Genomic DNA, 72089 nt, shown 5'->3' on the forward strand with positions numbered 1-72089 from the left:
TTTAAGATTCCGAAGGGGATTGACAGGGTAGATGCTGAGAGGTTGTTTCCCTCTGGCTGGAGAGTCTAGAACTAGGGGGCACAGTCTCAGGATAAGGGGTCGGCCATTTAAGACTGAGATGAGGAGGAGTTTCTTCACTCAGAGGGTGGTGAATCTTTGGAATTCTCTACCCCAGAGGGCTGTGGATGCTGAGTCGTTTAGTATATTCGAGGCTGAGAGAGATAGATTTTTGGACTCTAGAGGGAATCAAGGGATAAGAACATAAGAACATAAGAAGTAGGAGCAGGAGTAGGCCATACGGCCCCTCGGGCCTGCTCCGCCATTCAATAGGATCATGGCTGATCCAAATCTAGACTCACGTCCACTTCCCTGCCCTCTCCCCGTAACCCCTAATTCCCTTATCTGCTAGGAAACTGTCTATCTCCATTTTAAATTTATTTAATGTTGCAGCTTCCGCAACTCTCTGGGGTAGCAAATTCCATAGATTTACTACCCTCTGAGTGAAGAAGTTTCTCCTCATCTCAGTTTTGAAAGGGCAGCCCCTTATTCTTAGATTATGCCCCCTAGTTCTAGTCTCACCCATCAGTGGAAACATCCTCACCGCATCCACCCGATCAAGCCCCCTCACAATCTTATATGTTTCGATAAGATCGCCTCTCATTCTTCTGAACTCCAATGAGCAGAGGCCCAACCTACTCAACCTTTCCTCATACGTCAACCCCCTCATCTCTGGAATCAACCGAGTGAACCTTCTCTGAACCGCCTCGAGAGCAAGTATATCTTTTCTTAAATATGGAAACCAAAACTGCATGCAATATTCCAGGTGTGGCCTCACCAATACCCTGTATAACTGCAGCAAGACTTCCCTGTTTTTATACTCCATCCCCCTTGCAATAAAAGCCAAGATTCCATTGGCCTTCCTGATCACCTGCTGCACCTGCATACTAACTTTTTGTGTTTCATGCACCAGGACCCCCAGATCCCTTTGTACTGTAGCACTTTGCAGTTTCTCTCCATTTAGATAATAACTTGCTCTTTGATTTTTTTCTGCCAAAGTGCATAACCTCACACTTTCCAACATTATATTGCATCTGCCAAACCTCTGCCCACTCACTTAGCCTGTCTATGTCCTTTTGCAGGTTTTTTATGTCCTCCTCACTCACTGCTTTCCCTCCCATCTTTATATCGTCGGCAAACTTGGATATGTTGCACTCGGTCCCTTCCTCCAAATCGTTAATATAGATTGTAAAGAGTTGGGGTCCCAGCACTGACCCCTGCGGAACACCACTAGTTACTGATTGCCAGCCCGAGAACCAACCATTTATCCCAACTCTTTGTTTTCTGTTAGATAGCCAATCTTCCACCCGTGCCAGTATATTACCCCCAATCCTGTGATTTCTTATCTTGATCAGTAATCTTTTGTGTGGAACCTTGTCAAATGCCTTTTGGAAGTCCAAATACACTACATCCACTGGTTCCCCTTTATCCACCCTGTATGTTACATCCTCAAAGAATTCGAGCAAATTTGTCAAACATGACTTCCCCTTCATAAAACCATGCTGACTCTGTCCTATTAAATTATGTTTATCCAAATGCTCTGTTACTGTTTCCTTAATAATGGACTCCAACATTTTGCCAACCACAGATGTTAGGCTAACTGGTCTATAGTTTCCAGCTTTTTGTCTACTTCCCTTCTTAAATAAGGGTGTTACATTAGCAGTTTTCCAATCTGCCGGGACCTTTCCTGAGTCCAGGGAGTTCTGGAAAATAATCACCAATGCATCCACAATCCCTACCGCCACTTCTCTCAAGACCCTAGGATGTAGGCCATCAGGTCCGGGGGATTTATCCGCCTTAAGTCCCACTATTTTACTGAGTACCACCTCCTTAGTGATTTTAATCATGTTTAGCTCCTCCCCCCCCCCATTGCCCCCTGTTTGTCCAGTGTTGGGATATTTTTAGTGGCCTCTACTGTAAAGACTGATACAAAATATTTGTTCAGCGTCTTTGCCATCTCCATGTTCCCCACCACTAGTTTCCCGGTCCCATCCTCTAAGGGACCAACATTCACTTTAGCCACCCTTTTTCTTTTTATATAGCTGTAGAAACTCTTGCTATCTGTTTTTATATTTTTTGCTAGTTTACTTTCATAATCTATCTTCCCTTTCTTAATTAATCTTTTAGTTATTGTTTGCTGGCTTTTAAATGCTTCCCAATCTTCTATCCTCCCACTAGATTTGGCTACATGGGCCTAGAAATTCGGTAGGCTTAGCGCCGCTTTTGAGGCGCTAGAGGGCCTAGCGCCGGAGTTATGGCCAGTTTGGAAATTGAGTGGGTCCCTAAATCGGCGTTAGGCCATTAGCGCTGTGCCGGCACCGATGACGTCATCGGTGTGCGCAGCGTCCCGGTTGCCATGGTAACCCGCCCGAACTCCGAAATTGACTTGCAGCCGCCTCGCCCGTGGCAGCCGCAAGCAACGTTCTGGCAGAGGTGCCTTACTGGACTTTGCGCCGGCGCATTAAAGGCCCCGCGGCGGCCGGCCGCTTTCCCGCCGGCCGCCTGGCCGCAGCTCCCTCCCCGGACTTCTCCCCCCACCCCCGGGACAGATGCAAGCCCGGCACTTGTCCGAGGTGCCGGGCTCATTTTTACAATGATTTTCGCGGGCCGCGGCCGGGTGCAGGCAGCTCCTCCTTAAGGGAAGGAGGAGGCCTGCACTTCCCGAACCTGCCGCACCGCAGCGGGCGCCGCAGCGCCGGAATAGCGCCGCAATTCAGCGCGTAGCGCCAGTTTTCAGGCGCAAACAGCTTTCAGCAGCGCCGGCAGCCGTTTGGGCGCAGAACTAGTGAATTTTTGGCCCGCCCAGCGCGACTTAGCTCCGGCACTAACTTCCAGCGCTAAAGCTGTCGCTGCGCCAAAACCCAATTTCTAGGCCTTTATATGCCCTTGTTTTCAGTCGGATACTATCCTTTATTACTTTACTAAGCCACGGATGGGGATCGGGCGGGAAAGTGGAGTTGAGTTAGAAGATCAGCCATGATCTTATTGAATGGCGAAGCAGACTTGAGGGGCTGAATGGCCGACTCCTGCTCTTAATTCTTATGTTCCCCTGGAGTTCATGCTGGCACTCGTCTCCCCTCACCCCACCCCCACCCCCACACCAATAGTTTGAGCTTGCCCTCTCCCTCCCCAGTCTCTCTAAGCTAATCCTGACACTCTTCTTCATCCGCCATCCCAGAACACTGCTCCCAGATTCTGCTGGATTTCACTCCTCTGCATTACCATCCATTCCCCCTTCACTTCCTTGCCCGTCATTTCCCTCTCCTTCATTGCCATCTATTTCCTCCTTTCATTGAAATACATTTCTCCATTGGTCCCCTTTCATTATCATCCATTCCCTCATAGTGTCAGCTGTGGCTCAGTTGGTAGCAGCCTCTGAGAGTTGTGGGTTCAAGTCCCATTTCAGGGGCTTGAGCACAAAAATCTAGGCTGACACTCCAGTGCAGCACTGAGGGAGTGCCACACTGTCGGAGGTGCCGTTTTTCGGATGAGACATTAAACTGAGGCCCTGTCTGCTCTCTCAGGTGGACGTAAAAGATCCTATGCCACTATTTCAAAGAAGAGCAGGGGCGTTATCCCTGGTGTCCTGGCCAATATTTATCCCTCAATCAACATCACTAAAAACAGATTACTGTATCTGGTCATTATCACATTGCTGCTTGTGGGAGCTTGCTGTGCACAAATTGGCTGCTGCGTTTCTTACATTACAAGTGACTACACTTCAAAATTATTTAATTGGCTGTAAAGTGCTTTGGGATGTCTGGTGGTTGTGAAAGGCGCTATATAAATGCAAGTCTTTTTTTTCTTTCATTGACTTGCTTTTACCTCCCTTTCTTGCTACCCATTCCCCCTTTCACTGACATGAACCCCCCCTTTACACTGCCATCTATTTCTCTTTTCACTACCATCCACCCCTTCCTTTTACTTCTGCCCCTTCTCCCTTCTTTATTACTGTAAGCCATCTGCTAAGTCCTGCTTTATCCTATTCCAATCTAAGTCCGGAGTTCCATCGACAGTACACAGCGGCCACTATCTCTGCCATTTGCGCCGGGAACGGTCTTGAGAAGACAGAGGACTCCATTCCAGCCATTGGCATCAGGGAGGAGCGAGACTGAGAACGAGGAACCTGGCCTTTGCTGATTTTTCCAAGAACTGCGGGGCCTCTCATTTACACTCTGACAGGATGCCCAGTCCCCCCAAAGGACTGACTGTCAGCATGAAACGCTGATAGTTGGCAAGTATGTAATAGAGTGCTCGAAAATTATCATGCTGGGTCTCTAACAAGGAACATTTTTTAGAGGTGTCAGTGGGAAAGCATGCTTTCACTTTAGAACCCAAGTTCACATGAGAAGCTGCAGATTTGTTAATATTATACTGCATCCAGCCTTGAGTTCATGTGCTTCAAATTACCGGGCTCAGGTTCACCTGCTTTAGGGATAACAATTGTAGATAAAGTCCACACAAGTACAATGGTGTTCCTAAGAACTTAAGAATTAGGAACAGGAGCAGCCGATATGGCCCCTCGAGCCTGCTCCGCCATTCAATAAGATCATGGCTGGTCTTCGACCTCAACTCCACTTTCCTGCCCGATCTCCATATCCCTTGACTCCTCATGAATCCAAAAATCTAGCGATCTCAGCCTTGAATATACTCAACGAATCCATGTCCACAGCCCTTTTCTTTTTATACAGGTGCACTGGCACAAGATGAGAAAACCAACCCATCCGACGGCAGCTAATTTATTTGGCCTTGCAACTGTTACAGCTATTTGTAATCTGTCATGCGAGGTACAAAGTGAGCATGAAAGGTCGATCCGGCTCTCCCAGCGGAGGATGCTGCTTGCAGGGAACACGTTGGCCAGGATTTTCCCAGGAGCTGCTCCCTCTCTGCCACCGCGGGAATCACTGGACGGGCGGCAGAAGCCCATGTTTACTTGCGTAAACAGCACATTTCAGCGGTTCTGAGGAAATTCCCAGCCATCCTGACAATCTTCACCCGTTAGAATGAATGAATGGAAAATCACAGGCTCACAATTTCCCATGGTGACCCCCCCACCCCACCCTCACCCAGTGAGGGTTGATCCTGACTGGAAACATGGAATCGGCCCTAATGGATGTGCGTGCCTTGGTATCAGCCACTCATGTCTGTTGTTTCTAATCTTGGTACTGAAGATTTCCTTATCTGAAATGGACAATAATCAGACGTCCCCTAACATCCCATTTAACCTGGACTCTCCTCTGAAAGAAATATTGCTGCAATAATAGAAATTAATGCCATGTTGTTGATGGGCTTGCCATTTTATGTATCTCATTTAGTTAAGATCTGAGTGCAACATATGCCTCCATAATGCTATGGTGTACTATGTACCATAATACACTACATCATTATTTGGCAAATATAGCATGGTTACAATCAATTACACTCTAGCCATCTCACAATGACCTTATTTTCTGTTTTCAGTACCAGTACTACTGTTGCAAACCCACGTTGTAAAATGGGAACGAGCATCACCACCTCCCAGAGGAGACTTTACAAATCATCGTGTATTTTGTACGTTATAGAAAGTTCCCGTCAAAATTACTGAGAGACTGGAAATCGCTCCTCTGGTCTTCTATAATATGAGCAGTTGGCAACGGCAGGGCTATAGGAACAACTTGTTTAATTATGAATCTAATTTTGCAATCACGACAAAAGGTTGGTTAAAATTATTCCAATCTATATTTGTTCGATGGCAGAAACCAAAGCTCAGGGCTTTACAAAATTTATACGGCATACATGCCTGGGAGCTGTGAGTTTCTGCCTCGTATCCACGCTAGTGATTAGAGTTGAGTTTGGGGAGTTTGGCTACAGATGGTTGATTAAAATTTCAGCTTCTTCGAGCTGAGCCAATTGAGAAAAAATGCAAAGTTTATATTAGCACTTGATTCTGGACCATCTAAATTGCTTTCAAAAGCAAATTTCAGATATTCATCCACAATTATTTGCTTGCTGGCGATGCGACTGCTTTCTTGTTAGCCCCTCAGTTCCTCATGGTTACAGCTCCAAACCTCCTTTCCCGCCTGTTCACAATAATGCAGAGAACCTGGTCCCAAAACGCAGCTTAGCGCGGCAGCAAGTCATGGAGCTAGTATTAATTTTCAGGTCTGTGACTCAATGCAAATTAACAACGTTTAAATGCAGGTTCAGGTTTACTGTTGAATGCATTTTCCAAAAAAATTTGTGCTTCATTTTTCAATGCGGGGAGCTGCAGGTGATAGCTCTGCAAGCTGCTGAATAAAAAGATGTTCAAAGCTGTTAACTCCCTGAGGAAAAAATCAGTCATTCTCCCAGGTGAAGTGTAATAGTCAGGATTGATTCGACAGCTACAGTAATAAAACAGAGAGGCAGAAAAAAACTTGCAATATGTAAAAGAATTATGAGAGCCTCAATAAAAGACCTCTAGAGTGTCAGCTGTGGCTCAGTGTGTAGCACTCTCGCCTCTGTGTCAGTAGGTTGTGGGTTCATAGTCCCACTCCAGGGACTTGCGCACATAAAGCTAGGCTGACACTCCAGTGCAGTACTGAGGGAGTTGCTGCACTGTCAGAGGTGCCGTCTTTCAGATGAGACGTTAAACCGAGGCCCCATCTGCTCTCTCAGGTGGACGTAAAAGATCCCATGGCACTATTTTTGAAGAAGAGATGGGGATTTATCCCCGGTGTCCTGGCCAATATTTCCCCTCAACCAACATATCAAAGCAGATTATCTGGTCATTTTCACATTGCTGTTTGTGGGAGCTTGCTGTGCGCAAATTGGCTGCTGCGTTTCCCACATTACAACAGTGACTACTCTTCAAAAAGTACTTCATTGGCTGTAAAGAGCTTTGAGACGTCCTGAGGTCATGAAAGGCGCTGTAGAAATGCAAGTCTTTCTTGCTTTTCTTCTTTCTATACATATTCTTATGTCTCTTGAGAACTGAATAATACAAACTTATGAAAATGAGGAGCAGGAAAAGACCTTTGCAAAATACTGCAGACGCTGGAAATCTGAAATAACAACAAGGGATGCTGGAAACACTCAGCAGGTCAGGCAGCATCGAAGAGAGAGAAACAGAGTTAACGTTTCGGGTCGAGGACCCTTCGTCAGGAAAGGCCTACTGGTCCATCCAGACTCTCCCACACAGTTGTGACACCTTGTGCATCACGGTACATACACTCCCCACAAAATGGCATACTTTGTTTTATAGTGAATTGTCCTGCGAATATACCCGAGGACCCTCTTTGGTTTAGCTATAGCTACATGGCATTTGTCATGGATGATGTTCCCCCTAAGGTGCATGGCTGCACACCAATCGTGAGGTCCCACCCAGGCCACTCACCAGCTCCAGCTGGAAGAGAAACCGCACAGCAAAGTTAAAGCGACCGCACATGAAAATAAAAAAAAATTAGAGGGAGTATTGGTCACGGACCTTTAGAAATTGATGTACTAAAACACCCAGATCTCTTTCTTTCACAACTGGCTTAAATTCTTTTCCCTGTATGTTTAGCATTTGACCTACAACACTTTTCTAAGTTAAATATCATGGGTGGAAAATTCGACCCCTTAGCGCCTCCCGTTAGTGCCATTTGCTGGTGCTTACGGGTTGCTAGAGTATTATCGGTGGGGCGAGGCGAGGCGAAGCCAATGCCGCATGCCAAATCCCACACACCCCCCCATCCCTGTAGGCCACTGGTAACAGTTATCACCAGGAGCCTCAACACCACGTGGTTTGTGATGTCAGTGAATGTGCAACGCTCACTGACCACCCGATCTGCAAAATTGATTGTCACCACCTACCTGAGCGCCTAGACTAAACACCAACAGGGAGAGCTGACATGAAGCAGCTGGAAGCTGGCACCAGGAATGTTATTTAAAGGGATTATCAGTAATGACTTGCAGCTGTCAGGTTAGTGGAGTTTCAGTGGTTTCTTGACAGTTTCACATAGTCCAACAGTTTCATTCAGTAATTTCAAGGTTATTTTGTATCAGGGGTGTTGTGGCAATTAAAAATAGCTACATTTATTCTTAGAAAAATCAAACTGCTACACTTGGTAACATTAATGGGGGCTGTACTGTCAGTCGAACTCACCATCCAGGATCTACGGCGGAGGGAGCGGAGGCATCGAGAAAGACTGGAACATGTGGCCAGAGGGAGGACGAGGGCCATCAGGGCTCTCAACAGGAGGACTTCCCCTCTGAGGGTATTCCGAGAGCACTTCTCCTATTTCCAGTTAAATGAGGAGCAGTGTATTAGAAGGCTCTGCTTCACCAAGGAGGTGGTCACGGAACTCTACCCCCTTCTACAACTAGACCTCCAGCCTCAGATTAGGGTAACCACAGCTCTCACAGTTGCAGTCAAGGTCACTGTCGCCCTCAATTTCTTCGCCAGCGGATCCTTCCAGTCTGCTCTCGTCTACCAAATTTGCCGGAGAAAACTGCGCTCCTCTAATTCTACCCTCTTGAGCATTCCTGATTATAATTGCTCAACCATTGGTGGTCGTGCCTTCTGTTGCCTAGGCCCTAAGCTCTGGAATTCCCTGCCTAAACCTCTTCGCCTCGCTGCCTCTCAATTTTTTGTCTTTTAATACTCCTGTGAAGCACCTCGTGACTTTTTACTACGTTAAAGGTGATATATAAATACAAGTTGTTGTTGTTGTTGCATCAGAAGACATAGCTAACATCTCGCAGTTCGCTGTCCATCGCTGCATCTGGGAGGTCACAGAGGTTCTCTACAGTAGGAGAAGGGATGACATTTCCTTCCCCATCACCAGAGAGAAGTAGGACGAGCGTGCATGTGGAATTGCCAGGAGAGCGGGATTCCCAATGGTGCAAGGCACCAATGACTGCACCTACATGGCTTTGCGGGCACCGCATAACAATCCTGAGATCTTCCGTACCCGCAAAGGCTACCACTCGCTTAAAGTGCAGTTGGTGTGCGATCACAGACAGCGAATCCTCAATGTGAATGCCCGCTATCCTGGCAGCAGCTATGATGCCTTCATCCTGTGCCAGACTGGTGTGCCAGCACCCTTCCAGTCACCACATCAAGCTCGCGGCTGGCTGCTCAGAGACAAGGGCTATCCGCTCTCCACCTGGCTCATGACTCCACTCCGCAACCCCAACACTCCTGCTCAGCACTCATATAATGAGAACCATCATCGAGCAGAAAATCGGCCTGCAAAAGCAACGGTTCCGCTGCATTGACCACTTGGGAGGAGCCCTCCATTACTCGCCAGAGCGGGTCTCCCATTTTGTGGTGATCTGCAGCATGCTCCACAACTTGGCCACTGTGAAGGCCCAGCCCTTGCCACCAGGGATTACAGGACTACCTCATGAGGAGGCAAAGGGAGAGGAGAAGGATGAGGAAGAAGAGGAATACTAGGAGGAAAAGGAATGAGGGAAGAGGCAGCCACTCAATCAGTCTTCCAGAAGGGCGATCTGTGACCGCCTCATTTGACTGCGGTTCGAATAAATTAAACTCCAGATCCCCATTGCTCACCACACCCCCATCATTCCAGCCCTGTCGCAGGCCATATCACAGCGCAAAGCTGAAATGAAACACACCACAAAAGAATTTAAACAGAATTAATACATTTATCAAAAGTCAATGAACACCTATTTACAAGAAAAATATTGGCCCGTAATTTCCGATCGGAGGCTTTCTGTGTGCGGAGGCCTCCTATTGGAAAAAAATCTACAAACTTACCTGAGGGCTCCCGAGGTCCAGACACTTCTGCTCCTGGGCCTCTCCACTGTCGAAATGCGCAGGGCCCAGGTACCCCAGGGGGCGCAGGCGGTTCTCAAGCGTCCCTGGGATCACGTGGGCCAGGCCAGCCAATAGGAGAACGGAATCTCCCTTCATACTTTTGACAGATAGACCCATCAAATATATGAATGGAGATCACCCCAAAAACACTATAAAACATTAAATACATTTTTAAAAAACAATCATGTTTTTAAAATTGAGTTAAAATTACATTAAATCAAATATTTTAAACAAAAAATTAAATTTTTTGAAAAAAATAATTAAAGTTTTATACAGGGCTAAAAATAAACTTAGCTTTTTTTAAAAGTATTTTTATATTACAAATGAGTGAAAAAAAATTATTTATTTTACTTTTTTTAACTCTTATGCTGGTATAAGCAGGCCTTACACAGGCTTTTACCAGGCGTAAGGTTTCTAAGTGTTTTCTGCGGGCGGAGGTTCTCCAGAAAGCGGAACTCTCCCCCCGCAGAGGCCCTTCTCCAGGGCAGGCGTCCGATCTGTCAGGAGCATTCTTCACAGATCGGAAATGGCGGTTTTCAGCGCATGCACGTCGCACACCTGAAACCGGCATTTCCGAAGTCCCTACGGGTGTGTACACAGCCCGTATACACCCGTAGGGATTGGAATATACATACCATTAACTACTCACTCTTGTGCAATCCCTTAGTGTCTCTCGTTACTGTGCCTTTGCCTACTCTAGTGCTCCTACAAAGTGTTGGCCCATTGACTGCAGCAGGGCTGGTGGAAGGCTGCTGAGTGTCCATGCGGGAGACTTCAGATGGCCTTGCAGGACGCCCTAGACCAGCTCTGGGCCTGGAAGACCCGGCTGCAGACAGCACCACCTCAGCATGGGTGGCAGCAGTCTGGGCTGGATGGATGACAGGCAGCGACCAAGGCAATGGCGGAGTGGCAGTGGTGTGAGCAGGAATGCTGTCATCCTGGCCCTTACTGCTGCCCACTCATCACTGGTGCCTCACCCTGTGCAGACCCGCTACTATACCAGCCTCTAAAGAATGCGTAGTGCCAGTTTCTGAGCTGGTGTCTGCGGGTGACATATGCAGTGAAGTGGTGTGTTCGTCCTCCTCCTCTTCTCCCGCCTCGCTCTCAATGGTGCCCTCAGGGATAGGCTGTTCAGGTGCTTGCTGATTATCTGAAAGCATAAAGGCACAAGAGTTGGGTTAAGGTGAGGGGAGGGTGGCAGGAAGGGAGAACTGCATGAATACAGCATGATTAGCTGGAAAGTGTGAAAAGCTTGTGGGGTGAGGGGGAAGTGGGATGTGAGAAGAAGGAGTAGGGATGAACATGCCATTGTTGTCCCCAAGGAGGGTTAACATCACTGGTGGCCACGGCACCCACCACCTGGCACCCAATATTCTCCAGCATAGGCAGTGGTTGGGTGTCGGCTTGTCCCCCGCCTGTGCGCTCCTGCTCCCTCCTGTTGTGAGCCAACTTGGCCTGCAAGAGAAAGGAAAGTGTGTGAGTGAGTGTGCAGCAATCTGTTTGGGTGCCTGCCATAGTTGAATAGCTGTCATTATGTGCAATGTGTGAGATATGGGTGTGAGTGTTGGTAGGTAGAGATTATTGGTGGGTGAGTGCTGGGGGTGTGGTGCTTTGGGCAGTGTGTGAAGACTGACATGAATCAGTCATTCATGAAAGAAAGACTTATGAAATAATACTGAGCGGCCTACGGGTGGCGCTGTCCAGGGAGAGTATAAATACTCGGGCACGGGCCCAGCTTGCGCAGGACATTCTTAACAGGAACTAGTGAAGGACACAACTAGGCCTCCATGTTGCAAAACAGTTGATTAAAGCTTTGTTTATCACTTAGACCAACTGCCTAGTAGTTTTCTTACATCAAAGACTGTGGTACAGAGGGTGGTACCTTTTGTTGAAGCATTCGCTCACCCTGACCACCTGAGTGAGGATGTTAAAATTCTTCCTGCACGGTGTATGAGTCCTGGGGACCACAGTGCTGCCCAAGACATGCTGGGCAACCTCCCTCCACATGGCACAGAAAACTTGCGGGGAGGGCCTCCTGCCACTTGCCGGGTAGAGCACCGCCCTCCGTCTCTCCAAAGCAGACAACAATGCTTGGTTTGAAAATCTGTGGGCTCCCTCCCTGGGGCGTGGATCTGCCAGCATGACACCTGCTTGAGTCATCCGGCTCCTTGGGCTTGGCCTGCTCCTGCTTGCTGACACAGGTTCACAGCCAGCAAAGCTGAGAATGAGGTTCTGCAGCATCAATGAACCTCCCCTTTAAGAACTAGAAAGAGCCTATGGCAATGATGACTTATGATTCGACTGCACCTGATATTGCTTAACGCTTTGAGTGTAGCGCCACTGAGCTCGGCCATTAGCGCTTGATTTAGCGCTCCAAGCCTTTCTTTGTGCAATGAGATGGAATTTTGCATGCAGCGTGATTTATTAGCGCCTGGCGCTAAATCTCAAACTTTTCTGAAGTTACTACCCATTCCTGGGCTATAATGAATTTCTCCCCCTTAGAATTGAATTAGTGCTCCAATAATTTTTTTGAGCAGTGAGCACGAATTTTGCATGCAGTCTAAAGCATTAGCGCCTGGCGCTAACTCTCCAACTTTTCTACTGACACCACCCATTTCTGGGCTATAAAGAATTTCTAGCCCCATTTGTCAAGCATGAGGCCAATCCCCAAGAACATCAAGATCTGTGTGCAATAGTCGAGCACCCTCTATAGTCTTAACACTTGCACAATTCTTGGTGTTGTCCACAAACTTGTGGATAATTCCCCTAACACCTACATCTAGATAATTAATGAATATAGTAAATGGCGAAAGTCCTAGCACTGATCCCTGCGGGACATCACTGGTAATCAGTCTCCAAGTAGATCCAAATCCATCCACTACTTATTTCTGCCTACGGGCATTCAGGCAAGTCTCAATCCACCACAGCAGATTACCATTAATTCCACATGATTCTTTGGGAATGTTCCACTGGGCAGTAAGTTGAGGGGAGGGGGTCCTCTGGAGGCGATCAGGCATGGGGGGAGCGGGTCAAGGGAGGCCCAAGGCTACCTCATGAGGCCTGGAGGAGCTACTCCCGGCCCACAAGGAAATCTAAAATTAAGTTTTAAAACTTACCAGCACGTGCCTCTTTTGGCTCACGATCCAGCTCCCAGCAGGTCAGGTCTGACCAGGAACCCGTCACTGCTGCCCTCCCCCTGCTCAGCCCCCCGACTAATATTGCCGTCATCGGGAATCTGATCTGCATATAGAAAAGAGGATCCCGCTTCCTTCCTGCGGCTGTCTTGTTGGCCGGCTCGAAAGAGCAGGATAACATCGGGACACATTGGGGTCAGAGGGGGATCAGACTGGCCTCATTTTTACTGGTACCTCCCACCGCAGCCCCCCCCCCGCCCCCCCTGGCCTCTGGGGCCCAATTTTAACTCCAGGTGGATTCCCCGCTCAGACCTGAGTTAAAATTACAGTCGGGTCTCAATTATGTCATCGGGCTGCAACATGCAGATGTAAAGAAGGACCCGATGGCTCCGGGTGCCTGTCCTTGCCGCCCGCTCAGGAGAGCAGGGTTAAAATTGAAGATGTTGCGATCATGGCGGCTTTCGGACGGGTAAACGCCAGGGGCGATTTTAACTGCACACCCGCCAGCTTTCTGCTGAGTGAGTCGGGTTAAAATCGCCCCTGGTTTCTGCTAGGCAGGGGGAGTCAAAGTCAGGGCCTATGCGTTTAAGTTTTCTCTTAAACAGTTTCCATTTTTATTCCACATCCGTTTCGGCCCCACCCAATAGGGATGACCAACTAACCTGTTCATAATCCTTAAACTATTTTATTGAAGTTAGCCCTTTTGCTGATCATATTATGGTCACTGTTTCCTAGGTGTTCTCCCACATGTAGCTCCGATATCAGCTTAACCTCGCTACCAAATAGAATGGGGTGGGGGGGGGGCATTATAATCCCAAAAAACAGGTGGGTTTGGGTCGATTGAAAGGTTAAAGAGTCAAAAATCTGAATCCCGACTCCAACCCACCTGTAGTGTATGTGCTTTAAGTCAGAACTACTTTTTACAGCTCCTGTATACTGTAGTACCGGCAGTAACCACACCGGTATATAAGCTGTGCGCATGCCTCTGTACCCCAGTCTAGAGATGACCCTCCTCCAGTAAAGACCTGTTGTTTGTTTATGTACAGCATCCGTGTAATTATTTATCCACTGAACCACGGTTCTAACAGTGGTGACGAGTGTTGATGCGAATCTACCTGCAACATAAAAAAAAAAAAATAGTCGAGTCCAGGAACACGGGCGTCGACCGCGAGCAACTGCCCAGCAGTCAGGCAGAGATCCAACTTCGCTGGGGAGGCTGTGGAGAGCCGGGCTTGGTTCTCCAGCCACAACGAGCAGTAAGAGACCGACGACAGGTCCAGAGCAGACCCTTCCTGAGCAGCGGCGGCTGGAGCCGACCGATGGCAGAGAGAGAGAGCTGGGCAGCGTCGATGGGGTAAGAAAGAGGGTGAAGAGAGCAGGGCGCAGCCGGGGATTGATCACCGAGCGGCGTCGAGGAAAAATACTGCAAACCGGAGAGAGGGAGGGTAAGAAACAGCCGGGTTCTAGACTGAGCAGCGTCGACAAATATCAAGAGAAGAACGCGCAGAGCACAGCCAGGGATCACGGGCTGATCAGGGTCCGCGGGGCGAAGCAAGGGGAGACACCATTGAGCCGCGGAGAAGCAGGGAGAGCGCGGGAGGCGCCATTGAGCCGCGGAGAAGAAGGAAGAGCGCGGGAGACGCCATTTTGCGAAGCCGCAGCGGAGAAGACGGGCGAGCGCGGGAAGGAAGGAAAGCGCGGGAGACGCCATTTTGTGCCAGCGGAGAAGAAGGGGAAGCGCGGGAGGCGCCATTGGGGATAGTTAACGCACAACCAAGGATGCCGAAGAGTGGCAGTATCTCTACGTTCGACAATGAAGTCGAGGATTGGGCGACATATGTGGAACGTATTGAGGTGTACTGCAGGGCGAATGAAGTGCCAGATGCTAATAAAGCACTGGTTCTGTTAAATTCCATGGGTGCAAAAACTTATGGGTAACTGCAAAATCTAATAACCCCAGAGAAGCCAGTAAACAAGGATTTTGGAAGCATAGTAGAAATCCTACAGGACCACTTAAGCCCCACACCGCTGCTGATAGCAGAACGATTTAAGTTCCATAAAAGGAACCAACACAAAGACGAAAGCAATGCTGAGTACCTAATGGAACTGCGCAAGCTATCGAAATACTGCCAGTTTGGAGCGGGACTAGCAGACACGTTAAGGGACAAGTTTGTGTGTGGGCTACAAAGTGAAGGAACCCAGAAACGGCTTCTATCAGAAAAGGACCTTACGCTGGACAAAGCTTTCAATATGGCAGTATCACACGAAGCAGCCGCAAGGGGCGCTGCAGAGATACAATGGAGACCGCAAGAATACGGCACCAATGAAATGACCTATGGAACAGGGAAGTGCTATCACTGCGGCAGAACAACACATGACCAGAAAGATTGTTGGTTCAGGGACCAAGTGTGCAGACAGTGTGGGAAAGCAGGACACATAGCAAGAGTCTGCAGGTCTGGGAAGAAAACCAACAGTAAGAAATCTCCACAGGAGAAGTACAAAAAGGTACACCAGGTGATGGACAGTGGTTCAGACGAACAGAAAAGTGACACAGACTCCGGAAGCAAGGAGTTGGGTTGTCTGAAAGTACATAATGTAACTGAAATAGAGGACCACCAGACTATCTGGGTTACACTCAAGATAGACGGAGTCCAAGTGGAAATGGAATTGGAGACAGGGTCAGCTCTAACAGTCATAAATCAAAGAGACTACAAGCGGCTATTTTCACACATACCCTTGAAAGCTACAGAGATTGTCTTGAAGACATATACGGGGCAAAAAGTCTACCCCAAAGGAAAAATAAGGGTAAAAGTGATATATAAATGTCAGGAAATACCTAAAATGGATATATATGTATTGCCAAATGGAGGACCACCACTGCTAGGACGTGAGTGGATCCGGAAGATACATTTAGATTGGCATTCCATACAGGCACTGAAGGTGGAGGCCAAAAAGGATGACGACATCACACCTGGACGACTGTCAAAAATGCTAACTGACGCAAAACAAGTGTTCCAGGAGGGACTAGGAACACTAAAAGGAATAACAGCAACAATTAAAATAGAGGATAATGCAAGCCCAAAGTTTCTGAAGGCCAGACCAGTGCCTTATGCGATCAGACCAGCGGTTGAAGCAGAGCTGGAAGGGTTGGAACATTCAGGAGCACTGTCCAAAGTGGACTGGAGTGAGTGGGCTACACCCATCGTCCCTGCAATGAAGAGGTCGTTGAGTAATATGCCTGGGGAATCAAAGAAGGTCCGCATCTGTGGGGATTTTAAGGTGACAGTGAACCCAGTCCTTCACACGGTGCAATATCCACTTCCACGAATTGAGGATATTTTTGCCTCGCTATCTGGTGGTAAACGCTTCACCAAAATTGATCTAGCCCAGGCGTACTTGCAAATGGAGGTAGAAGAAGCTTCGAAACATTACCTTACGATCAACACCCATAAAGGTATCTATCAATACAACCGGCTGGTGTTTGGAGTAGCCTCAGCTCCGGCTATCTGGCAAAGGGCGATGGACCAGGTCCTGCAAGGGATTCCAGGGACCCAGTGTTATTTGGACGACATCTTGGTCACGGGCGAAAATGACGGTGATCACCTCGTTAACTTGGAGAAGGTGCTCGCCAGATTAAAGGAATATGGGCTACGAGCTAATCGCCACAAGTGCGAGTCTTTCCAGAAACAGATCTCGTATTGCGGCCACGTCATCGATGAAGAGGGGTTACATAAGTCCCCTGACAAGATTGAGGCAGTAGTCAAGGCTCCAGCACCAGAAAATGTTTCACAACTGAGGTCGTTCCTCAGGCTGGTAAACTATTACCCCAAGTTCTTACCAAATTTGTCTACGGTACTACACCCGCTGAACACCCTACTGCAAACAGGGGTACCATGGAAGTGTGATGACGAATGTAGATGAGCTTTCCAGAAGTGTAAAGAATTGATCACATCAAAAGAGGTGTTGGCCCATTTCAACCCAGCACTACCAATTCGTTTGGCATGTGATGCATCACCCTACGGCATTGGAGCGGTGCTGTCGCACAAATTCCCAGACGGGTTGGAGAGGCCAGTGGCCTTTGCGTCTCGGTCACTAACCTCAGCCGAGCGCAACTACGCCCAGATTGACAGGGAGGCCCTCAGCCTAGTGTGGGGAGTAACAAAATTCAACCATTATCTGCATGGGCAGAAGTTCACCTTTCTGACTGACCACCAAGCACTTGTCTCCATCTTTAATCCTAAGAAGGGCGTGCCAGTAATGACTGCACAGCGGTTACAAAGATGGTCCCTGTTTCTAGGGGCGAATCATTATGAAATAGAATATAAAGGCACGAAACAGCATGGGAACGCTGATGGGCTATCGCGCCTGCCACTGCCTACGGTGGAGGAAGCACCAGCAATAGACCCTATCGAGATATTTTATTCATCGATAATTGAACGATTGCCAGTAACAAACGCGGATATAGAGAAAGAGACCCGCAATGATCCGACGCTGTCACGGGTATATGAATTGACGGTGAGGGGATGGCCAACACATGGCGACTCACTGTTGCCAGCATTCTCATCCAGAAGAGAACAGCTGTCAGTATGCCAGGGGACAGTGATGTGTGGATCCAGAGTGGTGATTCCACCCAAGTTAAGGAAGAGAGTGCTAAAGGAGCTACATGAAGGTCATCTGGGGGGAGTGAAAATGAAAAGCCTTGCTAGGGCTTATGTGTGGGGGCCAGGAATCAATCAACAAATCGAAGACCTAACTAAGAGCTGCTTAGGATGCCAGAAGGTCCAAAATGCACCACCACATGCCCCTCTACACCCATGGGAGTGGCCCTCCTCTCCATGGCAACGGGTGCACATTGATTTTGCTGGTCCATTCATGGACTCAATGTTCTTAGTAGCAGTGGATGCTCATTCAAAGTGGCCTGAGGTGATAAAGATGTCTTCAACCACTACAGAGAAAACGATTGCAGTCCTTCGGACCATATTTGCCAGAAACGGTTTGCCAGAGCAGATCTGCTCTGATAATGGACCACAGTTTGTATCCGACAAGTTCCAAAAATTCATGAAAAGGAATGGGGTAAGGCATTACACATCCGCCCCGTATCATCCAGCCACCAATGGATTGGCTGAGAGGTTCGTACAAACCTTTAAGAAGGCGATAAAGGCCATGTGCGACGAGGAAATTCCACTACAGCATAAGATGGACAATTTCTTATTAGCCTACTGAAACGCGACACATGCAGTTACCAACCAGACCCCAGCCATGATGTTCTTTAACCGAAGGTTGAGATCTCGTCTGGACTTGCTTAGACCAAATGTGCGAAGAAATGTTGAGGACATAGTGGTTAGCACTGTTGCCTCACAGCGCCAGGGACCCGGGTTCGAATCCGGCCTCGGGCGACTGTCTGTGTGGAGTTTGCACATTCTCCCCGTGTTTGCATGGGTTTCCTCCGGGTGCTCCGGTTTCCTCCCACAGTCCAAAGATGTGTGGGTTAGGTTGATTCGCTATGATAAATTGACCCTTAGTGTTAGGGGGATTAAATACGTGGGGTTACGGGGATAGGGTGGGATATGTGTTGGTGTAGGGGTTACGGGGATCGGGTGGGATATGTGTCGGTGCAGGCTCGATGGGCTGAAATGGCCTCTATCTGCACTGTGGGGTTTCTGTGATTCTGTGATTCTGTGATCAACGAGAAGCCGACAAGGAGCTTCAATGTAGGGCAACCAGTCTTGGCCCGTGACTATCGAACAGAGAAGTGGCAACCCGGAATGATATGTACAAGGCAGGGGCCATTAATGTACACGGTGGATGTTGGGGAGAACATTGTGAGACGCCACGTCGATCAGATCTTAGCATCACAGGAAGGTGTCAACCCCATGTCTCGAGTACCTGGGGATGAACCCGACATACCAGTAGCATCTACTTCAGACCCAGTAGCAGTGGAACCCGATGAACTACCCGATGAAAAGGGGTCAGAATCGCCTCTGCACCAAGAACAAGAACCTCCGGAAAGGCGCTATCCCAAAAGGGTCAGGAAGCCACCCCAAAGACTGAATTTATAAATGGACTTTTGTTATTAAATTCACATGTAAAAATGTAATTGTTATTTGAATATTAAGGGGGTATTATTAATCTAAAAAGGGAGGAATTGCAGTGTATGTGCTTTAAGTCAGAACTACTTTTTACAGCTCCTGCATACTGTAGTACCGGCAGTAACCACACCGGTATATAAGCTGTGCGCATGCCTCTGTACCCCAGTCTAGAGATGACCCTCCTCCAGTAAAGACCTGTTGTTTGTTTATGTACAGCGTCCGTGTAATTATTTATCCACTGAACCACGGATCTAACACCACCCACTTCCGGTTTTAAAGGAGGCGGGACGGGAAGCCAACCCGCTCTCAGGATGGGAGGGTTGGCATTTTAAATAATATAGTGAGGCTGCTTGCCTCACAATGATCCACCATTTTAAATTTAACTGTGGGTGGGTGGGTTTCCCAGGCCGCGGGAAACCCGCCAGCAGAGTGCACAATAGCAAAATACTGCGGATGCTGGAAATCTGAAATAATAACAGAAAATGCTGACAATGCCTTTCCACTTACCTATTGGATCCAAGTTTCCTCAGCATATTGAAGACCCCCCCCACCGACCCCTTGCACCCTCCCTGCCTCCAAATTAAAGTTCCAGCCTAGAGATCCTAGTATCTGATTATCGCTGGTTTCCTCTTTGAAAAACAAAGAAACACTTGCATTTATATAGCACCTTTCACGACCTCGGCATGTCCCAAAGCACTTTACAGCCAGTGAAGTACTTTTTGAAGTGGAGTCACTGTTGTAATGTAGGAAACACAGCAGCCAATTTGCACACAGCAAGCTCCCACAAACAGCAATGTGATAATGACCAGATAATCTGTTTTTTTTACGTTGATCGAGGAAGAAATATTGGCCAGGGCACCGGGGAGAACTCCCCTGCTCTTCTTCGATATAGTGCCATGGGATCTTTTACGTCCACCTGTGAGAGCAGACAGGGCCTCGGTTTACGGTCTCCTCCGAAAGACGGCACCTCCGACAGTGCAGCGCTCCCTCAGCACTGCACTGGAGTGTCAGCCTAGATTGTTGTGATCAAGTCTCTGCAGTGGAACTTGAACCCTTGGGGGGAAAAATTCAGTTGTTTGTGCCTCCCGTTAGCGCCTTAAGAGGGCGCTAATGAGGCGCAAAGCAACTAGCACCCAGGCGCGGCGATGTTTGCGCTGCTCGCGAAATTAACTAGACATTTTGCGACGGCCCTAAACACTACCACCACGATCACCTGCGCCGGCAGATCATGATGACAGTTGTGTGCGCAATGCCCTGGTAGCGGCCCGGACCGGATATTGAGTGGCGCCAGTGAAGTACTTTTTGAAGTGGAGTCACTGTTGTAATGTAGGAAACACAGCAGCCAATTTGCACACAGCAAGCTCCCACAAACAGCAATGTGATAATGACCAGATAATCTGTTTTTTTTACATTGATCGAGGAAGAAATATTGGCCAGGGCACCGGGGAGAACTCCCCTGCTCTTCTTCGATATAGTGCCATGGGATCTTTTACGTCCACCTGTGAGAGCAGACAGGGCCTCGGTTTAAGGTCTCCTCCGAAAGATGGCACCTCCGACAGTGCAGCGCTCCCTCAGCACTGCACTGGAGTGTCAGCCTAGATTGTTGTGATCAAGTCTCTGCAGTGGAACTTGAACCCTTGGGGGGAAAAATTCAGTTGTTTGTGCCTCCCGTTAGCGCCTTAAGAGGGCGCTAATGAGGCGCAAAGCAACTAGCACCCAGGCGCGGCGATGTTTGCGCTGCTCGCGAAATTAACTAGACATTTTGCGACGGCCCTAAACACTACCACCACGATCACCTGCGCCGGCAGATCATGATGACAGTTGTGTGCGCAATGCCCTGGTAGCGGCCCGGACCGGATATTGAGTGGCGCCCCCTGCCTTACCGCCTGCCGCTAGCAACGACAGGTTGAGGGGAGCGTTTTGCAGTCAGGAAGGGACTGGGGAAGCGCTATTTAAAGGCGACCGCTTCCTGCCTTTTTTTGTTGGTGACATTTTTGCACCACACATCCTGAGAGAGAGAGAGACTTCTGGAGAGATTCAACACTGTGTGAAGGAGTTTTGGGTACTGAGCAGCACTTTGCAGGTTTATTTTGATTTGACCTTCCTTGTATCTATTTAGAAGAGACTATGGGGGCCACATTCTGAGCTCTTTCCCTGGGTCTCTCCATTGTATTTTTCCAGCAGATTTGATGTACAGGTCTCTCCAGGCCGAGATTCAAGGCTGCAACGAGTAGGATGTGGATGGAGAGCAAAATCAACCCTCCCTTTTAAGATAAAAAGAGAAAATGCTGGAGAAAATCAGCAGGTCAAGCAGCATCTGTGAAGAGAGAAACAGAGTTAACATTTCAGGTCGATGACCTTTCGCCAGCGCGCCCTTTAAGAACTCTCCGGCGCCAGTGTGTCTGTGTTCCATTGCTGACTGACATCACATGAGCTTTGCCAGCGCTCTGAGGTAGCGCCTCGCTCCTCAGACTTTGCGCCTTAAGACAGGTGTGAAGCGTCTGATTTAGCGCCCCGATCACCTCCAGGGGCGATAAAAGCCAAGTTTGCCGTCGGAGGCGATAATTAGCGCCAGGCGCTAAACTTTGCGCACGGCCAATAATGGCGCCCCAAACGGGGTAATACTGAATTTTTCCCCCTTAGCCTTCTGACTCAGAGGCAAGGGTGCTACCAACTGAGCCACAGCTGACACTTTGACCAGCTAAGTTAGGAAATAGACTTGTATTAATTCAACAAATCTTTCAGTTGCACTTTCCACAGCAGCTATCTCCTGTGCATTTATTAAAGGTGTGAATTTAAAAGAGAGGGATGCAACATGCGCTGACGTTACCGTGTATGTGGGCTTTGAATAAGCAGGACAGATCTTGATTCAATAGTGCTTTGCTTTTTATCTTATGTAACCTACTCCCTGATGCTGTGCCAAAAAATTAAAATGCGAAATATGAAGGAATGGGTATTTAGCTATTGTACAAGCCCCTGAGCCTATCGTTGAACACAAAATCACCCCTGCACAACTAGACATGGCAGATAATCTAGCAAGCAAAAGAAAGATTCCTCATAAGAACACAGGACTACTGTGAGATTATATCATGTATCATTAAGCAGCAAAAGATGTCAGATCTGTTACAACAATTACCAATATTGGCAGGGAGGTACTGAAAATACTTGATAGTGCCAAGATTGATAATGATGTTATTTTTTATCAAGATGGAATAATTATGCGAGTAGTAGAAGTAAATGAATGTAACAGATTCATTAAACAGACTTTGATAATCAGTTAAAGCACGTGGCAGTGTCGTGGCTAAGATACTGAATTAAACAACTCAGAGGTTGTGAATTAAAATCCCGCCATGGCATCAGATAAGTTGACAATGAACCCCACTGCCCTTCCCGGAAGGGAAGCTGTCACCCCTACCTGGCCTGACGCTTCACCAGGAGCGATTATCAGACAAAATTTGACAGTGAGCTACATAAGGAGATATTAGGACAGGTGACCAAAAGCTTGGTCAAAGACGTAGGTTTTAAGGAGCGTCTTAAAGGAGGAGAATCGCTCCATTCCAACACTATATGGTTCACTGAGAAAACCGCTTCGTTCTAAAAACAATTGTGCTACTTTCTGAATACAAGAATTCCTCCGACAGTCCCTTCTGACATGGTGGTGTAGAATTAAGATGATTGCACAATTAAGAAGAGTATACTTGTTTAACTCTAAGAAGAATGACAACAGCTTGTATTTATGTAGTGCCTTTAACGTAGTAAAACGTCCCAAGGTGCTTCACAGGAGCGTTGACAGACAAAATTTGACACCGAGCCACATAAGGAGATGTTAGGACAGGTGACCGAAAGCTTGTTCAAAGAGGTAGGTTTTAAGGAGCGTCTTAAAAGAGGAAAGAGAGGTAGCGAGGCGGAGAGGCTTAGGCAGGGAATTCTAGAGCTATGTGTCTAGGCAGCTGAAGGCACAGCTGACAATGGTGGAGTGATTAAAATCGGAGACGCACAAGTGGCCAGAATTGGAGGAGTGCCGAGATCTCGAAGGCCTGTGGGCTGGAGGAGGTCACAGAGATAAACCCTTTGTTGTTTGCTTGGCTGACACTTCAGCGCAGTACAGATGCAGTACAGGTGTCGTCTTTCAGATGAGACGTTAAACCGAGGCCCCATCTACCCTCTGAGGTGGACGTAAAAGATCCCATGGCACTATTTCAAAGAAGAGCAGGGGAGTTATCCCCGGTGTCCTGGGGCCAATATTTATCCCTCAATCAACATCACTAAAACAGATTATCTGGTCATTATCATATTGCTGTTTGTGGAAGCTTGCTGTGTGCCCAAATTGGCTGCTGCGTTTCCTACATTACAGTATTACATTGGCTCTAAAGTGCTTAGGTAATGAAAGGCGTTATATAAATGCAAGCTCTTTATTTCTTTTTATGATGCATCTAGCAGGATCTGGAGAAGCCCACAGAACCTGTTTATTGTGTATTTCTTGCTGTTGAGTTTGGGGGTAGGTAAAATCATTAGTGTGTGTTTTTGTTACTATCATGGCTGTAATGAGTTTGACACAGCAACTTGACCGATGCCACCCTAAAGGGAATCATTACCTTAGATGTTGAGTCACATTTCTGCTGCTGGCTTGACTGTGTCAACTATCGATTACAATTTTAAATCCTGCTATAGCAGATATGATTGATTGTGGGGTACCTATCTTCTTTTATTGATTAACATGAGCCTAAAACATGACATGCATTCTCTGAGTTACACAGCTCGGTAACTATTGCATTGTAGCAAGTTGTTTTGTGATATTGTTCCCGCCCCTCCGTGTTTTGCTTCGAGGTATCACATTCAAGCACTGCAGTAGACTGAGGTGGTGAAAATGCATCTTCAATTTCTTTTGTAATGCTTTGTTGTGTTATTAACACCCGGTAAGTCGCAATTTCAAATTTTTATTAATATAAGACTTAAAAGGATGAGTAAAATGATATGAAATAGAGTTATTATACCTCACGCCACATTAAGAGTTTAGTTTATGTTGTGTAGTGGTGGTGAATGCTTTTGTTATTTTTGCAATGTCCAATATGGTATATTCAGTTGGCCATAAAATTAAAAGAAGATATATTCCATGTGTAGGAACATAGGAACAGGAGGAGGCCATTTAGCCCCTCGAGCCCGTTCCGCCATTCAATGAGATCATGGCTGATCTGCGACCTAACTCCATATACCCGCCTTTGCCCCATATCCCTTAATACCTTTGGTTAGCAGAAATCTATCAATCTCAGATTTAAAATTAACAATTGACCCAGCATCAATTGCCATTTGCGGAAGAGAGTTCCAAACTTCTCCCACCCTTTGTGTGTAGAAGTGTTTCCTAACTTCACTCCTGAAAGGTCTGGCTCTAATTTTTAGACGATGCCCCCTAGTCCTAGACTCCCCAACCAGCGGAAATAATTTCTCTCTAACTATCCTAAAAGCTCCCCCTTAATTTTGTGAAAACTTTGATCAAATTACCCCTTAACCTTCTAAATTCCAGGGAATACAACCCTAGTTTGTGTAATCTCTCCTCGTAACTTAACCCTTGTGCCTAGAAATTGGGTTGGGGCGCCAAAGTGGCGCAAAAGTCGGCGGAGCGCAGGATTTAGCGCAGCGATCGGAGTGATACCGATCACCAGATATTCAGTTTCAGTGCTGCTCGAGGGAAACGGGGCGAGGCTCGAGGCGCTCCGCGTCCCTCTTAGGGTACTGAAACTGATTATCGCAGCGCAACGTGCCGCAGCGCCACACGCTGCGGCACGGCACCCTGCGGTACTGCAGGCCTTCCTCCCACTGTTAAGGGGGAGGTGCCTGCAACAGTGCGGTCCCCGCTCGCGAGTGCCGGCAAATGAGCCCGGCACCAAGGAGAAGTGCCAGGCTCTCGGGAAACAGCCGGCAATGCCGCGGGGGGGGGGCGGGGTTAGGAGGCCGGGGACGGAGGTGCTGGCAGGCGGCCGCCGGAAAAGCGGCCGCCCCGCACCTCCACCTTAACTTGCGCCGCTGCCGGCACAGTAAGGCCCCGTGAACCGGGCACGGGTAGCGAGCGGCGCAACTGCGGCGTTCGCTACCAAATATCGTGAACAGCGCACGAATGGGGCGCTGCGCACACCGATGACGTCATCGGTGGCGGCGCAGCGCAAATGCCTAACGCCACCATTAGCGCCCCTACTGAATATCACCGGAGACGCAGCCAGTGGCGCTGCAGCCACTGACTGCCTCTTTAGGCGCTAACAGGTGGCGCTACTCACCCAATTTCTCCCCAAGTCCGGGTATCATTCTGTAATATTTGTAACACAAAAACTATTCGACCTATAAAACCAAACATTTGAAATTTTTATAACTAATCTAGGAAAAATGTCACACAACACAGGTACAGCAAATTAAACTACAGTACTTTCCTCCCTTCTGGTACTCTAATAAGTCAACAAATTTGCGTTTTTACATTGCAAGGGCAGTAGTCTGTCGTTACATTGCAAATAATCACCATAACCGTCATGATCTCCTTCATTTTTACTCTCGAGGATATGACATTTGCTTATGAAACAAATTGAGTAAAACGTGCTTGTTGAGTTGACAGTCATACTAATTTGTAACCTGGAAACTGATACTTTATGTGCAGTATTGATTTCACTACAGTTGATTTGTCCACCTACCTTGGGGGAGCACTAACTCCTTAAATGCAAAAAAAAAGTTTTGTTATCGAAAATAATTTTAGTTTTATTGAATTGTTCTTTCATTGCTCTTTGCAACAAGAATTTTTGTTATGAATTTGCACTCTGAAATGATATACTGTATTAAGCAGTCGATCCTATTTTATGCTGCCCATTGATTTTTGCAATGGCTTAAGGCACCGGTGAGGTTTTCACGCCAATGGTTCTCAAAGTAGTTGTTTCATTGACGCAGCTGCACCACAGAGTCAACAAAGAGCGCTACGGTACTCCACTGAGGAAATTCTTCATCCCATTCACGCAACAGAGAGCTAATGGCTTAAACAACAACGACTTGTGTTATAAATCTCATCATCGTAAAGAAACTACTCATGAAATAACGCTGGACGGCCAGCTGGTGGCGCCGTCCAAGGAGTATAAATACTCGGGCGTGGGCCCAGCTTGCTCGGGAACATGTTGTAAGACAGGAACTAGTGAAGTACAACTAGACCTCCATGTTTTGAAACAAGTTGATTAACGCCTTGCATTATACTCTAACCAAGTGCGTAGTGAGTTTGAGGCTCAGTCAAATGCTCTGAGGAAATGGGTTCAAATCCCACCACGGCAGCTGGTGGAATTTAAATTCAATTCAATTTAATTCTGGAATTAAATGTTAGTCTTAGTAATGGCGACCATGATACCATTGTCGATTGTTGCAAAAACCCATCTGGTTCACTAATGTCCTTTAGGGAAGGAAATCTGCCGTCCTTACCTGGTCTGGCCTACATGTGACTCCAGACCCACAGCAATGTGGTTGACTCTTAATGCCCTCTGAAATGGCCTAGCAAGCCACTCAGTTGTAAACAACCGCTACGAAAAACAGTAAGAATAAAACCGGACGGACCACTCGGCATCGACCTCGGCACCGGAAACGACAATGACAACGGCAAACCCAGCCCTGTTGTCCCTACAAAGTCCTCCTTACCAACATCTGGGGGTTTGTGCCAAAATTGGGAGAGCTGTCCCACAGACTAGTCAAGCAACAGCCTGACATAGTCATAATTACCAAATCATACCTTACAACCAATGTCCCAGACACCACCATCACCATCCCTGGGTATGTCCTGTCCCACCGGCAGGACAGACCCACCAGAGGTGGTGGCACCGTGGTATACAGTCGGGAGGGAGTAGCCCTGGGAGTCCTCAACATTGACTCAGGACCCCATGAGGTCTCATGGCATCAAGTCAAACATGGGCAAGGAAACCTCCTGCTAATTACCACCTACCGCCCTCCCTCAGCTGATGAATCAGTACTCCTTCATGTTGAACACCAATTGGAAGAAGCACTGAGAGTAGCAAGGGCACAAAATGTCCTCTGGGTGGGGGGCTTCAATGTCCATCACCAAGAGTGGCTCGGTAGCACCACAACTGACCGAGCTGGCCGAGTCCTAAAGGACATAGCTGCCAGACTGGGTCTGCGACAGGTGGTGAGAGAACCAACAAGAGGGAAAAACCTACTTGACCTCATCCTCACCAATCTACCTGTTGCAGATGCATCTGTCCATGACAGCATTGGTGGAAGTGACCACCGCACAGTCCTTGTGGAGACGAAGTCCCGTCTTCATGTTGAGGATACCCTCCACCGTGTTGTGTGGCACTACCACCGTGCTAAATGGGACAGATTTCGAACAGATCTGGCAACTCAAAACTGGGCATCCATGAGGCGCTGTGGGCCATCAGCAGCAGCAGAATTGTATTCAACCACAATCTGTAACCTCATGGCCCGGCATACCCCCTCAATCTACCATTACCATCAAGCCGGGAGATCAACCCTGGTTTAACGAAGAGTGCAGGAGAGCATGCCGGGAACAGCACCAGGCATACCGAAAAATGAGGTGTCAACCTGGTGAGGCTACAACACAGGACTACTTGCATGCCAAACAACGGAAGCAACATGCGATAGACAGAGCTAAGCGATCTCACAACCATCGAATCAAATCAAAGCTCTGCAGTCCTGCCACATCCAGTCGTGAGTGGTGGTGGACAATTAAACAGTTAACAGGAGGAGGAGGCTCCAAAAATATCCCCATCCTCAATGATGGTGGAGCCCAGCACGTGAGTGCAAAAGTCAAGGCTGAAGCATTTGCAACTATCTTCAGCCAGAAGTGCCGAGTGGATGATCCATCTTGGCCTCCTCCTGAGGTCCCCAGCATCACAGATGCCAGTCTTCAGCCCATTCAATTCACTCCACGTGATGTCAAGAAACGGCTGAAGACCCTGGATACTGCAAAGGCTATGGGCCCTGACAACATTCCGGCAATAGTACTGAAGACTTGTGCTCCAGAACTAGCTGCACACCTAGCCAAGCTGTTCCAGTACAGCTACAACACTGGCATCTACCCGGCAATGTGGAAAATTGCCCAAGTATGTCCTGTCTACAAAAAGTAGGACAAATCCAACCCGGCCAATTACCGTCCCATCAGTCTACCCTCAATCATCAGCAAAGTGATGGAAGGTGTCGTCGACAGTGCTATCAAGCGGCACTTACTCAGCAATAACCTGCTAACTGACGCCCAGTTTGGGTTCCGCCAGGGCCACTCAGCTCCTGACCTCATTACAACCTTGGTCCAAAAATGGACAAAAGAGCTGAACTCAAGAGGTGAGGTGAGAGTGACTGCCCTTGACATCAAGGCAGCATTTGATCGAGTGTGGCATCAAGGAGGCCTAGCAAAACTGAAGTCAATGGGAATCAAGGGGAAAACTCTCCATTGGTTGGAATCATACCTAGCACAAAGGAAGTTGGCTGTGGTTGTTGGAGGTCATTCATCTCAATCACATGACATCACTGCAGGAGTTCCTCAGGGCAGTGTCCTAGGCCCAACCATCTTCAGCTGTTTCATCAATGACCTTCCCTCCATCATAAGGTCAGAAGTGGGGATGTTCGCTGATGATTGCACACTATTCAGCACCATTCGAGACGCGTCAGATACTGACGCAGTCTGTGTCCATATGCAGCAAGACCTGGACAACATTCAGACTTGGGCTGACAAGTGGCAAGTAACATTCGCACCACACAAGTGCCAGGCAATGACCATCTCCAACAAGCGAGACTCTAACCATCTCCCCTTGACATTCAATGGCATTACCATCGCTGAATCCCCCACTATCAACATCCTGGGGGTTACCATTGATCAGAAACTGAACTGGACCAGCCATATAAATGCTGTGGCTACAAGAGCAGGCCAGAGGCTGGGAATTCTGCAGCGAGTGTCTCACCTCCTGACTCCCCAAAGCCTTTCCACCATCTACAAGGCACAAGTCAGGAGTGTGATGGAATACTCTCCACTTGCCTGGATGAGTGCAGCTCCAACAACACTCAAGAAGCTCGACACCATTCAGGATAAAGCAGCCCGCTTGAGTGGCACCCCATCCACCACCTTCAACATTCACTCCCTCCACCACCGGCGCACTGTGGCTGCAGTGTGTACCATCTACAAGATGCACTGCAGCAACTCACCAAAGCTCCTTCAACAGCACCTTCCAAACCCGCGACCTCTACCACTTAGAAGGACAAGGGCAGCAGACGCATGGGAACATCACCACCTACAAGTTCCCCTCCAAGCCACACACCATCCTGACTTGGACCTGTATCGCCGTTCCTTCACTGTCGCTGGGCCAAAATCCTGGAACTCCCTCCCTAACAGCATTGTGGGTGTACCTACACCATATGGACTGCAGCGGTTCAAGAAGGTGGCTCACCACCATCTTCTCAAGGGCAATTAGGGATGGGCACTAAATGCAGGCCTAGCCAGCGATGCCCACATCCCATCAATGAATAATTTTTTTTTTTTAAACTTGTTTTTATCCAGCGCCTTTAACTCAGTAAAATGTCCCAAGGCGCTTCACTGGAGCGTCATCAAACAAAATTTCACATCGAGCCACATAAGGAGATAATAGGACAGATGACCAAAAGCTTGGTCAAAGAGGTAGGTGTTAAGGAACATCTGAAAGGAGGAGAGAGGTAGAGGCGGAGAGGTTTAGGGAGGGAATTCCAGAGCTTAGAGCCTAGGTAGCTGAAGGCACGGCCGCCAATGGTGGAGCGATTAAAATCGGGGACGCTCAAGAGGGCAGAATTGGAGGAGCGCAGAAAGATTACATAGGGAGGGGGCAAGGCAATGGAGGGATTTGAATACAAGGATGAGAATTTAAAAATCTAGACGTTGCCTAACTAGGAGCCAATGTAGTTCAGTGAGTACAGGGGTGATGGGGGAACAGGACTTGGTGGGAGTTAGGACACGGGCAGCAGAGTTTTGGATGACCTCAAGTTTACCTAGGGTAGAAAGTGGGAGGCTGGCCATGGAATAGTCAAGCCTGGAGGTAACAAAGACATGGATGAGAGTTTCAGCTGCAGATGAGCAGAGGCAGGGGTGGATTCGGGCGATGTTATGAAGGTGGAAAGAGGCGGTCTTAGTGATGGCGCGGATATGTGGTCGGAAGCTCATCTCGGTGTCAAATATGACACGAAAGTTGCAAACGGTCTGGTTCAGCCTCAGACCGTTGCCATTGAGAAGGATGGAGTAGGTAGCAAGGGAACAGAGTTTGTGGCAGGGACCTAAGACAATGGCTTCGGTCTTCCCAATATTTAGTTGGAGGAAATTTCTACTTATCCAGTATTTGATGTCGGATAAGCAGTCTGACAATCTAGAGAAAGTGGAGGGGTTAAAAGAAGTGGTGGCGGGGTAGAGCTGGGTGTCGTCAGCGTACATATGGAAACTGATGCTGTGTTTTCGGATGATGTCGCCGAAGGGAAGCATGTAGATGAGAAATAGGAGAGGGCCAAGGATAGATCCTTGGGGGGCAGCAGAGGTAACGGTGCAGGAGCGGGAAGAGAGGTCATTGCAGGTGAGATAGATAAGAATGGAAGTGTCAATTTAGCTCTATTGGTAGCACTCTTATGTCTGAAGTAGAAGATTGTGGGTTCAAATCCCACTCCATGATTGCAGTGCATAACCTGAGATGACGTCTCAATGCAACGCTGAGGGAGTTCTGGATTATCAGTGGTGCCATCGTTTGGTGAACCAATGGTTCAAGTGGGTATTAAAAATACCATGGCATGGTTGAAAGAAGAACATGGCATTCTCATGATGTCTTGGCCAACATCCTTCCGTCAACAGCCAATACAACCAAAATTAGATTGGCTGGTCATCCCATTACTATCGGCCATTGGTTGTTGCTTTTGCTTATATAACAATTACTTGAAAAGTAATTCATTGTGCGTGAAGTGAATTGGGATGTTTCTGATTGATGTGTTATATAAATGCAGGTTCTTTCTTTCAGTATTAGCTATCTTTCAGTGGCCTGTCACAGAACAACACACAAATCTATGAAGGCTTCGACAGCCAACTGTTCCAGCAGGGATCGATACAGAGGAACAAAAATTTGAGGGTAAAAAATAGCTATTTCATTATCTTCATCAATACATTAGAAGCGACTTTGATTGTGCAGAAATGGAGGAGAAAAGTTGGTATTGACAGAGACTCTGAAGCGGAGTAGACCATCCAATCAACTGGTCTTCATGGCTTTGGACTGTGCTGAATCCAGGGTCAAGAGATGGAATTTCTCTGGAGCCTCCAAAGAAAGCTACAAAGCCATATTCGCTGGAGCACGACGTCTCACGGCATACCCCTTCAGTTAGACTTGATTCTGCACCCTCCAAAAATGCTTGTGCCTCAAATGCAAGCTGATAACGGTGCGGCAAGGGTATCAGTGAGCTTAGTGAGTCCAACAGTGTATCTCCTTAACCAAGGAGATTTTAGGATTGAGAAAGAAAACAGAGGAATGATGGTGAATGAGGGAGAATTAGAGTCAAATTAGGTACAGAAAGAGAAATAAAGAGAGGGAAAGAAAGACTGGATTAAGCGAGAGAGAGAAAAGAGACAGAAAGAAAAAAAAATCAAATTTAAATTCGATATTTTTAAACCTCGAACCACAATTGATTACGTGCAGGAATGAGATTGAACCATTTAAATTGTTCTCTTTTAGAGCCAGAATGGTTGATTGGCATTGCATTAACAATTATCACATCGTTCAAAAGGTACCTATGCTCTTACTTAACTTTCTGTGGCGAGATGAATGGGTAACTCATGTGAAAATCCGGTAAGTTCTTAAAAATATCAATGAAGCTAAGGGCGAGATGTCGTTTGTGCAAAGCAACTCACGGGTTATCTCTTAATCCTCTGAATTTGCCAGGTAATTTGCACATTAATAACGGCGTGCGTTGTTAACAGGCTGTTATTTAACCAGCAAGATTCGACCCATTGTTGCATTATTATGCAAATTGAGTCCATTTATGGATATGAGGCTGTCAACTGTAGGGTTGAACTTGCACTCTACTGTCAGTTTTCTTTTTAAGCAAATGATATGAATGTTGATAATTGAAAAAAACCTTGGTATCTTTTAACTGGCAGTTGAGGGGGGTGGGGCGGGTGGGAATCAATGGAACGCATCTTAATCAAGCTATCCTGACACATATTTGAAACCGCAAGAGGAAATAGCAGCATGGCCATGGTGAAAAACACATAATAAAGAATGCTGACTGCTGCTTTTGATGTTTCCCTATTAGCTAGTCCAATAACAGAGACAGTCTCACGTTACCCAAGAGTTATTTCCATTCTCTGGGAGTAATATGGTTTGCTGTTACTATTCCCTGAAGATTAATAAGGGTAACAAGCAAGTTATTAGGCTCAGTTAGTTCAACAGCAACATAAATTTATACCCTCCCATCTTCTCTCAGTTGCTATATGCAACACACTACTTATTAGGCGGCATTTATTTGCTTTGACGTCTGCTAGATAAACACTTCAATATTAAGGTAGTTGTTAGTCCATTTATTGAAAAAAAAATGGACCTTAGATTGTCAAGTTATGTTCTTTATTGGTAAAATGGGGTTTAACACTGTCTATTGTGTCATTTTGCCTGGCTAACGATTAAAAAAAAAGCTTCTATTACTCTTGAGCTAGCAGGAAGCACATAGGAACATAGGAAGAGGAGGAGGCCATTCAGCCCCTCAAGACTGTTCCCCCATTCAATTAGATTACGGCTGATGTGAAAATGTTAAGAGTCCCACTGTTTCACTTCAGCAGAAGAAGGGCAGGGTCGCCAACAGCATTGTTTTTTATGTGCAATCATGTTATGAATTTAAGTTACTATATATTATATATGCGTACCTCCATATTATATATAAAAAAAGGGTCATCAAACTTCACCACCAACAGATTTGGGTTTTCATTAATGTATGTATTCATGAGATAACAGACAATAAAATAATTCATTCCTTGATGTTATGAATCATATTAGCCCTAAAATTCTATTATTCCTGTTTTCAGAGGTACATCTTTGAATTATATGGTGTTGAATATGACATTGCTCCGTAACTGTGATGTACTATGATATTTTATAAAATTTGTACAGAATTGTTATACGCATTATATTTAGTGAAAGGGTAAAAACTGTGAATGTCACAAAACATCAAGGGGGAAAAATTCAGTTGTTTGCGCCTCCCGTTAGCGCCTTAAGAGGGCGCTAATGGGGCGCAAAGCAACTAGCGTCCGGGCGCGGCGATGTTTGCGCCGCTCGCGAAATTAACTAGACATTTTGCGGTGGCGCTAAACACTACCGCCACAATCTCCTGCACCGGCAGATCGTGACATCAGTCGAGTGCGCAACACCACGGTAACGCCCCGGACCAGATATTGAGTGGTGCCCCCCTGCCTTACCGCCTGCCGCTAGCAATGACAGCTTGAGGGGAGCGTTTTGCTGTCAGAAAGGACTGGGGGAGAGCTATTTAAAGGCGGCCGCTTCCGGCCTTTTTTTGTTGGTGACATTTTTTCACCATGTATTCTGAGAGAGAGAGAGAGACTTCTGCAGAGATTCAACGCTGTGTGAAGGAGTTTTGGGTACTGAGCAGCACTTTGCAGGTTCATTTTGATTTGCCCTTCCTTGTATCTATTTAGAAGAGACTGTGGGGGCTGCACTCTGACCTCTTTCCCTGGGCCTCTCCATTGTTCTTTCCAGCAGATTTTATGTACAGGTCTCTCCAGGCCGAGATTCAAGGCTGCAATGAGCAGGATGTGGATGGAGAGCAAAATCAAACCTCCCTTTAAGGTAAAAACAGAAAATGCAGGAGAAACTCAGCAGGTCAGGCAGCATCTGTGAAGAGAGAAACAGAGTTAACATTTCAGGTCGATGACCTTTCATCAGAACTCCCCTTTAAGAACTGGCCGGCGCCAGTGTGTCTGTGTTCCATTGCTGACTGACATCACATGCTGTTCGCCAGCGCTCTGAGGTAGCGCCTTGCTCCTCGGCCTTTGCGCCTTAAGACAGGTGTGTTGTGCCTGATTTAGCGTCCCAATCACCTCCAGGGGCGATAAAAGCCAAGTTTGCCGTCGGAGGCGATAATTAGCGCTAGGCGCTAAACTTTGCGCACGGCCGATAATGGCGCCCCAAATGGGGCGATACTGAATTTTTCCCCCAAAGTCTGCCTTAAATAAAAACAGAAAATGCTGGAGAAACTCAGCAGGTGAGGCAGCATCTGTGACGAGAGAAACAGAGTTAACGTTTCAGGTCGATGACCTTTCGTCAGAACTGGGGGTTCATCGACCTGAAACGTTAACTCTGTTTCTCTCTTCGCAGATGCTGCCTGACCTGCTGAGTTTCTCCAGCATTTTCTGTTTTTATTTCCGATTTCCAGCATCTGCAGCATTTTGTTTTTTGTATGAAGCCTGCCTTGTTGCACAGTGAATGGAGCAATGAAATGCCGTTATCTGAGGAAAAATGAAAGGAAAGTCTTGCATTTCTATGGCGCCTTTCACGACCACCGGACGTCCCAAAGCGCTTCACAGTCAATGAATTATTTTTCAAAGCGTGGTCACTATCTTAATGTGGGAAATGCGGCAGCCAATTTGTGCACAGCAAGCTCCCGCAAACAGCAATGTGATAATTGACCGGATAATCTGTCATGGTGTTGGTTGAAGGCGAAAAATATTGGCCAGTTAGTCCGAACTACGGCAGTTAACTGGCCACCGGTGTTCCCTTTAAGCCGCGCAGCTGTCGCGAGGTCCCTCGCAGCTGGTGAGCCGGCTTGCCAACGGGAAAAAACGCGCATGCGCAGCAGCCTGAATGGGCCACGTAGCATGTTAAAGGCGGCCTAAAAATATTGGGGGAACATTGCCAACCACTCAATTGAAATTATTATTGAGTTAAGACTAAAACAGGATTAGCCACAGATCTTAATAGCGACAGTCCGTTAGAAGGAGCTGACACCAGAGGCTTATTTTAAGTTCCATTATGTGCACATGCCCTGAGTTTTATTCCCTTTCAGGGTGATTAGACAGGTCTCAGAAAGAAAGTATCCAGCTCCTCGCTAATCTTCGCAGTTACAAGAGGTTTCCTACTTCAGCCTGAGATTGCCTCTCCATCTTCTGGTTCACAGGGAGGCAGACATTCCCGAGATTTTAATCTCGCAACAATATAAACATTTCCTTTCTTTGCAGTCCAATCTCAACTCTGGAAACAGCATATTGGCTTAGCTGCTCCTGATTATTTTGGGCTCTGCCTCAAGGGATCTCTGATTTTCTTGCATATGAAGGGTACTATTCTGATTCATTTGACATTTTCTGCGATCTTTGCAGCAAGCTATGATAGCATTTACATAACAGCACCTCTTTTATTTACAGAATCGTTGATCCAGGAAAAATAAAATATGAATTCTCAATGATTTCAGGCTTAGAAACAGGCACAGACCAACAACAGAGTGGAAAAAAAAACAGTGAGCGAATTCAGGGTGATATAAAGTAATAAGGGCTTAGGAATAAAATTCTATCAGTAAAATGGCCATTATAGATGCAGCAATTACATAATCAGTGTCGGAATTGTGTGTGTGGCGGAGAGGGGGGGGGGGACGCGGGGGGTGGGGGGGAGTGGTGGAAATAACTTAGTATGCTCAGTGGAGAGGTTTGCCTGAATTTATCCGCTTGAAAGGCAGTGTAATTGAGGCAGCGAAGTGCAACAAAGGAATTTTATGGAGCCGTCTGTGGTAATATGCTTGTACTGAAACCTAATTGCTAACTCCCTGATAGAAGGAATCCAGATATGAAAAGTCAACAGAACAGTGTAGCATGGTTGAAAGCAAAGAAATACCCAGGACCAAAATATATTGTAAATAGGGTGGATGCCGTAGCTTTGCCAATCCGAGCATCCAACGGGACTACTTCAAATGAAAACGATCCTCCAATGCAAAGGAGATATTGGCCCGTATTTTCCGACCCCCCCACAGGTGTGTACGAGCTGTATACACATCCGTAGGAGCCTCACAAGTGCCGGCTTCAGACACGGGAAGCACATGTGCTGCAACCCGGCACTTGCGATCAGTGAAGAATAGCCCCGTAAAAAACTTCAATTATTTTTTTCAAAAACTTTAATTTTTGTTTGATATATTTAATTTAATGTAATTTTAACTAATTTTAAATACATGATTTAAAAAAAATTCATTTAATGTTCTAGTGTGTTTTCTGAATGATCCCCATTCATACTTCTGACGTGTCCATGCGGAGAGAACCGTCAAAAGTGTGAAACATAGAAGATAGGAGCAGGAGTAGGCCATTCGGCCCCTCGAGCCTGTTCCGCCATTCAATGAGATCACGGCTGATCATCCAAACTCAGTACCCTGTCCCTGCCTTCTCCCCATATCCCTTGATCCCTTTAGCCTTAAGAAATATATCTAACTCCTTCTTGAATATATTTAATGAATTGGCCTCAACTGCCTTCTGTGGTAGAGAATTCCACAGGTTCACCACTCTCTGGGTGAAGAAATTCCTCCTCATCTCTGTCCTAAATGGCTTACCCCTTATCCTTAGACTGTGACCCTTGGTTCTGGACTCCCCCGCCATCGGGAACATCCTTCCTGCATCTAGTCCGGTTAGAATTTTATAAGATTCAATGAGATCCCCTCTCATTCTCCTAAACTCCAGTGAGTATAAGCCCAATCGACCCAATCTCTCCTCATACGTCATTCCTGCCATCCCAGGTATCAGTCTGGTGAATCTTCGCTGCACTCCCTCCAAGGCAAGAACATCCTGAAGAGGGATTCCCTTCTTTGATTGGCTCCCCATGGCCCACGTAATCCCAGGGATGCTTGCGAACTGCCTGCACCCCCTGGGATACCTGGGCCTCTGCCCGCGCGGACCAGTAGAGGCCCAGGAGCGGAGCTGTCGGGACCTACAGAGTCAGCAGGTAAGTTCGTCGATCTTTCCAGATCGGAGGCATCCGCCCGCAGGAAGCCTCTGGTCGGAAAACCAGGCCCATTGATTCTTCGTGTTAATAGTGATGCTGAAATGGGCATAATGCCCATCACAAATTTGAACTTGGTCTATAGGTTACATGTAAAAAATCAACAACTCAACCTTCTTACAGGAAACTCTTTTTTACCTGGCATGACGGGACCGGCGTGGTGCCGGTTTAGCAAAAAGTCCGGATTACAGAGAGGTATAGTAAAAGGTACGAGAGCCCCGTACACGGCCACAGATCCAGGCATCCCTGTTGTGTGGCAACAGGTGCAGGAACCCCGGCCAGAGATCCAGGCATCCCTGTTGCATAGCAACAGGTGCAGGAACCCCAATTACACGGCCACAGATCCAGGAACGGCCACTAATATGAAGTAAAACTTACCTGAACCTACTCCTGAATTTTGCCGGTTAACAGAGATTTCTGGTTATTTAGGTGCCGGTAAATCGAGAGTTTCCTGTATATAACTCGCGTAGGGTACGGTAGCACAGTGGTTGTGTTACTGGACTAGTAATCCCGAGGCCTGGTCTAATGATCCGGAAACACGAGTTAATAATCCCACCACGGCAGCTGGGAAATTTAAATTCAGTTATAAATAAATCTGGAATAAAAAGCTAGGACCAGTAATGGTGACCATGGAACTACCAGATTGACTTAAAAACCCATCTGGTTCACTAATGTCCTTTAAGGAAGGAAATCTGCCGTCCGTAACTGATCTGTCTGGACTATATGTGACTCCAGACCCACAGCAATGTGGTTGCCTCTTAACTGCCCTCTGAAATGGCCGAGCAAGCCATTCAGTTGTACCAAACTGCTACAAAGAAGTATTCTAAGAATAAAACGGGACAGGCAACCGAGGCAAAATCCTGGAACTCCCTCCCTAACAGCACTGTGGGAGCACCTTCACCACACGGACTGCAGCGGTTCAAGAAGGTGGCTCACCACCACCTTCTCAAGGGCAACTAGGGATGGGCATTAAATGCTGGCCTGGTCAGTGACGCCCACATCCCGTGAACAAATAAAAAAGATTATAACCCATGTGATATGTTGTGGTAAACCACTTTTATCGTTACACTATAGTTATCACTGTTGTATTGTTATCACCGTTATCACTGTTGTATCACGATACGAGGTCGCCTCTTGTCGCGCTGTTATACCTGGGCTGACCACCTCCGACTCCGCCCATGGCTCCACCTACCTGCCCAGGTATAAAGGTAGTCGACTGGCTGGTATTCCTCCTTGTTGGACCCGATCACCCACGAGGGTGGGCTCTGTTATTTAGTCAATAAAAACCTTTAGTTACGTTCCTAACTCGTCGCTTTTTATTGGACGAATTGATAGGTATATCAATTTTATTGACTAAATTTTAAAGATGTCTACTACTGGCCAGCCAGAAGCCCTCCCAGAAGCACAGCCACACCAGCCGGCTTGGCTGCAAGCCCTCAAACCACCGTACCTGGATCTAAACCCACAGGCAGCAAACGCAGCCCTCAACTTCAAACACTGGCTGGACTGCTTCGAATCCTACCTGGAAGAATCCGGCGCCCCGCAGAGATCCAAACTAAGACTTCTGAACGCCCAAGCGAGCCCGAGAGTATACGCACTCATACAGGACACGACTACGTACGAGGCCGCTATCAACCTACTGAAACAGCAGTACCGCAGCCCGGTAAATTACATGTACACCAGGCACCTCCTAAGATCCCGCCCGCAACAGCCAGGAGAGTCTGTAGCTGAATTTTTACGGGCGCTAAGAGCACTCGGCAGGAACTGTGACTTTAAAGCGGTGACGGCTGTTGAAAATACAGAAGATAATATCCGCGATGCCTTTGTGAAAGGCCTACGGTCCGACTACTCACGGCAAAGACTGCTTGAAGCTAAAGACCTCGACCTGGACAAAGCTGAAGCCCTCGCTCTCTCCCTGGAGGTGGCCCATCAGGACCAGGAGGCGTTTTCCAGGTACTGCTCGCGACCCTGGGACTCGGGCCCGACCCCTACCGCAATACCCTTCGCAGCGCCGCCCCCGGGACCTACCTCAGCGTCGGCGTCCCGGACACGACTGGGCCCGCCACCCCCGGTACCGGCTCCGACATTGGGCACCCGCGATCGGGCCGCCGGCTGCTTCTTTTGCGGCCAGGAGAAGCACCCGAGGTCGCGCTGCCCAGCCAGGAACTCTACCTGCACAACCTGCAGGAAGAAAGGCCACTTCTCTAAGGCCTGCAGGAGCGGATCTTCAGAGGCCAGCAGTGCCTCATGCGAACTGTGGGGGCGGCCATCTTCTTTCACGGCAACTGAGGCCAGTATCCCCACACGTGAGTCATGGGGGCGGCCATCTTTGATCAAGGCAACCGACCCCAATAGTGCCTCATGTGAGTTATGGGGGCAGCCATCTTCTCCGCCATTTTGTCCTACCTCGTGGGAGACGCCATTTTACACACCACGCCCGACTGCCACCGGGCCCCCGGACCCGACGACCGCCTCGCCCGCAGATGACAACGACTCGCTTACCTACACGCTAGCCTCCGTCACTCTGGATCAAGCCCGCCCACACCACCTGTCCAAGTCGATGATGGACATCAAAGTAAACGGCCACGCCACGACCTGCCTGTTCGACAGCGGAAGCACGGAGAGCTTCATCCACCCAGACACGGTGAGCCACTACTCCCTCCCTGTCCTGCCAACGCGCAACCGAATCTCGATGGCATCGAGGTCCCACGCCACGGACATTAGCGGCTACTGTGCTGTGACCTTGTCGGTTAAGGGTACAGAGTATAAAAACTTTAAACTCCTCGTCCTCCCCCAGCTCTGCGCTGCCGTCCTACTAGGGCTGGACTTCCAATCCCACCTCCAAAGTGTAACCCTAGCATACGGTGGACCCCTCCCCCCACTCACAGTCGACAACCAGCGAAGGTTAAACCGCCCACCGCGTAACACCTGCAGCCTATCCACCCTCAAGGTGCCGCCACCTTCCCTGTTCGCTAACCTCACCCCCGACTGCAAACCCGTCGCTACCAAGAGCAGGCGGTACAGCGCTGGGGACAGAGCTTTCATTAGCTCTGAGGTGCAGCGTCTCCTGAAGGAGGGCATCATCGAGGGGAGCAACAGCCCCTGACGTGCCCAGGTCGTGGTCGTTAAGACCGGCGATAAAAATCGCCTGGTCATCGACTACAGCCAGACCATAAACAGATACACCCAGCTGGACGCATACCCCCTTCCCCGCATATCTGACATGGTCAATCAGATTGCACAATACCGCGTATTCTCGACCATCGACCTTAAGTCGGCCTACCACCAACTCCCTATCCACCCCGAGGACCGCCAGTACACCGCCTTCGAGGCGAATGGGCGCCTATACCACTTCCTTAGGGTCCCCTTCGGTGTCACCAACGGGGTCTCGGTCTTCCAAAGGGAGATGGACCGGATGGTTGACCAGAACGGACTGCAGGCCACATTCCCCTACCTAGATAACGTCACCATCTGCGGCCGTGACCGGCAGGACCACGACGTGAATCTGGAGAAATTCCTCCGTACAGCCCAATGGCTGAACCTCACCTACAATAAGGAGAAATGTGTGTTTAACACCTCGCGCCTTGCCATCCTTGGCTGTGTAGTAGAGAACGGACTCATCGGCCCCGACCCCGAAAGAATGCGCCCCCTCATGGAGCTACCCCTCCCCCACTGCCCTAAGGCACTTAAGAGAACCCTGGGGCTCTTCGCCTACTATGCCCAATGGGTGCCCAATTATGCGGACAAAGCCAGACCCCTCATGAAGTCCACATCCTTCCCCCTTACGGAGGAAGCGTGCGCAGCCTTCTCCCTCATTAAGGGAGACATTGCCAAGGCCACTATGCACGCAGTGGATGAGTCCATCCCCTTCCAAGTCGAGAGCGATGCATCCGACTTCGCCCTAGCCGCCACCCTTAACCAGGAGGGGAGACCGGTGGCCTTCTTCTCAAGGACCCTACAGGGCCCTGAGATCCAACACTCGTTGGTCGAGAAGGAGGCCCAGGCGATTGTGGAGGCGGTACGACGCTGGAGGCACTACCTGGCAGGCAAACGATTTACCCTCCTTACCGACCAACGTTCGGTCGCTTTTATGTTTAATAACAAGCTGAGGGGCAAAATCAAGAATGACAAGATCTTGAGGTGGAGAATCGAGCTCTCCACCTACGATTATGATATCTTGTACCGGCCAGGTAAGCTGAACGAACCCCCCGATGCTCTGTCACGAATTACATGCGCCAGCGCGCAAAGTGATAGACTTCAGACCCTCCACAACGACCTCTGCCACCCCGGGGTCACCAGACTTTACCACTTCATTAAGGCCCGCAACCTGCCCTACTCCATCGAGGAGGTCAGGACCATAACCAGGAACTGCCAGACCTGCGCCGAGTGCAAACCGCACTTCTTTAGGCCGGACAGAGCAAGCCTGATCAAGGCCACCCGCCCCTTCGAGCGCCTGAGCATCGACTTTAAGGGGCCCCTCCCGTCCTCTGACCGTAATGTGTACTTCCTCAACATTGTTGATGAGTACTCCCGTTTCCCCTTTGCCTTCCCCTGCCCAGACATGACCAGTACCACGGTCATTAAATGCCTGAACGACCTCTTCGCCTTGTTCGGGTTCCCAAACTATATACATAGTGACCGGGGCTCCTCTTTCATGAGCGAGGAACTCCGTCAGTTCCTACTAGCGAGAGGTATTGCAGCAAGTAGGACCACCAGCTACAACCCCCAAGGGAACGGCCAGGTGGAAAGAGAGAACGCGACGGTATGGAAGGCCGTCCTCTTAGCCTTAAAGTCTAAGGGCCTCCCAACCTCCCGCTGGCAGGAAGTCCTCCCGACAGCGCTGCACTCCATCCGGTCACTACTTTGCACTGCCGTTAACGCCACCCCCCATGAACGAATGTTTGTTTTCCCCAGGAAGTCGACTACGGGAACCACTCTACCAACCTGGCTGACCTCTCCGGGGCCCGTCTTGCTGCGAAAGCACGTGAGGGCCCATAAAACAGACCCCCTGGTCGAAAGGGTGAACCTCCTGCACGCCAACCCCCAGTACGCCTACGTGGCTTACCCAGACGGGCGGGAGGACACTGTCTCCTTACGAGACCTCGCACCCTCGGGCACTCCGGAGACACCACCTTTACCCCCCCCACCACCCCCCCAATTCCAGCCCAGGTAGACGGCATGCCGGAACCCCACGAGCCTTCGCCGACCACGCAGACACCAGCACTAACACCGGATAATGCAGCACCGCCGCTGCGACGATCGGAGAGGCTTACGAGGCCTCCGGACAGACTGACATACCAGAACTGGTAGTACACTTCACCCCGCCGGACTCAAATCTAAACAAGGGGTGAATGTGGTAAACCACTTTTATCGTTACACTATAGTTATCACTGTTGTATTGTTATCACCGTTATCACTGTTGTATCACGATACGAGGTCGCCTCTTGTCGCGCTGTTATACCTGGGCTGACCACCTCCGACTCCGCCCATGGCTCCACCTACCTGCCCAGGTATAAAGGTAGTCGACTGGCTGGTATTCCTCCTTGTTGGACCCGATCACCCACGAGGGTGGGCTCTGTTATTTAGTCAATAAAAACCTTTAGTTACGTTCCTAACTCGTCGCTTTTTATTGGACGAATTGATAGGTATATCATATGTTTAATGTTTTAAAACTTTAACAAAGGAAATTAATGGTAAAGATATATCTCTGAGAGACACAGTATGCTCTTCAATCTATGCTTAAATCAAAGCTTAATAAACATGACATTGAAAAATTAGTAAAGAAATTGCTATTATAATGTTGTGAGATTTACACATAGCTCAATATGTTAAGTGAAGTTGAAAGTATGGTCGATTTCCTCATTCATTTTTAGCTGAATGAGTAAACTGACCTACTGGTGGGTTGTCCAATGCAGCACAATGTTCCTGTTTCAGTCTGAAACTGACATGAATTTATGAAGTCATAAGCTGGCAGTGGGGCTATCGAAACATGTTAGTGTCTCTCCAAGGCAGAGACGTTCCTCCTGCATTCATTGGATCTATCCATCATTCTCTCTGCAAAGGTGCGAGGGAAAACAAAAACACTGCAGAGCAAGGTTTGAATGCTTTTGTTACCTCCGTTAAAACCCACGGCTTGACAGCGGTAGATGCTGGAGAGGATGTTATCCCCCTGGCTGGGGAGTCTAGAACCAGTGGGTCACAGTCTCAGAATAAAGGGGTCGGCCATTTGGGACTGAGATGAGGAGAAATTTCTTCACTCAGAGGGTGGTGAATCTTTGGAATTCTCTACCCCAGAGGGCTGTGGAGGCTCAGTCATTGAGTATATTCAAGACAGAGATCGATAGATTTTTGGATATTAAGGGAATCAAGGGATATGGGGATAGTGCAGGAAAGTGGAGATGAGGTAGAAGATCAGCCATGATCTTATTGAATGGCGGAGCAGGCTCAAGGGGCCGAATGGCCGACTCCTGGTCCTATTTTTTATGTTCTTATGTTACCAATTTCAGATGGTTTTCTAGATGTAGCTGGATGAAAGAAAAACAGTGGATATAAGCACACAAAAAAAGCAGGTCATTACTTAGTAAAATTGGTATGATGGGGGCAGGGTAGTCCAACGCATTGCCCTGAATGCAATCGAGACAATGGCCTGGAAATTGCAGCCAACAGCGAAGCGAAAGCGTTCGCTGCTGGTCCCCTTAAGCACGCTTCGTACAAGGATCTTGCAAACCCTGTGTCAAGAACTTCGGGTTTTCCAACCTTGAATTCAAATCAGCGCAAGTTAGTGGGGATCCCCTAGTGCGAGCTGCCGCGACATCAACAGGCTGTCTCAGCAGCCCATCGAAAGGCAGAATTCTCACAGACAGCGAACAAGGAAGTGAGTAAGCTCTTAAAATGCTAGCTTTTTTTAAATAGTCAGAGAGAGCAAAAGAAAAATTCATGCTCTCACACGGGGAAAAGGCAAACCTGAAATAAAGATGTACAAATGTAAAAAAAAATTAAAATTTTTTTTTGAAAAGTTTCTTAAAAATTTTCAGTTATTAAAATGGACAAAATTTCACACTGCACAAAATTAAAATTAGTTTTCCATGCCCATATCCTTTGTTTAGCAGTCAATACGCTGGTAAAACCTCAGTTACACCTAATCCCTATGGGTCTAACTTTTAGTGGGGAATTTAACAGCGTAATCACCGCGGAAGAGCTAACGGTTCCGCCAGTTTCAATGAGCCAGAAATTCGGGTCCCCACGGGTGAGTACACGCTGGGTACTCACCCGTAGGCTCAACGAAAGTGCCGGTTTTGTGCATGCACTGCACATGCGCTGGAAACTGGAACTTCCGTTCCCTTAAAGGAAGGGGTTCACAGGTCGAACGCGTGCGCCGGAGTGGCAGCGCGTACGCCTGGAACTTCCGTTGTTTTTGCAGGTTTATCCGGGAGGGTAAGTCTCCAGGAGCTGCGCTTGTAAAAAGCAGTCGCAAGGCCTGCTTTTAACAAGGTAAGTGGTGAATTAAGTAAAATTAAAACATTTTTTCCACAGGTTTATTATTTTTAAATATTTAAAGAAAGGTAAGTTGATTTTTAGCCCCGTTAGAAACTGTAATTAATTTTTTCAAAAATTTAAATTATTGTTTAAAATAGTTATTTTATGTAATTTATAGTTATTTTAAAAATGTGATTTTTAAAAAATTTATTTGAAGTTTTGGTGATGTTTTGGGGCTGAATTGTATTCACAGATTTGACAGCTCTTCCTGTCAAGTCTATGAATACAGATTCCCTGCTACCATTGGCTCTCCATGGCCCACGTGATCCCAGGGGATGCTTCGAACTAACTGCTCCCCTGGGATACGCAAGCACTGCGCGCCGGCTGCTGGAGGAGGCCCAGGATCGGAATCCCACGCGGGTCCACAGCACAACGGCCGGCGCGCTAGGTAAGTGCAGGTCGGAGGCTTGCACCCGCGGGAAGCCCCCGACCCGAATTTCTGGGCCAATGAGTTACGAGATTGCACTGATTGCCGGCTCTGTAGTGGGCAGGGCTGGGCACAGCGCAGCCTGTTTCGGAGCTGTCATCGACAGACCGCAACTCTGGGATTTCTGCTCGCGCAAAATCCCGAAGTCGCAGTCGTATTCGAAGTGCTCCGAGAGTACGCCCTGTAAGATTTTGCAAAATTTCTACATTTCCGCAAAGGTTGTTATTAATAAACGGGACTCTGCGTGGACATTTTAAATCAAAAATGGTACCCAAGATGGCGTCCGTGCCTCGTGGCAGAAAGCCTGTGAGATTTTAAAACTGGACTCTGCGACGCAGACAGCTTGTGGATCGAATTTACATATATAATCAGAAACAGATTAAGAGAGCCATCGAGGCTGGACAGGCCCATCAAGGAACATTCATGACAAAACAAGTCAATTATCGGGCCGGTAGATGCGATTTACCGGCCATCTAAAAACAGTTAGTTTGGATTGCTACCATTATTTAAAATAGCCCACCAAGATTAAGACAAAGAACTAACCTGATTTGGTGCGCAGGTAAGGGTTTTCGAAAAGAGTATAATTGAAGGCCTCGGGTAACAACCGCGCTCTGCTCTCTCTGCTCTTTCTGCTCTGCTCGCTCGTCTCTCTCTGCTCTGCTCGGCTCTTCTGCCCCTCGCCCTCGTGGCCGTCGCACTTTCCCCGTCCTGCGCTTACCCCCTGGCCTTTGCCCGTGCCTTTTGCCACTCCATCTGGAAATCGCCCAGGCACTGCATCGGGCAGACACGGACAATTCAGACCAGGCGAGGCGGGACGCGACGAGGGGAGGAGGGAAGACCAACTGAGGAAGACCAACTGAGGAGACCAACTGAGGGTAGGTTTCGAATCATCGGGCCTTCAGCCTCAGCCAGCCTGCGACTATCTTTACGCAAACTCAAACTGTCGGCCGAAGAAGAGGAATCATCCCTGCAAGGTAAAGTACCCAAACAGAGACTTTAATTTTGGGGTACTCGAACCTGGACAACGCCCTTGCAGCACCTGGAGACCACGTGACGATGGCAGGCTCCAGAGAGCACCAAGAGCGAACCCCGAACCCCACCGCTATTTTGAGTCCAACAAACCCTTTTGAGTGGTGAGCATAAATTCTGGCCCCTCATAGATTAATCTAGTTAGGTATAGGGGGTGGGATAAGGATAAGGGGATTGTTAAGATAGTTGTTTTCCCTCAATGTGCCGTGTGTTCCCCATTCCCTGTATAAGTATATAGTTATTTGTATTTGCCTGTAATTTTATATACTGGTAATTTCTCTTAAGACTGTATTAACTTTACCTGTTAAATAAAATCCTGAGTTTTGCTTACATCCAAACCACCTGTCTACTCGAGCCTTTTCTGCATCGCTACCTGTTCCTAAGCCCGGTGTCGAGAATCTCAGGGGTGTGGGAGCGATTCGAACTGCTCACGGGCAGTCTGAGGCATAACTGACTGGGCTCACGCGCCACCCGCTACAGCCCACCGTCATGCCGACCGCAAATTCAGGGCCATTGTGGACATAAGAAAAGGGGGAAGAGAAATAGCCATTTATCACAGCTCCTTCCTCTAACAGTATGCAGCCTGTTTCATCAGGGACTATTTCCAATCCATCAGTGGTTGGTATACGATCTTCAACGCCCCTTGTGTGCTGCAGATTGGGTGTTGGCTCACCCCATTATCTGGCACTAAAGTTCGATGCCTGTTCAGTGCCACATATACAAAGCACTTGATTCCCTGCCCAGCAGGTGCCCATGGCATTCCGAGCCAGTGTGCACAATATAGAATCACAGAATGGTACAGCACAGGAGGAGGCTCGTTCGAAGAGCAATCCAGTCCGTCCCACTCCCCCGCTCTTTCCCCACATCCCTGCAGTTTTTTCTCCTTCAAATATTCATCCAATTCCCTTTTGAAGGCTACTATTGAATCTGTATCCACCGCCCTATCAGGCAGCGCATTCCAAATCGTGAAAATGTTTTTCCTCATGTCATCAATCACCTTAAATCTGTGCCCTCTGGTTATCGACCCTTCAGCCATTGGAAACAGTTTATTTTTATTTACTCTGTCTAGTCCCCTCATGACTTTAAACCCTTCCATCAAATCTCCTCTTAGCCTTCTCTGCTCGAAGGAGAATAACCCCAACTTCTCCAGTCTATCCACGTAACTTTAATCCCTCATCCCTGGAATCATTCTAGTAAATCAGTTTGTACCCTCTCCAAAGCCTTCATGCCCTTCCTAAAGTGTGGTGTCCAGAATTGGACACAATACTCCAGCTGGGACCGAACTAGTGTTTTATAGAGGTTTACCATAACTTCCTGGCTTTTGTACTCAGTGGCCATGAAACTCGGAGGTCTAGCTTTAGGCCGCTAAGGCCGCTTAAAAAAAATAAAAGGCGCCTACCTCGCTTCCGCCCACTTCCGGTGCGGAACGCGGTGGCCACCATTTTGGAGATGTCATCAGCGCTGCCGTTGCCTGCCCTCGCCTCTCACATGCAAATATGCAGATCATGACATCACTCGGCACACAACACCTGAATTGACACACGACTGTGATTTTGGACGCCGTTGCTCTGTATACCGCCCTCTCCAAACAACCCACGGAAGAATGTGCGTGTAGCGGAACAACAGAGATGCTGCCAGCACTTCTTAAAGGGACACGCACACATCTCTCAGGTAAGTTTCGATTTTCGCTTTTGGACTTATTTTTACATTTTATTGGAGTAGTGGCTTGGTGCAATACATTTAAAACTGCCTTTTCTTTAATTTCCTGCCTTTTCTCTCAGTTCTGTAGAAGGGTTTCGACACGAAACGTTGACTCTATTTCTCTCTACACGGATGTTGCCTGGCCTGCTGAGTTTTTCCAGCATTTTCTGTTGTTATTTCGGATTTCCAGCATCCGCAGTATTTTGCTATTGTATTAGTGTTTGGTTCACTGCCACCCCTCTTCTAAGAATGCCCACCTTGAAGAAGTTCTGCTCTTCTCTTCGACGGGATCTCTGTTTGGCTCTTCAACCTTGTTCATCTTCATTGCTTTCTGTTTCCCTTCTCGTGTTTGATTAGGGATTTGCCAAGACTCGGTTTCACAGCCACTTAATTTTCCTCAGCAACTGTCTCCGGTTCCGACTTATTCCACGTGGATTCTAATTAAACTTCCACCCTTCGTGTTTCGGGTCCACCCAGGATTTCAGATATCTCCAAGATGTTCATCGTTCCTCGAACTACTGCTCTCGCCGCATCTTGAGATCCATGCTCAACGCTATGCGGCGCCACATGAACACTCTCGACCTCTCTCTTCAGCAGCACCGATGCACTCTATCTCAAAGCTGTCAGGGTCCACAGTTCCATTTCATCCTTCGACTCATCCGACGCTTCAACAAAAAACTTTTTTTCTTCCTTTCCGATGTCAAGGATCGCAAGCTTCATCAACTCTTGAACACCAACGCCCCCTCCGGAACCTTCTTCCCCTTCACTTTCCTCTGACCCCCCCTTCTCCCAATCTCACCCCCTGCCGTGTTTTCACTATCCCCTCTGACATTCCCCTCTCTGACACCGAACGATCAGTCCTTAGCAAAGGCCTGAGCTTCATCCCCTTACGCCCCCACCTCAATGAATTTCGAGCTTGGCATGACGCTGAGCTCTTTTTCCGCCGCCTTTGTCCCCGTGCCCACTTCTTTGGCCAGGAGTCTTCCCCGCGCACGGCTGAACCTTTCTCCCTTGTTCAGAATTCCCGTTCTACCTGGACCCCTCCCTCTGGCCTCTTATCCTCTCTAGATCTTTTCATTGCTAACTGCCGCCGTGACATCGGCCGTCTCCATTTCTCTGCTCCCCTCACTCACTCCAACCTACCTCCCTCTGAACTTGCAGCACTCCATTCTCTCAGATCCAACCCCAACATTGTCAATAAACCTGCTGACAAGGGTGGTGCTGTTGTTGTTTGGCGAACCGACCTCTACCTAGCGGAAGCTGAACGCCAACACTCCGACACCTCCTCCTACCTCCACCTGGACCATGACCCCACTACTGAACATCAAACCACCATTTCCAAGACTGTCACTGACCTCATCTCCTCTGGCGATCTTCCCCCCGCGGCCACCAACCTCACAGTCCCCCAACCCCGCACAGCCCGCTTCTACCTCCTTCCCAAGATCCACAAACAGGATTGCCCTGGTAGACCCATCATTTCAGCTTGTTCTTGCCCCACGGAACTTATCTTTTCCTATCTCGATTCTATCTTTGCTACCCTTGTCCAGTCTCTTCCCACCTACATCCGTGACTCTTCTGATGCCCTCCGCCACTTTAACAGTTTCCAGTTTCCTGGCCCCAACCGCTTCCTTTTCACCATGGACGTACAATCCCTCTACACCTCCACCCCCCACCAGGATGGCCTGAGGGTGCTCCGCTTCTTCCTTGAACAGAGGCCCAACCAGTCCCCATCCACCACCACCCTCCTCCGCCTGGCTGAACTTGTTCTCACATTGAACAACTTCTCCTTTGACTCCACTCATTTCCTCCAAATTAAAGGTGTTGCTATGGGTACCTGCATGGGTCCTAGCTATACCTGCCTTTTCGTGGGATATGTGGAACACTCTTTGTTCCAGTTCTACTCGGGTCCCCTCCCACACCTCTTTTTCCAGTACATTGATGACTGTATCTGTGCCATTTCCTGCTCTCGCCTGAACTAGACAATTTCATTCAATTTGCCTCCATTTTCCACCCTTCCCTCACCTTCACATAGTCCATCGCCAACTCTTCCCTTCCCTTCCTCGACTTCTCCGTCTCCATCTCTGGGGCTAGGTTATTGACGAACATTCACCCCAAGCCCACTGACTCCCACAGCTACCTGGACTATACTTCCTCCCACCCCGCCTCCTGTAAGGACTCTATTCCATTCTCCCAGTTTCTCCACCTCCGCCGCATCTGCTCCGATGATGCCACCTTACACACCAGTGCTTCTGACATGTCTTCCTTTTTCCTCAACTGAGGATTCCCCTCTACCATGGTTGACATGGCCCTCGACTGGGCCCGTTCTATCTCCTGCACTTCAGCCCTCACCCTGCCCCTCCCTCCCGGAACCACGATAGGGTTCCCCTTGTCCTCAACTTTCACCCCACCAGCCTCCACATTCAACGGATCATCCTCCGCCATTTCCGCCACCTCCAGCGTGATCTCACCACCAAACGCATCTTCCCCTCACCTCCCCTTTCAGCATTCCGTAGGGACCGCTCCCTCCGCGACACCCTAGTCCACTCCTCTATCACCCCCAGCACCCCTTCTCCTTCACCCAGCACCTTCCCGTGCAAGCAAAGGAGATGTAACACCTGCCCATATACCTGCTCCCTTCCCACTGTCCAGGGCCCCAAACACCCCTTCCAGGTGAAACAGCGATTTACTTGTACTTCTTGTAATCTAGTATACTGTATTCGCTGCTCACGATGTGGTCTCCTCTACATTGGGGAGACCAAACGCAGATTGGGTGACCGTTTTGCGGAACACTTCCGTTCAGTCCGTAAGGATGACCCCGAGCTTCCGGTCACCTGTCATTTTAATTCACCACTCCATTCCCACTCGGACCTCACTGTCCTTGGCCTCTTGCATTGTTCCACAGAAGCTCACTGTAAACTCGAGGAACAGCGCCTCATCTTCCGATTAGGCGCTTTACAGCCTTCCGGACTCAATATCGAGTTCAACAATTTCAGATCATAACCTCGGCCCCCATTATATTTTTATATTTTTTATCCACACCTTTGGTTTGTGCCTTTTCCTTTTTCTCTCTCCCACATGGCAGCTGTCTCTCACTCTGCCAGCGCATTTCACACTTCATCTAGAGCCATTGTCTGTTTCTTTACCTGTCCTATTACCATCTCGTCTCGCCTTGAATATCTCTTAATGTCTCTCCTTTCAACCCCTCCCCCATTTCCCAGCCCCCAAACTACCTTTTGTTTCATTTCCTGCCTTTTCTTTCAGTTCTGTAGCAGGGTTTCGACCCGAAACGTTGACTCTATTTCTCTCTCCACAGATGTTGTCTGGCCTGCTGACTCTTTCCAGCATGTTGTTATTTCGGATTTCCAGCATCCACAGTATTTTGCTATCACATTGAAAGAGTTGTATAAGTGTGCAGGGAGTGCAGCTGAATGCTTGCAAGGCTTTGGCTCCGAGAACACCACTTGCTCCCAGTTCTGGGGGCTCCACTTGACATGGAGATGAAGCAGAGGCAGTAAAGGGGACAAGCTGCTCGCAGAGGGAGGAGGAGAAGGGAGGAAGCAGAAGAGGAGTAAGCAGAAGAGGAGGAAGCTGAATGAAGGAGGCAATCCAGGCAGCCCTATTCTCGCCGGGATATCCAGGATCGAATTATTCACCTGCGGTACCAGTGGTGCAGAGAACAACAAGACTCTTGAGCATCCAAATTTCACAAACCTGCCTTTAAACCACTTAGCTGCCATTTTGATAAGAGGATAGTAGATTCAGAACATCTGTGATCTTGTTACAAAAAAGTCCACTTTTTTACGAATCTTAAAATTCACCTTATTTCCTAACTCCTTTTACAGTAAGATTAACTCACGGTTTAAAAAATAAAGTAAGCCTCGTAAGTAAGGCTCCTTCTAGTCAATTTTGGGGCTGATAAGTAACACATCGTCCTCTGCTCACTGCAGTAATTCGAGATTTTTCCATACTCAAAGTGGCATTTCAATGTGACTGAAAATCCAATCAGATTCTTTCAGCAGCTACATTTCATAAGAACATAAGAAGTAGGAGCAGGAGTAGGCCATACGGCCCCTCGGGCCTGCTCCGCCATTCAATAGGATCATGGCTGATCCGAACCTAGACTCACGTCCACTTCCCCGCCCGCTCCCCATAACCCCTAATTCCCTTTTCTGCTAGGAAACTGTCTATCTCCGTTTTAAACTTATTTAATGTCGCAGCTTCCACAGCTCTCTGGGGTAGCAAATTCTACTACCCTCTGAGTGAAGAAGTTTCTCCTCATCTCAGTTTTGAAACGGCAGCCCCTTATTCGAAGATTATGCCCCCTAGTTCTAGTCTCACCCATCAGCAGAAACATCCTCCCCGCATCCACCCGATCAAGCCCCCTCACAATCTTATATGTTTCGATAAGATCGCCTCTCATTCTTCTGAATTCCAATGAGTAGAGTCCCAACCTACTCAACCTTTCCTCATACGTCAACCCCCTCATCTCCGGAATCAACCGAGTGAACCTTCTCTGAACCGCCTCGAGAGCAAGTATATCTTTTCTTAAATATGGAAACCAAAACTGTACGCAGTATTCCAGGTGTGGCCTCACCAATACCCTGTATAACTGAAGCAAGACTTCCCTGCTTTTATACTCCATCCCCCTTGCAATTAAAGCCAAGGTTACATTGGCCTTCCTGATCACCTGCTGTACCTGCATACTAACCTTCTGTGTTTCATGCACCAGGACCCCCAGATCCCTTTGTACTGTAGCACTTTGCAGTTTCTTTCCATTTAGATAATAACTTGCTCTTTGATTTTTTCTGCCAAAGTGCATAACCTCACATTTTCCAACATTATTTTCCATCTGCCAAATTTCTGCCCACTCACTTAGCCTGTCTATGTCCTTTTGCAGGTTATTTATGTTCTCCTCACTCACTGCTTTCCCTCCCATCTTTGTATCATCGGCAAACTTGGATACGTTGCACTTGGTCCCCTCCTCCAGATCGTTAATATAGATTGTAAAGAGTTGGGGTCCCAGCACTGACCCCTGCGGAACACCACTAGTTACTGATTGCCAACCCAAGAATTACCCATTTATCCCAACTCTCTGTTTTCTGTTAGATAGCCAACCTTCCACCCATGGCAGTATATTACCCCCAATCCCGTGATTTTTTATCTTGTGCAGTAATCTTTTGTGTGGCACCTTGTCAAATGCCTTTTGGAAGTCCAAATACATTACATCCACTGGTTCTCCTTTATCCACCCTGTTTGTTACGTCCTCAAAGAATTCGAGCAAATTTGTCAAACATGACTTCCCCTTCATAAAACCATGCTGACTCTGTCCTATTAAATTATGCTTATCCAAATGTCCTGTTACTGCTTCCTTAATAATGGACTCCAACATTTTACCAACCACAGATCTTAGGCTAACAGGTCTATAGTTTCCAGCCTTTTGTCTACCTCCCATTTTAAATAAGGGCATTACATTAGCAGTTTTCCAATCTGCTGGGACCTTTCCTGAATCCAGGGAGTTTTGGAAAATTACCACCAATGCATCCGCAATCTCTACCACTACTTCTCTCAAGACCCTAGGATGTTAGCCATCAGGTCCAGGGGATTTATCCGCCTTAAGTCCCATTATCTTACCGAGCACCATCTCCTTAGTGATTTTAATTGTGTTTAGCTCCTCCCCCCCCCCTATAGCCCCCTGTTTGTCCAGTGTTGGGTTATTTTTAGTGTCCTCTACTGTAGAGACTGATACAAAATAATTGTTCAGCGTATTTGCCATCTCCATGTTCCCCACTACTAATTTCCCGGTCTCATCCTCTAAGGGACCAACATTCACTTTAGCCACCCTTTTTCTTTATATATAACTGTAGAAACTCTTGCTATCTGTTTTTATATTTATTGCTAGTTTACTTTCATAATCTATCTTCCCTTTCTTAATTAATCTTTTAGTTATTCTTTGCTGGCTTTTAAATGCTTCCCAATCTTCTATCCTCCCACTAGATTTGGCTACTTTATATGCTCTTGTTTTCAGTTGGATACTATCCTTTATTACTTTACTTAGCCACGGGTGGCTGTCTTTTCTTTTACACCCCTTTTTCCTCAGTGGAATATATTTTTCTTGAAAGTTGTGAAATATCTCCTTGCATGTACACCACTGCTCCTGTACCGTCTTACACCTTAATCTATTTTCCCAGTCCACTTTAGTCAACTCTGCTCTTATACCTTCATTGTCTCCTTTATTTAAGCTTAGTACGCTGGTTTGAGATCCAACTCTCTCACCCTCCAACTGAATTTGGAATTCAACCATGTTATGTTCACTCATACCAAGGGGATCCTTTACTAGGACATTTTTTATTAATCCTGTCTCATTACACAGGACTAAGATTGCCTGCCCCCTGGTTGGTTCAGTAACATACTGCTCAAGGAACCCGTCCCTAATGCATTCTATGAACTCTTCCTCGAGGCTGCGCTGCCCAATTTGATTTGTCCAGTCAATATGAAAGTTAAAATCTCCCATGATTATAGCTGTTCCCTTATTACAAGCCCCAATTATTTCCTGATTTATACTCCGACCAATAGAGTTGCAACTGTTAGGAGGCCTATAGACTATGCCCACTAGTGACTTTTTCCCCTTATTATTCCTTATCTCCACCCAAACTGTTTCACTATCCTGATCCTTTGACCCAATATAATTTCTCACTATTGCAGTGATTCCATCCTTCATTAACATAGCCACCCCACCTCCCTTTCCTTCCTGTCTGTCCTTCCTAATAGTCAAATACCCCTGGATGTTTAGTTCCCAGTCATGGTCACCTCGCAGCCATGTTTCTGTAATGGCCACCAGATCATACCCATGTGTAGTTATTTGTACCGTCAACTCGTCTATTTTGTTACGAATGCTGCGTGCATTCAGATAAAGAACTTTTAAATATGTTTTGTGACAATTTATTCCTGCTTTTACCCCCTTTACTACTTTCCCTTTATCTTTATATATTCTCTCCCTTCCTGACACGCTCTGGTTTTTAATTTCCCCACTGCTACTTTGCTCTATTGCCTTCTCTGCTGACATTTTTATTTTTCGCTCTCTTGAAACCTCCCCCCACTAATTAGTTTAAAGCCCTCTCTGCAGCCCTAGTTATTCGATTTGCCAGGATTCTAGTCCCAGCACTGGCCAAGTGAAGTCCTTTCCAACGGAACAGCTCTCTTCTGTCCCAGTACTGGTGCCAGTGTCCCAAGAAGCCAAACCCATTTCTCCCACACCAGTCTTTGAGCCACGCATTTAACTCTCTATTTTATTTACCCTAGCCAAATTTGCTCGTGGCTCAGGTAGTAATCCAGAGATTATTACCCTTGTGGTTCTGCTTTTTAATTTGGCCCCTAGCTGCTCATACTCCCTCAGCGGAACCTCTTTCCTTGTCCTATCTATGTCGTTGGTATCAACATGGACCATGACAACTGGATCCTCCCCCTCCCACTCCAAGTTTCTCTCCAGCCCAGAGGAGATGTCCTTAACCCTGGCACTGGGCAGGCAACACAACCTTCGGGACTCTCACTCTCGGCTGCAAAGAAACCTATCTATCCCCCTTATGATACTATCCCCTACCACTACAACATTTCTTTTTACTCCCCCCACTTGAATGGCCCCCTGTTCCACGGTGCTGTGGCCAGGTTGCTCATCCTCCCTGCAGTCCCTGCTCCTGTCCTCACAGGGAGTAAGAGCCTCGAACCTGTTGGACAAGAGCAAGGGCTGTGGCTCCTCCAACACTACCTCCTGGATCCCCGTACCTGCCTCACTTCTAGTCACTCCCTCCTGTCCCTGACCACGGACTACATCTGAATTAGTTAATCTAATTGGTGTGACTACTTCCTGGAACACAGAGTCCAGGTAACTCTCCCCCTCCCTGATGTGTCTCAGTGTTTGAAGCTCGGACTCCAGCTCATCAACACGGAGCCGGAATTCCTCGAGCAGCCAACACTTACTGCAAATGTGATCACCATGAGCATCAATGGTGCCCACCAGCTCCCACATATTGCAGCAGCAACACATCACCTGATCTCCCATTCTATGTGATTAATTAAATTTATCAATATTATTTTTAAATACCCTCTGCCCCGATTCTAGATGATGACTATCACACCTTAGGAACTATAACCCACAGAGTTTAAGTTTAAAAAGAGAGAAATACTCACCAACCAATCACTTACCTGCTTTCTGGTGACTTCACACATCGATTTCTTTTTACTTCTCTCCTTCCCTCTGAGTTCCGAGTTCGGAGATTGGTAAACCTACCTGGTCTCTGGAGCCTTTTATAGCCCTGCTGCTGCCGCTGAATTTCCGCCGACGCTCTGAGGCCTTACCTGGGCTCTGGAGCCTTTTATAGCCCCGCTGCTGCCGCTGAATTCCCGCCGACGCTCTGAGGCCTTACCTGGTCTCTGGAGCCTTTTATAGCCCCGCTGCTGCCGCTGAATTCCTGCCGATGCTCTCTTCAAGCCCAGTCTGACCATCTGTGTAAATGTGATGGCTTTAGAAAGAACTAAAACTGATATTCTGGAACAATATGAGCTTTATCGGTGAGAGAAAAGCCATGTTCATTCTCACACTCGAGATGAATTCTAACGGCCAAGGGAATGGCATGATTTGTGGAACTGGTCCACGTCTCAGCTACAGCTGGCGTCGCTAGTGTGATAGATAAACCGCTGCCTTTTTTTTCCAACACGTGTTTTGTAAGGTGGAACAGACTGCACTTGCCGAGCATCAAGATGATCCTCACGCCTCCAGACGGGTCATAGAATCGTAGAATGACACAGCGCAGAAGGAGACCATTCGGCCCATCGTGCCGGTGCCAGCTTTTCGGTAGAGCTATGCAATTAGTCCCACTCCCCTGCTCTTTCCCCATAGCATTGTCATTTTATTCCCTTCGCGTATTTATCCAAGTCCCCTTTTGAAAGTTACCACTGAATCTGCTTCCACCGCCCTTTCAGGCAGCGCGTTCCACATCGCAACAGCTTGCTGTGTAAAAAATTGTTTCCTCATGTCGCCTCTGGTTCTTTTGCCAATCACCTTAATCTGTGTCCTCTGGTTACCGACCCTTCTGCCACTGGAAACAGTTTCTCCTTATTTACACTATCCGAACCCCTCATGATTTTGATATTGAGTTTGATCTTTGGGCAGCTGACCTGGAGCGCGGTGGCCTGCCTGCCCATCCCAGCTGCTGGGCTGCGAGCGGAATACGAGCGCCTAGGGGCAGCATTATCGGGTGGCAGGAGATGGTACGTCCATGGGGTGGCACTCAATGATGGGAGTAGGGTGGGGTGGGGGGGGGCGGTCCCGGAGCAGCAGTGACTCAGGTGTGGTTTCGTGGAGCTCAGAGGAGCACTCCTGCTCCTCGGTGCCCTAGAAAAAGGCAGCAAAACTTACTTGTGGGCTCCTGTTCACCTGGATAACTAGCTCTGCCCAGTACTGCCCTAAAAAGGCAAATGAGGTCCTATGTACATCATTAATTGAGCAGATTGGGCCTATACTCCCTGGAGTTTAGAAGAATGATGAGGTGATCTCATTGAAACATGTAAGAGTCTGAGGGGGATTGGCAGGGTAGATGCCGAGTGGTTGTTTCCCCTGGCTGGAGAGTCTAGAACTAGGGGACATAGTCTCAGGATAAGGGGTCGGTCATTTAAGACTGAGATGAGGAGGAGTTTCTTCACTCAGAGGGTTGTGAATCTTTGGAATTCTCTACCCCAGAGGGCTGTGGAGGCTGAGTCGTTGAGTATATTCAAGGCTGAGGTAGATGTTTGGACTCTAGGGGAATCAAGGGATATCGGTATCGGGCAGCAAAGTGGAGTTGAGTTTGAAGATCAGCCATGATTTTATTGAATGGCAGAGCAGGCTCGAGGGGCCGTGTGGCCGACTACTGTTCCTAATTCTTACATTCATAGAATCATAGAATCATAGAAAGTTACAGCACGGAAGGAGGCCATTTCAGCCCATCGTGTCCACGCCGGCCAACAAAGAGCTATCCAGCCTAATCCCACTTCCCAGCTCTTGGTCTGTAGCCCTGCAGGTTAGAGCATCCCAAGTGCACATCCAAGTACTTTTTAAATGTGGTTAGGGTTTCTGCCTCTACCACCCTTTCAGGCAGTGAGTTCCAGACCCCCACAACCCTCTGGGTGAAGAAATTTCCCCTCAAATCTCCTCTAAGCCTTCCTCTAAATCTGTGCCCCCTGGTTTTTGACCCCTCTGCTAAGGGAAATAGGTCCTTTCTATCCATTTTATCTAGGCCCCTCATAATTTTATACACCTCAATAAGGTTTCCCCTCAGCCTCCTCTGTTCCAAGGAAAACAGACCCAGCCTATCCAGTCTTTCCTCAGAGCTAAGATTCTCTACTCCTGGCAACATCCTTGTAAATCTCCTCTGTACCCTCTCTAGTGCAATCACATCTTTCCTGTAATGTGGTGACCAGAACTGTACGCAGTACTCTAGCTGTGGCCTAACTAGTGTTTTATACAGTTGAAGCATAATCCCCCTGCTCTTGTATTCTATGCCATGGCTAATAAAGGCAAACATTCCGTATGCCTTCTTAACCACCTTATCTACCTGGCCTGCTACCTTCAGGGATCTGTGGACATGCACTCCAAGGTCCCTTTGTTCCTTTACATTACTCAGTGTCCTACCATTTAATGTGTATTCCCTTTCCTTCTTAGCCCTCCCCAAATGCATTGCCTCACACTTCTCCGGATTGAATTCCATTTGCCACTGTTCTGCCCACCTGACCAATTTATTGATATCTTCCTGCAGTCTACAGCTTCCTTCTTCAGTATCAACCACACAGCCGATTTCAGTATCATCTGCAAACTTCTTAATCATACCCTCTATACTCAAGTCTAGATCATTGACATATACCACAAAAAGCAAGGGACCTAGTACTGAGCCCTGCGGAACCCCACTGGAAACAGCCTTCCAGTCACAAAAACACTCATCAACCATTACCCTCTGCTTCCTGTCTCCGAGCCAGTTTTGAATCCAACTTGACACTTTGCCCTTGATCCCATGGGCTTTTAACTTCATGACCAGTCTGCCATGTGGAACCTTATCAAAAGCCTTGCTAAAGTCCATATACACTACATCAAATGCACTACCCTCATCTACCCTCCTTGTTACCTCCTCAAAAAATTCAATCATGTTTGTCAGATACGACGTTCCCTTAACAAATCTGTGCTGACTATCCTTGATTAATCCGTGTCTTTCTAAATGAAGATTTATCCTGTCCCTCAGAATTCTTTCCAATAATCTTCCCACCACCGAGGTTAGGCTGACTGGCCTGTAATTACTCGGTCTATCCTTTTCTCCCTTTTTAAACACAGGTACCACATTAGCAGTCCTCCATTCCTTCAGCACCACACCTGAAGCCAGAGAGGATTGAAAAATGATGGTCAGGGCCTCTGCTATTTCCTCTTTTGCTTTGCTTAACAGCCTGGGATACATTTCATCTGGGCCTGGGGATTTATCCACTTTTAAAGCTGCTAAACTCCTTAATACTTCCTCTGTCACTATGTTTATTTCATCTAATATTTCACACTCCTCCCCGCTGATAACAATGTCTGCTTCGCCCCTCTCCTTTGTGAAAATAGACGCGAAGCATTCATTAAGAACCCTACCAATGTCTCCTGCCTCCACTCACAGATTACCCTCATGAGCTCTAATAGGCCCTACCCTTTCTTTATTTACCCTCTTACTCTTAATATATTTATAAAACATCTCTGGATTTTCCTTGATTTTATTTGCCAAGAATTTGTCATGCTCTCTCTTTGCTTTCCTAATATCCTTTTTAATTGCACCCCTGCACTTTCTGTACTCCTCTAAAGATTCTGGAGTATTTAGCCTGCGGTATCTTATATAGGATATTATAGGATCCTGATTTTCTTCTTAAAATGGCCTACTGCCTGACTCAGGTGGGTGCTACAGCTGCCCAGTGGTAAGTCTGGGAGAAGATTGTGATGAATGGGAACGGGATGGTAAGTCACTCCCCACCATTTTCAGGGGGCTGCTGCCAAAAAGCCCTCAGGTGGGAGGCCTCAAAATCTCCCCCTATGGACCTCGGGGGAAAAATTCAGTTATTTGCGCCTCCCATTAGCGCCTTAAGAGGGCGCTAATGGGGCGCAAAGCAACTAGCGCCCAGGCGCGGCGATGTTTGCGCCGCTCGCAAAATTAACTAGACATTTTGCGGCGGCGCTAAACACTACCGCCACGATCTCCTGCGCCCCGGTAGCGCCCTGGACCGGATATTGAGTGGCGCCCCCTGCCTTACTGCCTGCCACTGGCAACGGTTGAGGGGAGCGTTTTGCAGTCAGAAAGGGACTGGGGGAGCGCTATTTAAAGGTGACCGCTTCCTGCCTTTTTTGTTGGTGACATTTTTGCATTCTGAAAGAGAGAGAGAGAGAGAGAGACTTCTGGAGAGATTCAACGCTGTGTGAAGGAGTTTTGAGTACTGAGCAGCACTTTGCAGGTTCATTTTTATTTGCCCTTTCGTGCTTCATCAGCGCTCTGAGATAGCGCCTCGCTCCTCGGCCATTGCGCCATAAGACAGGTGTGAAGCACCTGATTTAGCACTCCAATCACCTCCAGGGGCAATAAAAGCCAAGCTTGCCGTTGGAGGCGATAATTAGCGCCAGGTGCTAAACTTTGCGCATGGCTGATAATGGTGCCCCAAATGGGGCGATACTGAATTTTTCCCCCCTCCAGTGTAGGGGTATATCTGGAGTTTACCAGCAGGGAGCATGTTTGTTCAGTCAGGATCCACTCTAGCAGTTCAAGCAGTTGTTTTCAGTGTTATTTGCAGATGAGTGGCATGAATCCCAGCCTCCCCCACCCCAGGGCAAGTCTACCCCGCCAGATCCCATTCACGAACCTGGCTGACTGGTCAATCATCAATGTCCTGGAATACTGTGGGCCTGCTCAGGTATCGGATCACTTAGCCTGCCACTGTGGGTTGTCTCTGTTACAACCTACCATCACAGGACCTGTTGCCTATGAGCCAATTTAGTCCCAAAGAATCCAAGTCCAACGCGGCATAACAGACTTACTTGGTACCTACTGCTTGATCCAGGTCCGCATCTGAGGGGAGTTTCCACAATGCATCTCAATCCTAGGCCTGGATGCCTCTCCAAGGTTCTGAGCAATAGTTTAGTTAGGCCTTCCTTGAAGGAGGATCAAACATGAGAAATGATCAGACTGGTCAATCCCGGAAAAATACTGAAAATCCCCGATGGTGGTTTACGTGTTTAACATTTATCGTTAATGAACATAGATGCAACAATAAAGAGCTTTTATCTAAACACTTGTGGTTCCAATAGCTCGGCTCAAAATACTATGAAGCATGCCTGTCAGCTCAAAAAATAGAACTATTTTTAGTCATCCCAAATTAAATTCAGGGAATTGACTTTAGCTCCCATGGCACAATACTAGATCTGACAGAGATATGATTTGGCTTATTTGTGGAAATAAATGGGCAATTGGGCTGAGTTATCCTCTTTTACCCTTTTATGCAAGCATTTTTATGCCAATTATCCACTAAAAGGCAATTTAGTTTCCATTTGTGGGGGAGTCCAACACTAGGGGTCATAAATATAAGATAGTCACTAATAAATCCAATAGGGAATTCAGGAGAAACTTCTTTACCCAAAGAGTGGTTCGAATGTGGAACTCGCTACAACACGGAGTGGTTCAGGTGAACAGCACAGATGCATTTAAGGGGAAGCTGGATAACCACGTGAGGGAGAAAGGAATAGAAGGATACGCTGATAGGGTGAGATGAAGAAGGGTGGGAGGAGGCTCTTGCGGAGAATAAACACCGGCATGGGCCAGTTGGGCTGAATGGTCTGTTTCTGTGCTGTAGACTCGATGTAACTCAATGCAAAACAAACAGAGAGCGTGTTTACCCAATGCAGTCAAACCTCACACTGGCAGGGTGGATACATAGCCAGACCTATTGCAAGGGGGTTGGAGTACAAGAGTAAGGAAGCCTTGCTACAATTGTACAGGGCTGTGGTGAGACCACACCGAGAGTACTGGGCACAGTTTTGGTCTCCTTATCTGAGAAAAAAAGAAAAGGAAGACTTGCATTTCTATAGCAACTATCACAACCACCAGACGTCCCAAAGCACTTTACAGCCAATGAAGTACTTTTTGAAGTGTAGTCACTGTTGTAATGTAGGAAACACAGCAGCCAATTTGCGTACAGCAAGCTCCCACAAACGGCAATGTAATAATGACCAGATAATCTTTTTTTTTGTTATGTTGATTGAGGGATAAATATTGACCAAGACACCGGGGATAACTCACAACCCACAACTGTGTGGAGTTTGCACATTCTCCCCGTGTTTGCGTGGGTTTTCTCCGGGTGCTCCGGTTTCCTCCCACAGTCCAAAGATGTGTGGGTTAGGTTGATTGGCCATGATAAAAATTGGCCCTTAGTGTTAGGGGGGATTAAATACGTGGGGTTACGGGGATAGGGCTTGGGTGGGATGGCTGTCGGTGTAGGGACCGGGTGCTAGGGTTTGGATGATCAGCCATGATCTCGTTGAATGGCGGAGCAGGCTCGAAGGGCCAAATGGCCTACTCCTGCTCCTATCTTCTATGTTTCTATGTTTCTTATGACTCGGAGGCGAGGGTGCTACCAACTGAGCCATTGGCTGACACACAAGCTCATAAGAACGTAAGATTTAGGAGACCATACAGCCCCTCTACATACTATATTTGCCTTACAGGCAGTGCAACAAAGGTTCACTTGATTGACTCCTGGGATGAGCGGGTTGTCCTATGAGGATAGTTTGAGTAGATTGGGCCTTTACTCTCTGGAGTTTAGAAGAATGAGAGGTGATCTCATTTAAATACATACGATTCTGAGGGGGATTGACAGCGTAGATGCTGAGAGACTGTTCCTCCTGGCTGGAGAGTCTAGAACTAGGGACATAGTCTCAAGATAAGGGGTCATCCTATTTAAGACTGAGATGAGGAGGAATTTCTTCACTGAGGGTTGTGAATCTTTGGAATTCTCTATCCAAAGTATCTGTGGATGCTGAATCGTTGAGTATATTCAAGGCTGAGATAGATTTTTGGACTCTAGGGGAATGAAGGGATATGGATACTGGGTGGGAAAATGGAGTTGACGTTGAAGATCATCCATGATTTTATTGATTGGCGGAGCAGGCTCGAGGGGCCATATGGTCTACTCCTGCTCCTAATTCTTATGTTCTTATGATCTTATGATCTTATGATCTTTACTTAGGCACTGCAAATGGTAACCTGAATGCTAAGTCCTTAGGACTTATTGTATACACTCGAATCATACTTGCTATTTTAACTCAAAAAAGGCAACACACACATGGGAGAATGCCCTTGGGTGTTTGCTTTCAAATCACGTGTAATGGCAAACTAAAACACTCCCAGTGTGGTGTAGTGCACACCTAGAACCCAGCTTGACGATGCTCCTCAAACTGAATTGCCTGGCACAAAGGAAATAAGCAAATCTCATATTTATCTACTTTTCAGATTAGTACCAGCCATGATAGTCATTCCTCCTTTTGAGGGAGGCAGTGGCTTTACCACAATCCTTGCTCCCTTGATCTCTCAGTTACACCACATTGTGCATCCAAGTCTGCTTCAATCTTCTAATTTCACAGATGAGTTGGGTTCAATTAAGCCTAGTCTTTCTCTTAGCAACAGGCTAACCTCAGGACAGGTACTTAGATCTATAATTTTCGCTCTACTTAAAACATCTGGATTTACAGACCATCAAGATGCAAATGGAATATTTTTCTCTTAAAAGCAAAATTATACTAAAACAGCCTGAAAGCCTTTGAAGAGAGTACGTTTGCTTATTTTCCTTATATCAAAGAACCCAGATGAGTGCTTGTTCCCAAGACAACCTTAAGGTAATATTGTTCCACCTGTCATAACTCTGGGTTCAACCTTTTTGTTCTGAAACCTAAAAGTCCCTTTCAGCACATTTACTACCATTTTTATAGGGCAATAGCATGGAGCATGGCACATCTCTCTTGGCACCAGTTTAACATATTCATACTCCATGGTTTTGTACATTGCCCAGCATGATTATGGCTCATAGTTGGTATCGGTGAACATGTCAGTGGTAGTAGCGGCTATTTGCCTTCTTCAAATTGCTCCTAAATGCTTTTGATTTGCTGCCATCTATGTGTCTAACCATTGCATGTAGCTGGGATGGGCACTATAGAGGTTATGATACCATGCTACCAATACAGAGGTTAGGAGCACAGGGACAGGAGTAGACCATTCAGCTCCTCGAGCCTGTTCTGCCATTCATGCTGATCTGGGTCAAGTCCAGTTACCTGCCTTCGATCCATTTCCCTTGATACCCTATGTAGTGTATGTACCTTTAAGGGGAGAACTACTTTTTACAGCTCCTGTATACTGTAGTACCGGCAGTGACCACACCTGTATATAAACCCTGAGTAGGGATCTGTACAGTTAGTTTTAGAGTAACCCTCATCCGGTAAACACCTGTTGATTGTTCCCTGCAGTCTCTTGTCTAGTTATTGAAGGACACACAACATCAAGATACACGGATCTAACATTGGCGCCGAGAAGATTCAAACCTACCTGCAACTCTGCATCACCTCCCAGGGATTCGCTCCTGGAGAAAAGTGAAAGAAGAAGGCCGAGTCTAGAAGCACGGGCGTCGACCATCCAGCGGAGACTTGAGCATCGCAGGGGAGGCTGTTGAGAGCTGGGCTTGGTTCTCCAGTCACGGTGGTCCAGCGAAACGGGCTGGCAACAGGTACGGCGCAGACCCTTCCCGGACAGCGGCGGCTAGAGCCGACCGATGGCACAGAAAAAGGCCGAGCAGCGTCGACGGGAGAAGAGAGAGGGTAGAGCGCACAGGGCGCAGCCAGTGTTCAGGACCGAGCGGCGTCGACGGGAGAAGAGAGAGGGTAGAGCGCACAGGGCGCAGCCGGTGTTCAGGACTGAGCGGCGTCAATGAGAGAGAGCAGAGCGTAGCCGGTGTTCAAGGGCCGAGCAGCGTCAATGAGAGAGAGAGGCACGCAGGAAAACGCACAGAGCGCAGCCGGTGTTCAAGGGCAGAGCAGCGTCAGCGGGGAAGAAAGGAAAGCGTGGGAGATGCCATTTTGAGCCACAGCGGAGAAGAAGGGAGAGCGTGGGAAAACGCCATTTTGAGCCACAGCGGAGAAGAAGGGAGAGCGTGGGAAAATGCAATTTTAAGCCAGTCTAACCACACCCAGGGATGCCGAAGAGTGGCAGTGTCACAGCGTTCGACAATGAAGTCGAAGATTGGACGACATATGTCGAATGCATAGAAGTGTACTGCAAGGCGAATGAAGTGCCAGATGAGAGGAAAGCGCTGGTATTGTTGAATTCAATGGGTGCAAAAACATATGGCTTACTGCGAAACCTAGTAACCCCAGAGAAGCCAGTGGAAAAGGATTTTGATAACATAGTGTCAATCCTACAGGACCACTTTAACCCCACACCGCTGCTGATAGCAGAAAGATTTAAGTTTCACAAAAGGAACCAGCATAAAGATGAAAGTAATGCTGAGTATTTAACGGAACTGCGCAAGCTATCGAAAAACTGCCAGTTTGGAACAGGACTAGCAGATACTTTAAGGGACAAGTTTGTGTGTGGGCTTCAAAGTGAAAGAAGCCGTTTCTGGGTTCCATCAGAAAAGGACCTTAAGCTGGACAAAGCTTTCAGCATGGCAGTATCACATGAAGCAGCCGCACGGGGCGCTGCAGAGATACAACGGAGACCGCAAGAATATGGCACAAATGAAATGTCATACAGAACAGTGAAGTGCTATCGCTGCGGCAGAACAACACACGACCATAATGATTGCTGGTTCAAGGACAAAGTGTGCAGACAGTGTGGAAAAGTAGGACACATAGCAAGAGTCTGCAGGTCGGGAAAGAAAACCAGCAGCAAGAAATCTCCACAGGAGAAGTACAAGAAGGTACATAAGGTGACGGAGAGTAGTTCAGATGAATAGAAAAGTGATACAGACTCCGGAAGCAAGGAGCTGGGTTGTCTGAAACTACATAAGGTGATCAAAACGGAGGATCACCAAACTATCTGGGTCACGCTCAAGATAGCCGGAGTCCAAGTGAAAATGGAATTGGACACAGGATCAGCCCTAACAGTCATAAACCGAAGGGACTACATGCGGCTATTCTCACATATACCCTTGAGAGATACAGAGATTGTCTTGAAGACGTACATGCAGCAAAAAGTCTACCCCAAAGGAAAAATAAGGGTGAACGTTATATATGACGGCAAGGAAACACCAAAAATTGACCTACATGTATTGCCAGATGGAGGACCACCACTACTAGGACGTGAATGGATCCGGAAGATACAGCTAGATTGGCATTCCATACAAGCACTGACTGTAGATGCCAAAAAGGATGACGACGTCACACCTGGACGACTGTCAAAAATGCTAACTGATGCACAAGAAGTGTTCCAGGAGGGACTCGGAACACTAAAAGGCATAACAGCAACGATCAAAATAGAGGAAAATGCAAGCCCAAAGTTTTTTAAGGCCAGACCGGTGCCTTATGCGATCCGCCCAGCCGTCGAAGCAGAGCTGGAAGGTTTGGAACGTTCAGGAGTACTGTCCAAAGTGGACTGGAGCGAGTGGGCTACACCCATCATTCCTGTAATGAAGAGGTCGTTGAGTAATACGCCTGGGGAACCAAAGAAGGTTCGCATCTGTGGGGACTTTAAGGTGACAGTGAACCCAGTCCTTCACACGGTACAATATCCACTTCCGCGGATTGAAGATATTTTCGCCTCGCTATCTGGAGGGAAACGCTTCACTAAGATTGATCTGGCCCAGGCGTACCTGCAAATGGAGGTAGAAGAAGCCTCGAAACAGTACCTCACGATCAACACTCATAAAGGTCTCTACCAATACAACCGGCTGGTGTTTGGGGTAGCATCAGCTCCGACTATTTGGCAAAGGGCAATGGATCAAGTCCTGCAAGGGATTCCAGGGACCCAGTGTTATTTGGATGACATCCTGGTCACGGGCAAAAATGACAGTGATCATCTTGCCAACCTGGAGCAGGTGCTCACTAGATTGAAGGAATATGGGCTCTGAGCTAATCGCCACAAATGCGAGTTTTTCCAGAAGCAGATCTCGTATTGTGGCCACGTTATTGATGAAGAGGGGTTACATAAGTCCCCTGAGAAGATTGAGGCAGTAGTCAAGGCTCCAGCACCGGAAAATGTGTCACAACTGAGGTCGTTCCTCGGGCTGGTAAACTACTACCATAAGTTCTTGCCGAATTTGTCCACAGTACCACACCCACTGAACACCCTACTGCAAACGGGGGTGCCATGGAAGTGGAATGAGGAATGTAATCGAGCTTTCCAGAAGTGCAAAGAATTGATCTCATCAAAAGAGGTGTTGGCTCATTTCAACCCAGCACTACCAATTCGCTTGGCGTGTGATGCATCACCCTATGACATTGGAGCGGTGCTGTCGCACAAATTTCCTGACGGCTCGGAGAGGCCGGTAGCCTTTGCGTCTCGGTCACTAACCTCAGCCGAGCGTAAGTACGCCCAGATTGACAGGGAGGCACTCAGCCTGGTGTGGGGAGTGAAAAAGTTCAACCACTATCTGCACGGGCAGAAGTTCACCTTGCTGACTGACCACCAACCACTTGTCTCCATCTTTAATCCAAAAAAGGGCATTCCGGTGATGACTGCGCAACAGCTACAAAGATGGTCCCTTTTTCTAGGGGCGAACCAATATGAAATCGAGTATAAGGGCACGAAACAGCATGGAAACGCTGATGGGCTATCACACCTGCCACTGCCTACTGCGGAGGAAGCACCAGCAGTGGACCCTGTCGAAATATTTTATTCGACTATAATTGAACGCTTGCCAGTAACTAATGCTGATATAGAGAAGGAGACCCGAAATGACCCGACACTGTCTCGGGTATATGACTTGACGGTGAAGGGATGGCCAACACATGGCGACTCACTGTTGCCAGCATTCTCATCCAGAAGAGAACAGCTGTCAGTATGCCAGGGTCATTGATGTGTGGATCCCGAGTGGTAATTACACCCAAGTTAAGGGAGAGAGTGCTCAATGAGCTTCACGAAGGCCATCTGGGAGGGGTGAAAATGAAAAGCCTTGCTAGGGCTTATGTGTGGTGGCCAGGGATCGATCTGCAAATCGAGGACCTGACCAATAGCTGCTCAGGATGCCAGAAGGTCCAAAATGCACCACCACATGCCCCTCTACACCCATGGGAGTGGCCCTCATCTCCATGGCAACGGGGGCATATTGATTTTGCTGGTCCATTCATGGACTCAATGTTTTTAATAGCCGTGGATTCACACTCGAAATGGCCTGAGGTGATCAAAATGTCGTCCACCACCACGGAGAAAACTATTGCAGTCCTACGGACCATATTTGCCAGGAACGGCTTGCCAGAGCAGATTTGCTCTGATAACGGACCACAGTTTGTGTCCGAAGAGTTTCGAAGATTCATGAAAATAAATGGGGTAAGGCATTACACATCTGCCCCGTATCATCCAGCCACAAATGGATTGGCTGAGAGGTTCGTACAAACCTTTAAAAAAGCAGTAAAGGCCATGTGCGATGACGACATTCCACTGCAGCATAAGGTGGACAATTTCCTGTTAGCCTACAGAAATGCAACACATGCAGTCACCAAGCAGACCCCGGTCATGATGTTCTTTTACCGAAGGTTGAGACCTCGTCTGGATTTGCTCAGACCAAATGTACGAAGAGATGTTGAGAATAAGCAATTCCAGCACATCAATGAGAAGCCGACAAGGAGCTTCAATGTAGGGCAACCAGTCTTGGCCCGCGACTACCGAACAGAGAAATGGCAACCAGGAACGATATGCGCACGGCAGGGGCCACTCATGTACACCGTGGATATTGGGGAGAACATTGTGAGACGCCATGTCGACCAGATCCTAGAGTCACAGGAACGAGTCAACCCATGTCTCGCGTACCTGGTGATGAACCCGACATACAGGTAGCATCTACCCCAGAAACAGTAGCATTGGAAGCTGATGAACCAACCGACGACAGGAGGCCAGAATCGCCTCCGCTCCAAGAGCAAGACACTCAGGAAAGGCGCTATCCAGAAAGGATCAGGAAGCCGCCCCAAAGACTGAATTTATAAATGGACTATTTTCAGTTAATGTTGCATGTTAAAAGTGTTAATTGTTAAATGAATGTTATGGTACTGTTAATCTAAAAGGGGAGGAATTGTAGTGTATGTACCTTTAAGGGGAGAACTACTTTTTACAGCTCCTGTATACTGTAGTACCGGCAGTGACCACACCTGTATATAAACCCTGTGTAGGGATCTGTACAGTTAGTTTTAGAGTAACCCTCATCCAGTAAACACCTGTTGATTATTCCCTGCAGTCTCTTGTCTAGTTATTGAAGGACACACAACATCAAGATTCACGGATCTAACACCCTAACCTATCAAAAATCCACCTTTTTAAAAATTTGTTTATGGGATGTGGGCGTCGCTGGCAAAGCCAGCATTTATTGCCCATCCCTAATTGCCCTTGAGCAGGTGGTGGTGAGCGCCCTTCTTGAACCGCTGCAGTCCGTGTGGTGAAGGTCCTCCCACAGGGCTGTTTAGGGAGGGAGTTCTTGAAAATGTCAATTGACCCAGCATCCACAGCCATTTGGGGAGAGAGTTCCAGACTTCCACTACAGTTTGTGTGAAAATTTCAATCCTAAATGACCAAGCTCTAATTTTGTGCCCCTTTGTTCTGGATTCCCCCACCAGAAGAAACAACCCCTTTGTTTCCACCCTATTGAATCCCATTATCAATCTAAATAGCTCAATCAGATCACTCCTCAGCCATCTAAACTCAAGAGAATACAAGCAAAGTTTATGCAAGCTGTCCTCATAACTTAACCCTTTCAGTTCTGGCATAATTCTGGTGAAACTGCACTGTACGCTCTTCATGGCCAATATATCCTTCATGAGGAAGGGAACTGAATGCAGACCAACATATGGCATCTGATCAGAGCTCTGTACACCTGAAACATCACCCTCTTCACTTTTGTATTCCAACCCCCTTGAGGTAAAGGCCAACATGGCCTAATATGTACAGTTTTGGTCTACTGTGTACAGTTTTGGTCTCTTTATCTGAGAAAGGACATGCATCCCTTAGAAGTGGTGCAACAAAAGTTCACTAGATTGATCCGTGGGATGAGAGGGTTGTCCTATGAGGAGAGATTGAGTAGATTGGGTCTATACTCTCTGGAGTTTAGAAGAATGAGAGGTGATCTCATTGAAACATATAAGATCCTGAATGGAATTAACAGGGTAGATGCTGAGAGGTTGTTTCCCCTGGCTGGAGAGTCTCGAACTAGGGGGCATAGTCTCAGGATAAGGGGTCGGCCATTTAAGACTGAGATGAGGAGGAATTTCTTCACTGTGAATCTTTGGAATTCTCTGCCCCAAAGGGCTGTGGATGATGAATCATTGAGTATATTCAAGGCTGAGGTCGTTAGATTTTTGAATTCTCGGTGAAAGGTTCGAAAAATTTCGGAAAATTTCGGCAGCCCCCGAAGATTATTTGATTAAAGAAAACCTGGTTGGAATGTATCTTAAAAAACCCAGGGCATCAAAGATGGCTGTCAGGCCTCGTGGCAAAGGAGAAAGACAGCCTGTCTGAATATCTCCCATCACTGGCTGACAAAGGATTGGAAGAAATACCAGCCTGTGTGAATATGTTTAGGTACTTAAACTGTCAATCAACTGCTGTTTAGGAAGTCAACATGGAACAAAGAACTTTGTTTACACGAGCTCTCAACAGTGTTGACTCAAGGGCTTAAGCACTTGAAGCTGTCAATCAATTGCAGTTGGAAGGTAACCGCAGGACAAAGGACTGTTTACTGAACACTTAAGGATTTGTTTGTCCAGCACTTGAGAAATCAGGGGGACATTTTGAACTGAGATAGCTCCATTCAAACCAGTTAAATGAATGGGAAACGCATTCAAACCCATTCCAGTCAATGGGGACAGATTGGTCCCTTTTGTGTGAGCCCAGATACATCCAGATTTGGGCGCAAAGATAAGGGCTCCTAATGGGGTATAAAGATAGCCCCTCAGGAAGCCATTCTCCCCCTCTCTACCGCCTCACCTCCAGTGCCCTGCTTGCAAGAGGAACACCACAGCCCGCCCAAAGAAGTGGAATACCAGCAGTTACTTTTGAATTACTGGGGTATCTCTACTTCGGGGTGGTGAAGAATCCAAGGCAGACTGCAGGGGCACGGAGCAGGCATTTACTGGTGAGCATAAAATGTCTGGCACATTACAAGGCAACCTAGATAGGTATAAGGGGTGGGAATTAAAGGGGAATTTTGTTAAATTGTCATTTTTAGTCAATTTTCCCTCGATGCGTCCGTTTTCTCTCCTCCCCGTTAAGTAAAAGTGTGCAAGTGTGCAGTATTCATAATTATTTTCACTGTATAGCAATTTATTCTTTATTTTCAATAAACGTTGGTCTTCTTTGCACCCAACCACGAGTCTCATTTTGTCTATATCGCTACTGAAATAAGTCCGGCGGTCAGAACCAGAAAAGGGAAGCAATTCAAAAACGCACGGGGCCTGGAGCATCTCAGACATGCCTGACTGGCCAGACATAAACCCCAGGGGCAGACCGAAACCCTTCTTTCTCCCCCGTCCCTCCCACCTTTTCTACAAAATGGCGACCGCAGCAGGACCGTTGGCGACAGTATGCAGTTTAGCAGACGGTGGTCTGGGTCTGGAGAGAGCAGCAGTTATTGTTTTTCTTTTTATCACACCACTGATCTGTTTGTGGTTAGGTTCCTGCAAGCTTAGGGAAGTTAAAGCAGAGTGTTGAGATAAGGAAATGGAGAATGAAGAATACCAGGCCAAGATAGAGAGCCTGGTGGACCAGTTTAGTGAGGGCAAAAGCCACACGAGGTAGGAGTTAGAGTACCTGAAGTGCCTAGTTACAGAGGCCAAGAGTAATGAGATGAGGGTGCGGGAGGAGAACGCCCGCCTCATACAAGAAGTAAGCGTGCAGGAGGAAAAGGTTAGGGAGGTAAAGGCAGCGTATAAGCTGGCCTGCGACAATGGGTTTGAGGAAGCAGATCATGGCCCCTGTAGGGAAGAGATAGAAAGCTTGAATATGGCTTTAAAGAGGGCAAAGGGGGTGATATGTCTTATCAGCCCGAAGATAGGCCAGTCGGATTTTACCGGCAACCCAAATAGAACCGTCCCACAGGCAACAC

The sequence above is a fragment of the Somniosus microcephalus genome, chromosome 5 (assembly GCF_052327205.1).
Source record: "Somniosus microcephalus isolate GS21.2 chromosome 5, FLI_Smic_1.0, whole genome shotgun sequence".
Classification (NCBI taxonomy): Eukaryota; Metazoa; Chordata; class Chondrichthyes; order Squaliformes; family Somniosidae; genus Somniosus; species Somniosus microcephalus.